Source organism: Haliotis rufescens, unplaced genomic scaffold, assembly GCF_023055435.1.
Source record: "Haliotis rufescens isolate VD_foot unplaced genomic scaffold, xgHalRufe1.0.p SCAF_15, whole genome shotgun sequence".
NCBI lineage: Eukaryota > Metazoa > Mollusca > Gastropoda > Lepetellida > Haliotidae > Haliotis > Haliotis rufescens.
The window spans coordinates 2,573,966-2,628,803 of record NW_025963835.1 but is presented as its reverse complement, the minus strand read 5'-3'; the positions used below and the strand labels follow the sequence as shown (position 1 = coordinate 2,628,803).

Here is a 54,838-nt window from a genome sequence, read left to right as displayed (position 1 = left end):
TTACACTAAAATATTGGTGTCACAGGAACTTTTGTTGTTGAGTATATATATTCACAGCATGTATTAACTCCATGTTTGTGTATCTGGTGATCACATAATAAAAAGTATATATTGTATATATCTTTTGGAAATGATTGTATTAATAATTACGCGTATGCATAAATATGTGACATACCTTTGCATGGTCTACATGTTAAATGTGATATTATATTTCATCACTGACATCGGTGAAAACACAATTTCAACCTGCTGTAAATACGTATACAATTTACAGCCTATATAAACGTTCACTGTATATTGCTGACAAGATGATTACCAAGATATAACTCATGTTATCATGGTAATATCATATCCAGGATAGAGCTGATCGTCAGCAACTCATGTTATCATGGTAATATCATATCCAGGTTAGAGCTGATCTTCAGCAACTCATGTTATCATGGTAATATCATATCCAGGATAGAGCTGATCGTCAGCAACTCATGTTATCATGGTAATATCATATCCAGGATAGAGCTGATCTTCAGCAACTCATGTTATCATGGTAATATCATATCCAGGATAGAGCTGATCTTCAACAACTCATGTTATCATGGTAATATCATATCCAGGTTAGAGCTGATCTTCAGCAACTCATCTTATCATGGTAATATCATATCCAGGTTAGAGCTGATCGTCAGCAACTCATGCTTGTAAGAGGTCACCAATGGGTTCGGGTGGTCAGACTCGCTGACATGGTTGGTGCATGTCATCTATCCTAATTGCGTGGAACGATGCTGATGATGTCAATCACTGGATTGTCTTGTCCAGTCTCGATTATTTACAGACAGGCGTCATATAGCTGGAGTATTGCCCCAAATAGCACAATGCACCACTTCAGGATCTGTTTGATGTACCCGCCACGTCTTGTTGAAAGATACTGAACGGTTTTCAGTTGTGCCCCGGAAATGAAATGATTTGGACGGACAGACCATATCTCCCGCATTATATGCCGGTGTGTGTATGTTGACACTTTCTCATTTTACCCCTATCGTTCTTCAAGATTGCTGGCGGTCATAGCATTTTCTGTCATACTTCACTACAGGCGGTAACGTGTTTCCAATTCGTTCATTAATATCATACAACAGTTACAAAAAATCTAATATCTCGTACTATTTTGGAATTTTTAAGTTATTTCCTATTATCCCCCTTTTTGTACTTGTTTTGAAGAGTATTTTATCATTTGTGCTTACACATAAGTGATTAAAAAAACCACGACAGTAATTTTATAGCAAAGTTATTTTTATATCAATATATGTGCTGCATTAAGTAAACATCCTTCTACCACAACCGAAAACCTTCAGCGAATATAAATACTTTATTTCTGGTGATTATATGCTGTAAACGTAGCTGTGATTGACTGTCAGCGCTGAGTACACGCTACAGTTTACAAGGACAGAAATACATATTTTAACCACAGAGCTTTAGGACTGGTTGATAATTTGAAGATATATATTTAATGATAACGTTTGACAGAATACTATAGACATTGTTAGGCAAATTTTTCACGTTGAGTAATTGTCTAAAAAACATAGATTCCAATAATTATTTTCGTGTCGCCCTTCTCAATCGTCACTTTTTTACGACCCGTGAAGATCCGGGTTAGAATAGGTCTTCAGCGAACCAATGTCATTCTTGCCGTAAAAGGCGACGTCGCCTGACGTAAGAGGCGACTACCGGGATCGGGTGGTCAGGTACGCTGACTTGGTTGATGCATGTCATCGTATCCCACTTGCGTGGATCGATTCTCGTGATAATCATTGCATTGCTTGTGTGTATGTTCCTCCAAAAGTGTCATGTACTAATTCATGCAGAAACTTCAGGATCTCTCCAAGCAGCATGAATGTGAACATGTCCTAGTTACTGGGGATTTCAACTGTTATCCGAGTGAAAAACTGAAACTTGAAGATTTCTTTAATGTGCGGAAAATGACTCCACTCATTCACTCTTCAACTCACTGTCTCGGAGCTACTCTGGACTTGTTGTTTACTGATCATGCCAGTGCTGTAGCATTCCATACTCCAGTCTACTGCTCAGATCTTTAGATGATTGGTGCTATACCTCTCAGTACAGTCGTGAAGATTTCGGGGTAGAATAGGTCTTCAGCAACCCATACTTGCCGTAAAAGGTGTCTATGCTTGTCGTAAAAGGCGACTAACGGGATCGGGTGGTCAGGCTCGCTGACTTGTTTGATGCATGTCATCGATCCCAATTGCGTGGATCGATGCACATGATATTAATCACTGCATTGTCTGGTCCAGACTCGATTATTTACAGACCGCCGTCATATAGCCGGAATATTGCTGAGTGCGGCGTTAAACAACAAACCAAACTAAAAACAAATACTTCTCTGGATATTGTTTATGTAATAACACAACTCATTACAAGTACAGTTTTCTAACATAATTGTAGATGGCAAAACAACACCTGTAATAACTTTTTAGTGCTGCAATCAGGCCATTTACAAAAAGGCCAAGTGAACATAGTTCACAGGAGCTAATGCATTGCACACAAAGGGACATGAATAAGTATTTTAGGCTTGTTTAAAATGTTACACAACCTCGCCCAAGTCAACAATCAATGTCACTGTTGTGACAGGGCAACTCCCCGCAAAGGTGTAATCAAATGGCTATCTCATTTGCATGCCAATCTTGCAGCAAGTGAACAGCTAAAACGTGCCACGACTGACGGAAGCCCAACGCAACAACACCATCGGCCGAGTGCAAATAGGAGAATCATCTTTAGCTGTAGTCAGGTTTCTTCATGTAGCACCAAGCGCCATTACAAGACTGTGGAACCGTTATCAGACACACGGGCCAACACGTGACCTCCCAGATCTGGTCGGCCAGTATATCACAGGACAGATTCACAGCTACGTCATGTACGTGAAAGAACCACCACGTTGATGCGCTAAGGGTATTCGCGCGAGACGACCAGTTCGAGGTGACATTTTGATGGACCTGCATCGTCGGCTTCAACGTCAATGGTGTCAAGGTCACAGAGTATGGCCACAACTGTGATGGAGACAAGTTGGTTGTGTGACGAGTCATTCGCCGTGTGGATGGTAGACGTCATGTTTACAGGCGTCGCAGGCATACAGGAAGTGTACATATTTGGTGATAGAAGCCATTGTATGACCTGCACGGTATTCAGTTTACTGAATACTGTAGCCATCCTCAAATAAGGTCAAATTTACATACATTCAACTTATGTTGGCAGTACTTAATAATATGTAATCTATGTAGCCATGTTCCAGTTACTTAAACTGATGTATGTATTTAAAACAATTAATATCTGTAGTAATGTGTGTATTCCATTTGTTTAAAACTGATCTATTTTATGTGTTACTTAAATATTGCTATCACTGTAAACTTATCATTCTGAACTAATTATGGATATAAATGACTCTGCTCTAGCAGTAAACTTTGGAACGCACAAACTCCTCAAGGCATCAGTATCTACATTATTCTTATTTCTACTTTGAAGACAAGTTAGCTTGAGATGAGTGTGATCTGAATTGGTGGAAAAAGAACGAGCCCCGAACCTCTCGATGCAAAGCAAAGGAGCTAACCTAACCCAACTTGTCACCGGACACAGAACTACAAGGTCTACAGCAACGAACCTTACTTCTGTCATCCTCCCCACAGAGGACCCCCTTTATCCCAGACTGTAGGCGGGTCAAGTGCCACCAACTTCCCCAAACCACCCCCCAGTGACACAGACCAACATCAGGATGCACAAGATCTGGCACATCTCTGTCACCTTCACCTATGTACAGTGAGTGAGTGAGTGAGTTGGGTTTAACGCCGCTTTTAACATTATTCCAGTTATATCGCGGCGTGTCAGCTTAATGTGGGAGGAAAGCCCGAAGTGATGCAGGTCTCAGACGTTTACCACTTCGGTGAACCCATGAGCACTGACAAACCTAGAAACATAAACCTATGTACAGAAAGAGTCAGTTGTTGCAGAGGCAGAGACATACAAGTGGTCCGATGGAGTATGAAATTCACCAAAGCATTCTTTGTTACTTCTTCCAAATGAGGGCGCACGGGCGGCCCAGTCGTCTGAGGCACCGCGATTCGCTGTGCAGAGTTGCGTCTCTTGCATGGGCGCGCCAGTAACCTATGATTGTGGGTTCGAATCCCGGTTCGCCCCGATTATGTTTCTAGGTTTGTCAGCACCATACCCGTGCTCGTGGGTTTCACCAAAGCGGTAAACGCCTGGGACCTGCATCACTTCGGGCTTTCCTCCCACATTAAGCTGCCACGCCGTGATGTAACTGGAATACTGTTAAAAGCGGCGTTAAATCCAACTCACTCACTCACATAGAAACAACCTGCCATCTGGTTATGGAATATACACAGTTAGGTTTTATGGTAATAACCAGCAAATGGGTGTTCATTGGAGGACGAGGTGGTGCCGGATATCGTAGTCGTCAAAAGTGGGAGTTGGAGTCCTTAAAGCTTGCCAGAAGCCTATGATTGCGTGTACAAATCTCGGTTCGTGCTGATAATGTTCCCCCAAAATGGTTTACTTCTAAAACTTTCCTACCACATAAATGCAGTATGCTAGTGCTTTTTAGTACTGAGACCTGGCTTACGTCATTGTATCCTTCTTCGTGTGCCATCCTCCTTACCAAAACGTGCTACATTGGACGTGCGCTGGGCCATATGTGAAATATTGATTTGACTATATTCAAGTCACGTTGAATGTCAGTTTGACAAACAAAGCCCTTTTGTATGCTGCTCCATAGATAAACAGAACACACTCCAGTTTGCTCGACCACATTAGTTTCTATATTTTGACTTTTCGCAAGGGGTATGAATGAGATTAGTACCTACAATTTTGGACATTATTGTAATAATAGGGTAAAGAAATAGAACATCTTACATTACATATCCTATCACTGAAACGAGGGAACACGTGAGTGGGGTTTACACTTCTGAACATCATCTCAATGCATATCTGCCCGATGTTGGAAGCAAAATCCACAGTGACGTCGTTTATAGACGTTTGTCACTTAGTGAAAGTAATGATCACGGGTATAATACGAGTACTGGGAAAACAAGCCAGATGATATACTACTCAAGGTTTGCTAAGGATCACATCCATAATGGAACCCCTCTGGAGCCACATACCACACTAAGAAGGTAATGGCATGCTGTGATGGACACCATTTTCACATGTTGCACGTGATGCATGATAACCACAGTTGCAACCGTTGTGACTGTTTTTCATTGGAACCTTGCTCTCCTTTGTTTGAAAGCCTGACAAGCGTTGATTGCAGTCACTGAAAACAGAAATACCCCCTCAACATCAACGACGTCGTTTGGCAGTCAAGGAATGAGCCAGATGCGGAAGTGTGCTTGAAACTGGGAAAACACAACGCCACATTGCCAACGTCCTAGGTGTGAGTCAAAGCGTGGTCTGCAGGGCATGGAATCGGTATCAGACTCATGGCTCAGCTACCCAGCGACATGGAGGTGTTCGTGAACGCTCCACCACTCAGCGAGAGGACCGGTTTCTCTTGCTCTCCGCAAGATGTCATTACTTTGTGACGGCAGCCATGCCCCGAAATGAACTGCGGAACGCCACTGGAGTAAACATTTCAACTCAGACAGTCCGTAATCGCCTGCGGTAAATTTATTGTTCATATTCGGAAAATGTGATTCACGGCAAACTTTGAGTCGTGTACTTGGGGGCACAACTGTGAGATAGCCGAAGTTGATGACAAATCACTGCAAATATAGAGAAAGCAATTTCATGACAGCTACTCAGTTAAACTCCTTTGGTCTCCAAAATATAATATTGATGCCTTAAATATGAGTAACATCCTCAGACAAAAATCTAAACAACCTTTTTTTAGCAGCTACCTGTTTTGGCCCAAACCTATTGCCTATCCTGTTCTAAAATACGGTGTATATTACAACAAACCATAAGCTCCCAGTAGAAATAGGTCTCTGGACTGGCATTGCCAGAGAAATCAGACAATGCTTGGAATACTAGAAGGGACATTATCGCATTGTCGGATTTTGACACTTTTTGCTTGTTTTTGGAAGGGCGACAATGCGACAACGCGACAACGTCCCTTCTAACCACGCAATGGCGGGGTGGGTGTGGGGGTGGCGGTGTTTGGGTTGGGTGTGTGTGTGTGGGTGGGGTGGGGCGGCGGCGGAGAGACGGGGAGGGGGGGTATTTTTGTTAACTGAATTGGGACTATACGTCCCGATACCGAAGTTTTATTTTCTATGAAATTATCCTGTGTGACTATATACAGAATTTCACATACACATTCATTCCGTCTGAAATTGTAACGCTGTTCTGGTAATATATTAAATTTGATGGGAATACTACCTGTTATTAATATTGAGTTGCAATAATTAGTATTCATCACCGTGTCCGTGACGCCTATGTTCATTTGTATTTAGGTTGCATACACCACGTGGGCAAAACATACATTGTGCACACACAAATTCGATATTATATATAGTTCACACATGTTATACAGAACGCTTTATTCAGGACACCTCACTGCTGAGATACACCGAATAAAGACTGGCCAATAATACATGCTTCTCCAAGTTATTTCAGGGTAAGATATGTTCACTTCTTATTTTGTATGATCCTCAATTATAATTCTATGTCCTATTGCATTCTATGTTGTTAGTTGCTTGGAATATAATTCACATTTTAAATTAGGCATTATTGATTAAATACGTCGGTTAAATTATTATTAGAGTCAAGTTAGACCTTGTATCGCTTGGAATAATCTAACAATATGGTGTATGTTAAAATAGTATTAAATACCATATAATAACGTTAGACATTTCTAAATTCAGCAAATGAAAGTCTTTTTGCCAAGATTTCAAAGAGCGTCTTACGCCTCTTGATTCATAAACACATGCTCATAATATAGTCGTAATTGTACGATCGACACTGCTTTATGAAGAGGTTTCTATTGGATATGAAAGGCTTTTGTCGCTTTATTTACTGTAGACGCAAAACCTGTGAGCGCACATCCCACTTGTTGTTTTATTCAGTTGCTCATTTACAGCCTAGTTCCCTGGTTATGCAGCACTGGCGCTACACTGACCCAGGCAATGACTGCACATGGATGTGTATACCACTGTACCAAATTAATTAAAAATTATCATCAAATTTGCTTAAATATAGCTGCTCATGGCATTTTATTGACGTGGTCGTTTAATTCCATGTATTATGTATACGATTTCGTGACAAGAGTAAGCTGACACGAAATATTAACGCATATATCACTGTTGAAAATGGAGTGTGAGTCATTGTTTACATTTCACCGATGTGACGACCACTTTCGAGTCTCGAAACAGCTTAAATAATGTTTTCCTTCACTAAAAGTAACAACGGACGTTATTGTCGTGACATATAGACTGCAAGAGCGTTCATCAAAATACCAAGACAAAAATTAACCACCCGTTCTACCGTTTTTCTATAGTAAATACATGTCGTGTCCGCCATGTTTGTTCGCCTAGTGCAGACGGCCGTTGTGCAGTCATTGCCTGGGCCAGTGTAGCGCCAGCGCAGCATACCCAGGGAACCAGGCTTGCTCATTTATTGCTTTATTCTAAGTATTGTAAAGCTCTATTTATGTATACACTGCACGGAGTAAATAACATGCCATTCAGCATGTGATCACAGGTATGTGTGTGTGTGTGTGAGTGCGTAGGTGCGTGGGTGTGTGGATGCGTGCGGGCGTGCGCGTGTGTGTGCCTGTGTGTGCCTGTGTGTGCGTGGTTTTGTATTTTGTGACACTGTGAGGCCAATTTATGCTCCGTCTGAAAGTCCATAACTGAACTTGTTGTGCGACTATATTTAAAGGGGCACTGATCTAAAGAAATTCCCCCGGACTGGTTGTTGCTTGTAATAATTGTTTTTCCCCGTGAGTACCCGGATGATACAGCAGAAACTTAGACTAGTTCGCGACCTGTGCTGCGCCATTCGTAAGCGCGTTTGTCACTTTTATTGATAGTATAAGGGCGTATGGACACATTGATCAACGAAATGAAAAACAGTTTTGGAAATAATAAGGAAATGTAGGTATTTTTGTGGGTAGCATCGGTAATGGTGTCGAAGTTTTGATAAGTCACTTGCTTGGTCATTGTGCGATTTTCTCTTTACACTATTTTGACTTGCAACACAAAGTAAATATTTCACCTGATCATTGCTTATTTTATCGTGTTTATATTTTTACAGTTAAATTTTGCAAAATGTTCATTATGACAACTATATTGGAGTGTTATGAAATAATTGGCATTTATTCATGTTGACAGCATTTTACATAATAAAGAAATAGTTTACAAATAAGATGATCTATACATACAAGTAGTTCAGAGTAGTTTTAAACAGTGACGGTAAAATAAATTTATCGTGAATAGCGGCAAATATGAATATATACAATTTAATATTAAGTTTCTGTTATGTCATGGTATGGTGTTTCTGAATCTAAAATATTGCTTGATATTGTTTGAAAAACAGTTGTATGCACTGTCCATCGTGATACTTCTACTTAAGTATATAAAAAAAGGATGTTTGTTAAGTCAATTGACATGCGTTCATTGTAAACAAGGATTAGTGTGATAGGACAACTTAGTTTGTCATCTGGTATAATGCACTTCCTCGATTAGCATAATTAGAACAGAGTTTGTAATTAGTTATATGCGGACTCCAGTTAACCAAGACAGTTAGCATCAGTGGAGAGTGTGAGCAACTGGAGAAGCGGCGAGCAACTCAATGTGATTTATGAATTAGTGGAATTTTAATAAATAAACGAACACCTGTCACAAATATGCAGTCGAACATTGAGTCACACAGAATCGCAGATTTTTCTATCGTACATTTGAGGGTAAACGTGAACGAAGCCGTGCAGGATGACTTACAGAGATTTGACTTCAGAACACACAGTGAGCTCAGGTAAGTTTATTAATTATGATGTGTTCATTCATTCGTGCAATAGATATGGCAATCATGAGCGCTGACTCTTTGTGTTCGCAATAGAACATTTGGAAGAAATAAAATTTGCTTACAAGACTAGTACACAACAAAGTCATTAAGTGAATATTAAATAAATTGATTCACGATATGACAACATCAAATCCTATATTTGTTTGATGAAACAGGTTTAAAGCAATCCAAATTGTACAATCATTATTATAAAATACAGCATGTTTATATATGTGTGTCGCTACCCCTCTCACGTCAAATACATAAATGTATAAAAATGTTTTATTATAATTGAAAATCACACATACTGTCAGAATACTGTTGTCTTTGAAGAAGTTAAACACATGTTTATGAATACATTTTTCAAATACTTTTGCCAAACAACTTGTCAGTGCGATTGGTCTATAATTACTGCATACATTTACATTTACTTTTTGTGAATTGGCAATACAGATGCCCATTTCCATTTTGATGGAAAAACAGAATATTTAAGTGACATGTTAAAGATTAACGATAATGAGAAGGACATACTTTTAGCAGTTTGTTATTTATACCGTCAGGGGTGGATGCCTTGGTGGTATCAACAGAAAGTAAAACATCTTGAATTTCCCCTGGGGTGGGGACAATATGGTCCAATGTGTTAGAACACTCACTACTTACAGCTGGCAATGTTTTTGACGGGAATTCGAGTGTCGATTGTTCAGAGAAGAATTCGTTTAAAATATTAGCTTTACATACATCATCATCATAAACCTTATCTTTATATATAACAGCTGGAAAGAGAGTATTTGGATTTTTGTATTTAGAAAGCGCTTCACCAAACTCCACCAAGTTTTAGTACCTGGGGAATTATTAATTTTTTCATCTAATGTTTTGAAGTAATTTTGTTTTTCAAATCTAACTAGATTTCGTAATTGTCTAAAGGTTTTCCAATCTGAGGGATAGTTTCCCCTTTTTGCAGTTTTAGGTTTACGGTTGCGTTTACGCATTAAACGACGGATCTCATTGTTCATCCACAGAATGTCCTTACTTCTTACCGTAATAATTGTGTTGGGGACGTAAACGTCGTAGCTTTTACAAAGTATTGAAGTGAATTCTGTAACTGCATCATCTACGCAATTGCTATTTACTAACTCGTTCCAGTCATTACATTGAGATCTACTAATAACCCATCGACATCGATAAGATTATAATTAAATATTTTTCTGGTATATACAAAACATTTTGGTTCAGGTATATTAATTCCTACGTGATCACTACAAACAGGGTCAAGCACACCGAAGGTCGTTACAGTACTATAACGTGATACAAAGATCAAATCAAGTAGCGTACTAGAATGGTAGGTTATTCTATTTGTCTAAGAGTCAGAGATTATCTGTTTTAGACCATATGCCGATTAAAGATATTCAAATTTTTGTTTATTTACTCCAAGAAAATCAATGTTAAAATATCCTGTTATAATTGTATCAATATTAAGGTCTATGGCATTTCCTATAGATTTGTAAATGAGATCCCAGTATGAGTTGCTTTTGTCTATAAACATTTCCAATTATTACAACCACGTAACCACGTTTCTGCAATACAGATCATATCATAGTATTGAAACTCAATAGCTATGAGGTCTATCTTATCATTAAGACTGCGTACAGTTAGTTGAACTATGTTCTGGGCCCACTTGCACAAAGCGATCTTAGCGCTAAGATGATCGTAACTCCCATACTTAAGCACAGGCTTACAATAGTCTTAGCTCTAAGATCGCTTTGTGCAAGTGGGCCCAGATCTGATAGTCAATGAAGGCCTGGACTTGGGTGGATATCTCCACAGCAGAGTAACATAATCATTTGTAGGATAGCATGGTAAACAATTATGGAATGTGTGCGTGTTCTTTGAGTACATCGCTGTTGCAAATATGCCCACCGACTGCCTGTAATGTACAATATCAACCCCCATCGTCGAAGTTCATTTCAAGCCAAGTATGATATACTGACAGACAATCGGTGGTTGGAAGTGAAAGTGTGAAGACTTCAAAAATACATTTAGAAATAACAGTGATGATATACAAGGTTATATTTGCACAATAGGGACATTAAAACACAAGGATTTGCTGGGGAAAATGTAAGTGATAAATATTGGTAAATTGAACAGTAAGAAGAAGGGATAAAATCAAAGTCACCATAGTTTGGTGTAGAGTAATGAGAAACTAACTGAGAGGGGAAAAATATAAGATGTAGTTTCATAACAGATTGTGTGAACAGAAGTACTAGATGAATTTAATATAAAACAAAAAAAAGATAGATAAATAAAATAATAATATGAAGACTATGTCCATAGTCATCAATAAACTAAGCTCACGCCCGGGGCAAGTCTAGGTTCTGGCACGCGTGGATTAATTGCACGGACCCGGCACGTGCACATGGACTGACTACTGTGTGTCGCACACCTGGCTAATTTGCACGGACTCGGCACGTGCACATGAAATGAACAAGCCACAACGGCGTAATCAAAATTAGCCTTCTAACAGGTTGTGATATCCTTCGAATATCAAGGAATATGCACCAAATTAAAGATTAAGAACATGATGGGGCAAATGTTCATGCGGACCATATCCAGGTAAGTTAGGAGTTAATCTGCTAATTAGACCAGAATGCTATGAGCTGCGTTTGAAGATACACTTGGCCCTTGTGGTATAATATGGGTTGATGACGCACATTATATACATAGTTAATCATGCATAGGTACACCTTGTAAGAAATGCTAGTGAAGGACAATAACGTCACATACCGAAAAGTAGCCTACTTGTACCAACTGTCATAACACACAAGCCACGGAGTGTCATGGGTGAGTCCCCACCGCGCACAATGTTGACCTATACATTCGAGTACAATTGTAAACACACAAAATACATTGTTAAATATCAACGTTGATTTTGAGGTCACCATATCACACGTTCGAGTATAATGGTAAACTTACAATATACTTTGTAAGATATAAACGTTGATTTTATGGGTCACCATGTCGCCATATCATACGTTCGAGTATAATGGTAAACTCACAATATACTTTGTAATATATAAACGTTGATTTTATGGGTCACCATGTCGCCATATCACACGTTCGAGTATAATGGCGTACTCACAATATACTTTGTAATACATAAACGTTGATTTTATAAGTCACCATGTCACCACGTTGTAATATATAACCATCGGTTTTATAGGTCACCATGTCACTATATCACAGGTTCGAGTATAATGGTAAACTCACAATATACGTTGTAATACATAAACGTTGATTTTATAGGTCACCATATCGCACGTTCGAGTATAATAGCAAAATCACAATATATTTCGTAATACATAAACGTTGATTTTATAAGTCACCATGTCACAACTTCACTGGTTCGAGTATCACTGTAAACTAACAACATACGTTGTAATATATAACCATTGGTTTTATAGGTCACCATGTCACTATATCAAACGTTCGAGTATAATGGTAAACCCCCAAAATAAATTGTAATTATAAACGTTGATTGTTATAGGTCGAAATGTCACCAAATCACACGTTCGAGTACAATGGTAAACTGGTAAACTCACAATATACATTCTAATATTTGAACGTTGATTCTATGGGTCACAATGTCGCCATATCACACGTTCGAGTACAATGGTAAACTCACAATATACATTGTAACATATAAATGTTGATTTATAAGTTACCGTGTCACCATATCACACATTCGAGTATAATGGTAAACTCACAATATACATTGTGATATATTAACGTTGATTTTATAGGTCACCGTGTCACTATATCACATGTTTGATTATAATGGTAAACTCACAATATACTTTGTAATGTATAAATGTTGACTTTATGGGTCACCATATCACAGGCTCGAGTTTAATGGTAAACTCACAATAAACATTGTAATATACAAACGTTGGTTCTATAGGTCACCATGTCACTCGTTCGCGTATAATAGTAAACTCACAATATACATTGTAATATACAAATGTTGATTTTATAGGTCGCCATATCCCACGTTCGAGTATAATAATAAACTCACATACATTGTAATATACAAACGTTGGTTCTATAGGTCACAATGTCACTCGTTCGAGTATAATAGTAAACTCACAATATACATTGTAATATACAAATGTTGGTTTTATAGGTCACCATATCCCACGTTCGAGTATAATAATAAACTCACATACATTGTAATATACAAACGTTGGTTCTATAGGTCACCATGTCACACGTTCGAGTATAATAGTAAACTCACAATATACATTGTAATATACAAATGTTGATTTTATAGGTCACCATATCCCACGTTCGAGTATAATAATAAACTCACATACATTGTAATATACAAACGTTGGTTCTATAGGTCACCATGTCACTCGTTCGAGTATAATAGTAAACTCACAATATACATTGTAATATACAAATGTTGATTTTATAGGTCGCCATATCCCACGTTCGAATATAATAATAAACTCACATACATTGTAATATACAAACGTTGATTTTATAGGTCACCATGTCGCCATATCACAGGTTCGAGTATAATGGTAAACTCACAATATACATTGTAATACATAAACGTTTGATTGTATAAGTCACCATATCAGACGTTCGAGTAAAATGGTAATATACACAATAGTCATTGTAGTGCATAAACATTGATTTTATAAGTCACCATATCACCCGTTCGATTTCGTTCGGTTTCTGATTTTGACAATTACTCCATGAGCATACTGAGTATTGGTGCTTGGGGATATAGAATGCAACAGTTTGTTATCAGAGGATATTGATAGTGAACTTTTAGTACTAGGTAGATATGATATCTGTAGGATTTATGATCCTTTCTAACTCTTTGTCAAAGGATTGTGGGTTTATGTGTGGGTAATCCTTTCACGTTGATGGCAGAAAGTCACGCAACCAGTTCATGTATTCTACGTCAAAGAAGACCAGAACCCGTGTATAATTACAACATCCTCAGAATACCAATAACAATGAAATGTAGAAATTAACAAACATGACCAACATTATTATTTCATGTTAATCTTTGTGCCATGAGTGTAAGTATAACTCTATAAACATATGTATACTTTTTTTATACTATTCTGTATTGTATGACATTAGATATATGCTCCAGTACCGCCGCTGGTGGTTTTATTTATGAGAAATAAACAGAAAGTAGAAATTAAGCAAACCGAATATTTATGAAATTGATTATTGCTAGAACATATGCATGAACAACAAGTACTATAATCGGAAATATACTGAGTCAAATTAAAAACTTCACATTTTTTAAAAGTAATCCAATATATTATATACAACGGACAAATGTATCAGAGAAGGTAATTTTTAATCATTAATGTCCAAAGAAGGATTTTAATTAACGGTGGTAACCATAATTTGTTCCAAGCATCTACGGTATTCGGTAATAACATTACAGTTTAAATCATAAGTCCCAAGCACGAGAATCTGATGGCACACAAGTTCAGTAACGTGTTTGGCCACCATGTGCGTTGACAACTGCCACACACCGCCTCCGCATGGACCTTGTGATGCTTGTGAACACATGATTGGGAAGACGACGCCATTGTTGCTGAAAAATGGTGCCAAGATCTTGAAAATTCTGTGGTTGGTTCTGGAGAGTGCGCAGACTTCTGTCAAGAGCATCCCAGACGTGTTCGATGGGATTGAGGTCGGGAGACCTTGACGGCCAGTCCATGACGTTGACTCCCGCATTCTGAAGGAAATTCCTTGTCAAAATTGCTGTGTGAGGTCTGGCATTGTCGTGTTGGAAGATCAAACCGGGTCCATAGTGCTGCCATAAAAGGCAGAAGTTCTGGTGCCAGTACCTGGTCGCGGTAAGCAGCAGCGTTGAGGTTGCCACGGATGACAAGAAGCCTTGAACGTGCATTGCCACAGAAAGCACCTCACACCATGACACTTCCGCCTCGAAATCTGTCAACTTCCTGTACACAACACTTGGCGTAACGTTCATGACGGCGCCTCCACACCCTCGCCCTACCATCAGCAAATCGAAGATTAAATCGGGATTCATCACTGAAGACGACTTGATTCCAATTCCTCTGAGTCCATCGTAAGTGTCGCTGTGCCCACAATTGACGTTGACGTCTGTGTAATTGAGTCAGAATCGGCCCGCAGTATGGCCGTCGTGCTTGGAGGTGAGCAGTTCTAAGACGGTTTCGAACAGTTTGCGCACTCAGTCTACCCCTAAACAGTTCATTTCTGGTTGATGTAGCCGTCAAAAATCGGTTACGGAGGTGACGTAAGACAATCTGACGATCCTCTGCATGTGACATCACACGTGGTCGACCTGGCCGAGGGCGATCAGCGGTGGTACCCGTTTGCTGTAGACGCGTCTGTAATTCATAAACAGTCCGTCGACTACAACCCATCGTCCTTGCAACTTCAGCTACGGACGTTCCCGTCTGCAACATGCCGATGGCACATTCACGTTGCACATTTGAAAGGCGTGGCATGACAAATGGCCGTAAAGACTTTTGTTTTCTTGTGTTTTTCTTTTTTTGTTAATGACTGCTAACAAGTATGGCTGAAAACACGTGCGGTATTATGGCCACGTGACCAGTTGCACGTGAAAAAACACTTTTGCCACTATTGTGCTGTGCACATGATTTTGGTCGATTCACCTGCACAAAAAACGGGTGTTATCTGAAGAAAATACGTGGCCATTACTGTTTAAATACACAATAAGGGCCCACAATGATAACTGGTCAAAATGTTAAAATTTTAGGATTGTGAAGTTTTTAATTTGGTCCAGTATATATTTACATGTCATATATGCGCCCGGATGCTCAAAATCACAATACAATGCTAATATCCAATATTTATGTTCCAGCGAGTGAATATCAAATAGACAAGGACCAAACCAGCTCTACAGACACAGACTCTCTCAAAGGCAACAAGATGCAGGCTATATAATTTGGATATTACTTATTCTGTTAAGGAATTGGTAAAATCAGCAAATAGAGCTCTTGGTGTTCTTATCTGTAAATTTAAATTAGTGGGTGGTATGTCATTTTCAGTTTTTAACAAACTGTATGACTATTTTGTTCAGCCTATGCTTTCGTACGGTTCGGCTATCTGGGGCCTCAAGCAATTCAGCTGTTACAGTATTAATTCTGTTCAAAACAGAGCTGCTCGTTTCTTCATTGCGGTAAATAACAAAACTCCAAATCTATCAGTCCGTGGCGAATTAGGATGGGCAAGCCCACTCAAGCATATTGAAATATTTCATTTTTAGCGGCGAATTCAAGCGGTCGATCCCAATAGACTTCTTTGTTGGAATAGTAAATGGTCTCCAAAACTCCGTAAATCCTTGTAAACAATGTTTTGGATTTGCTTAATCTAACTGTCTCTGACGGTCTGTATTTAACCCAATTCGATTTTACCCGTCTCAAATATACGATTTTAGCGTTAGATGAGCGTATTCAGAATTGTTGAATGATAGAAGTTTACAAAATGGAAATAAGCTTCGTACTTATCGATTGTTCAAACACTCGCTGTCTGCTGAACCCTATGTTACATGTATTATGGACAGGTCTCATCGTAGTATCCTAAACAAGTTACGCTGCGGCACATTACCCTTACAAGTTGAAATCGATAGATTTGCTAAACCTATCAAGCCTTTGCGGGATAGAATTTGTAAATTATGTAATAATAAAGCTGTAGAAGATACATTTTTTCATTAACTGTCCATTTTATTCTGACTTAAGATATGATTTATGGTCGAGAATTATAAAGTCTGATCCTATATTTATTTCATTTTCCCCTGTGGACCAGACAGTATTCTTAATGAACTGTAACACGTATATAAAACCTCTTGCCGCACTTATTTCAAAAATGTTTGCACGTAGGCAACATTTCCTTACTTAAAACTGTAACTCATTTTTATCGGGTTTTGCAAACCTATAACTTATAATTCTTTTATATGAATAATGTTTTTCATTGTCCATTGTGTCTCATTGGCCTTTTATGGCCTCATGTTGTATGTATTTTTTCGTTCTAATGTGTACACATACAACATGTGACACATAAATAAAATATATATGTATGTACAATGCAGGCACGGCCCGATATGTATCATTCAATGTTTAGTAATTTTTCTCACTTTCTTATTAAAAGCATAATGATGGATAATCTATTGTGTTGCAGTGTGGAATGTTAATTTATTGTGACTAAGGCTAATCCCTTACTTCTAGATATTATTGACATGTCTCACCAACAACTCACAGGGGATCAATCCTTGTTTAAACGCGAAGAGATACAGTATACTGCAGGTTAACCAGACTAATTATCTAACTGGGGGTTAAATGACATTGTTTACTTAGTGCTTAAATGGTTGGGTGCTTAAATAGTGACACATAAATAAACTATTCTTCTTCTTTTTGTTCATTTTCAAGATGATGTGTATAACTTCCTTAACTGCTAACATATGTAATTTCTGAATTCTGTTGGAACGATAATTTAATATCTAATTTAGAAAACATTATATAAATTACCGTCCCTCACGCAGAAAAAAAACCATGGAATTCTCCGTTCGTTTTCGATAATTGGGTTTGCATAAAAGAGGCGATTAATAAAATACGAAACGAGCCTATGTGTAATACCGTTTATTAACCTTGCGAAACCAAACAGTTGATACCAAACTGTTCACTCGTTTCCTAGAAATGGTACGGCACGGGAGATCATTTAGCGATACTGTTGTTCTCTCATCTATTTTAATCATGCACAATATATATCTTGAAGCTGCCAATGAAAGCATGAACTCAATTACTGTACAAATATAAGAGTTCATTTTGTATGAGTATAAATATGAAGTTATCTTTTTGTAACTTCAAATACTACGATGTGCCCACTAATGCCGTCATTATGTTGACGGCCTGATTGTTAACAACCATGAGTTGCGATATTTTATATGATTGCTTTGGTACTTTCATTGGTACTGGATTCTCCTTTGCGCAATAACCAGAGTATTATTTGTTTTAATTTTAAGCAAGTATTGTGCCTTGTGGAATTGTAGATGAAGAAACACAATAAATACAATTCGCATTTATATAAGTAAAGCAAAATATCAATTAAATCTGAATACGTCAATGTGTAAATTTCTTGTTCTAAAAAGTACAGGTATTAGTATTCATATTCCACTTGTTGCAAAATACATTTACGGTCGTAGTTTGTTGACAGAGCCCCCAGACATATTTTAAACATTGTAAAATTGAGCAATTTCGTGCCGTTTGGACAATATTCATACCAACAAATGTAATAAGTCAGTGGCAAAAGTAAAGTCAAATAAACAAAGATGGCGGATGCAGTAAAATTTCGAAGTTAAATCAGTTCTTTAAAAAAATTGGGAATAGCTTCAGCGCACCCGGCTACCCGCAAGGTCTGCGAGCAATATTTAATACTGCTACAAACGTGCAATGTCTGACCCTTTCCCATGTTAAAGCATATTGAGAAAAGCTTACCTTGTACTTACTTACCTTTTGTAAAACATAAGACATTACTAATTAATACAACATATACTAGCCACATAAAGAAACTGTGCACGGAGAAAATATAGATATAAGGGCACACCGTCCATATATGAAAGATAGGTTTGAACACAGCAATTATTGGAGAGATTCAAACGCTCATGCACGTGTCATGCGATATGACGTCATTGATGGGGGCCTATGGACGTGCAATGTGTTACTGCACGTGCATCCTGTGCAACTCAAAATTCGCTGTCACTTTGGAAAGCATGATCTGTGGTCATTCAAAAATTCAAAACTTCTCAGGCGCAGACACAAGCATATCACAAGCAAATCATGCCAAGATTGACAGCTGCACAGCGTCATGAAGCCATTGGAATGATCCGAGCGGGAATGCGGCAACAACAGTTGGCAACACATTTCCAATGCCATCGTAACACGATATCGGCATTGGTGAGGCGTTATCAGAACACAAATGACGTTGCCGACCACCCACGTTCAGGATGTCCCCGAGTAACGACGCCAAGACAGGACAGATGGATTCGAGTTACACATCTCCGACACAGGTTCCAAACGGCAGTAACGACGTCCCAGACAATTCCTGGACTGCGCCGTATCCATCCCAACACTGTCAGGAATCGTTTACGTCAGTACGGGATTCGACCACGACGTCCCATCCTGACACACCGTCATCGAGTCAACCGTTTAAGATGGTGTCGAAATCATGTTCGCCAACCTCGAATATGGTGGAGAAATGTTGTCTTTACAGATGAATCGAGGTTCAACATTTCCCACAGTGACGGGCGCCAACGTGTCTACCGGCGTTTGGGAAATGTTATGCACGCAACTGTATTGTGGAGAGGAATCGTTTTGGAGGTGGCTCTGTGATGATTTGGGGTGGGATAACAGCACGACACCGAACCCCTTTGGTGGTTGTTCAGGGCAATCTCACCGGTGTTGGCTACAGAGATCAGATTCTGAGGCCTGTGGTCATTCCTTTCCTGCAACGTCATGGCCCGGGATTGACATTTCAACAGGACAACGCTTGTCCTCACACGGCTAGGGTCGCAATGATCGGAGTATTTACAATTTCTGTGTGATGCCACACCCCTCGTTATAGTGCAAGTATTCGTGATAGAAAACGTATGATGTCCGGAAACTTAAGATCAGACAATAATAGTATTGTGTTATGAATAATAATAAAGGCATGTTTGGTGCTGAAAGCTCTGATAAAAAACAGGACGATCCGTGATGGTTTTTCGGAGTATTTTCTTTTAAATCTTTGTTTATATTTTTACGCGGAAGATTATTTTTCCGAGGACTACTGTTTTAAAAAACGCGATTTTCCGCGGACATTTCACATTATAACAATGTATACCGTACAATTAAACCGTCAAACCAAATTCAACACTTTTAAGTAATAATGACATACATGTAGCTTTCATCCTCTGCGCAATCCACTCAGTTGGCTAATCTGCTATGCGCACGAGAGCATGTTAAGAAGCCAACATGTGCAGCCTTCATAGACTTCCGAAAGATCAACACCGTGGTTTGATGTAAAATGTGGACTAAAGCAGGAATGCATGTTATCACCGCTACTTTTCAACCTTTTCATAAATGACCTTATCGCTACCGTAAACCAAACGTCCATAGGAGTTGTTATCGATCAGATGACTGTTGGTATACTTTCATACGCCGATGACATTGTGCTACTTGCGGAGTCGGAATCCGAGTTAAATCTACTATTGGAATGCTTGAGTATATGGTGTCAGACCAACTCGATGGCTGTGAATACTGACAAAGTCCAAAGTCGTACACTTCAGGAGCTCCTGAACTAAGAAGACTAATTGTATTTTCAAGTGCGGGGGTCAGATCTAGGAGATCGTCGATTGCTATAACTAGCTGGGCATTCTCTTGACAGAACATCTCGACTATAATCGTATGGCCAGAGCAGCAAGTAGATCCCTGGGTCTCCACATATCTAAATATAAAGCTCTTGGAGGTATGCAGTACAATACTTTTACTAAGTTATTTGACTCCATGGTATGGTCAGTAATAGAGTACGGTGCAGGAATATGGAGGACGTACAACATGGCATGCATTGAAGCCGTTCAGAACTGGGCCATGCGGTTTTTCCTCGGTGTAAGGAAACACACGCACAACGCCGCTGTCGGTGGAGACATGGGGTGGACTCCCCCCGTCGTGCGGCAGTGGGGATCTGTATCACGCCTTTACATGAGAATGTCGGAATGTTCAGGCTTGTATGCGGATAAACGGGTCGTTTACGTCTTGGTTTAATGTCAAGAGTGGTCTACGCCAGGGATGCCTACTTTCTCCACTGTTATTCAACCTGTACATCAATGACCTCATAACTATGCTGAATGCCTTAGAAGTTGGTGTAACTGTTGACGATGAATGCATTTCTGTTCTGGCTTACGCTGACGACATCGATCTTCTCGCTGAGAGTGAACAGGACTTAAATATACTCCTTAACGGGCTTGGGCAGTGGTGTACGACAAACAAGATCGAAGATTGTGCATTTCCGGAGCCAGGCAGTGACAAGAACGGATAGTTTATTCCAGTGTAGTGGCATTAGTTTGGAAATAGTTGAGAGTTACTAAACAATTGTCTGTCTGTCTGTCTGAGATTACGCACCATGGATCCTGGACGTCTAGCACATCAAGTTCTCAATTGGACCTATCGGTGGGCGGCGCGACGTAAACGGAATCAAGTTTTTTTAATACACCTGAAGTTTGATGCACTTGGACTATCTCATTTTAACAACATTAATTACACGTATGACAAATGTTACGACACAAGGACGGTTCAGGAAAAGATATTTGAACAGTTCGCAGAAAATTGGATGAAGCTGATCAATCAAAAGAATAGCGTTCATGGAACAGGTGGAAATAAGCTGAGAACCTACGTCACTTTTAAAGTCGAATATAGAGTCGAATCCTATGTGTTGGGTGAGATTCAGCGGTCACACAGAAGCGCCCTTTCAAGATTCCGGTGCGGAGTAGCGCCGCTTCACATAGAAACTGGACGTTACAACAGTAACTTTGACTTGCATCGGCTGTATTGGATATATTTGTTTCAGGAACTGTATGACAGGCCTAAAATGCGTGACGAAAGTAATGCGATTAACTTTGCTTTTGACCTGTAAAAGCTAACCAGCAAACGAAAACACCAAGACTGTCGACTTAGAATTCTATGATGTAGTTTTGGTGGCAGTTCGACCGAAAACTACCATTTGCTATCTTCAAAAACTTGACTTCAACTGTTGATCTAACTTCTATTAAATCAAAAGCAGGAAAATTTATCCTCATAAATAAAACCTGAAAGACTTTGACATCTTGAGTTTATAGCCGATTTCATATTGAATTCACTACAAAGGACAACTTTATGACCGGGGGTGAGGTCATATGAGCCTTGATGGCAAAGGTATCAACATATGTGAGAACAAAGAAACGTGAACCCAATATTTCAAATGTTGGAAAAAAGGAGAAAAACAGTACAGTCACAGTCTAGTGACCGTACCGTTTCCCTCTCGCTTAATTGTCTGGCTTCCGTCACCATCCGGCAAAGTCCGGTGGTCGTCGTTGTCCAGTGTCTTTACATTCATTGTTAGAGAATTGGTGACCCGTAAATTTGGTGTCCTCCCATCTGTCAGACATCCCACTTGTTAGACACTTTTAGTAATGGTTGATTCATTACTAATCCCATACCTGTTACCTACGGTTTAAGTGGACTCGGCCCTTTCTTCACCAATCTGTCAGCCAGTAAGGAGTAAGGAAAGAACACCACAAACTGTTACTCATGTGTTTATTTACAACACTAACATTTTAAATGACATGAGTCATATCAACAAAATTAAATCAGTGTCAGCACTAAAACACGCCATATCAAGTATGTAATGTATTGATTTGATTTATTTATCTCATACATGTTTGCTACCTTGAGGAAGCGTATTAGGGCCACGGTCTAAGAAAATGTATCATCTACGTATAATAATGATAATAATAATAATAATAATCTCATGTCATGAGAAAATATATTTCTATATTTCTCGATTTTACTCTTTTCCCTTTCCTCTGGACATATTATTATTATTATTATTATTATTATTATTATTATTATTATTATTATGTCCAGAGGAAAGGGAAAAGTGTAAAATCGAGAAATATAGAAAAATATATTTTCTCATGACATGACAGAATAGTGTAAATATATGGTCATGCTGCGTTCAAGACACAATTCTTCTATAAATAATAAACGAATAGTGAACGGTTTAGTAGAACTGTTTGTACTCGTCATAACTAATGTCGGTTTGATAATGCTAGCCCACTGAAGTACCATGCCGACAGCAAGTACCATCTTTCAATTTCTTTTAGTAAGAAGTGTTCCCGTTCTGCTCTCCAGACTGACGCTCTTTCCACGAGACCACGGTCCGATCCGGCCCTGTATTATACGAAATTTCAAGGGCAGATTTAGCATTGCTAAAAGTGTTTTACACCATTATAAGATTTGATGTTATCGCATATTATTATGACAATAGTGATAATTTTTGTCTTTGTCTTCCTCCTCGTAAATGAAAATTATTTTATTACATATATTACCCTTCCAAGTGTGTGTCTATGGTAAGTTAATAATAGCAGTGAAAGGTACATGCTCCTTGAATCAATACTCTCAGTTATTGGTGAGGTGAGGTGAAATGGGGTTTAACGTCGCGTCCAAGATTGCACTAATATAGCGACGTGCATGCACGTGTATGTGTGTGTGTGGCTGCTTGTACTAGTCCGGACTGATGCCGATTTATAGTGCTAGCACACTGAGATATCATGCCGCAGTATAACTTGGATACCCCACTCAGACACAGTAAACTGACTCCGAGCCGACCAGTCCTTGTTTTAGCCATTTTATGCCGAGCGCCAGACAGGGTGACAACAAGTACCACCGTTTAACGTCTTTTGGTATGACGCGGCCGGGGATCGAACCCCGGACCTTCCGCTCTCCGGGCGGACGCCCTACCACTAGACCACGGAGGCGGTCTCTCAGTTATTGCGTTCCACATGTACATGTACACGCATGAACATAATCACAGAAACCACTTGAACATAATACCTTTCAGATTCAAATTAACTGTTTAAGTATCACTTTCAAATATATTATATTATATTATATTATATTATATATCAACTGCATCGTATTTTGCTCTGCTATCTGCTGCAATAATGAAATGTTAAGGGTCGTGTCCAAACGATATTACCACATTAATACACTGTAAAAATATGTTGAGGTATAAAACTGGTGCTTAAGCTTTAAGGAACAGAGAATTTGATTATTTTAACAAAACACTTTATGTCATGTATGACTTATGCCGCGATCTCAACATCCTAAAGTCTCCACATGTTTTGAACATAAACATGTTTATGAAAACTGTGTAATATAGTTAATGGTGTCATTCCTTAGTTAAACGGTCTCTTTCGAGCGTCAATCTTCTGCTGTTACAATCGTTATATCAAACTTATGTCTGGGGTCTTGGTGAAATTTAATCACAATGCAATTAAATCAAGCGTATCAGAAGAGAAATGTCGATCGTTTAGTGACACCATTAACGACTGTAAGTGATCAATCACATATACTTACTAGATAATATCGTCCGACACAAACACATTTCGATATTAAATGTACTTGATTAACTGATTCTTGTATCATTTTGCTTTGCTAATTAAATCTTAAACGTTTTCGCTCTAAACAATTCCGAAACAAGCTTAAGATACAAACATATTTAGGCATTAAAACCCGTTTAACTTATCGGGCAAGGATTAAACACTATTTACAACGTTGTTACCAATTAGACGTCTTCTAGGGAAAGGAAGTGCCCACTACTAATATAAAGACAGAGATCATTAGATTACTTTATGCTATTTGAGTATCCCAATATCTTCAAAAGTCATTTCACAGACATTGAAAAATAATCATCGTTATTCCAATACAAAATATACATGCAATGAAGATTACGAGAAAAACGTTTTCTGTTGTGAGCGAAGACTCAACAAGAATGCCAAATTATATGGAACTTTAACTTGAATGATAAAGGAAAACATTTCGCATAAAACACTTCCATGTATAATAAATTATTATAAATACATTCGCCTACATCTGTGAAAGAGTATTCTTAGTTGTACAAATCTGAGTTTAAAGGTGAATAAGGTAAGACTGTTGCATGCCAGTAAGTGTGACCTAGAGGATTAAATTGAAACAACACTTGTGATATTGTGATTGGTGAGCTAAAATCAGAAAATGTTCACCTTAAAGAATCACTCATTGACCAGAGATGTCGTTCTATGCGGGACAACCTCATTTTTACTAATATTCATGAGGCTCGACAGGGGGAGAGGAAAACCGCCAAATCGGATCTCTACTCAGGAAACAAACTGTCCCAGAAGACTGCGAACGGGTTATCAGAGACTTTATCAGAGCATGAAATGGACAGCAATGATATATCCTTTAAGAGAGTCCACAGAATCGGCCCCACCCACAGAAACCCCGGTCCCCCGGCGAGCAAGTTAAACCCCGGCCTATCATAGCCGCATTCGTACATACTAAAGAACGGGATGCTGTCAAACGATGCGGGAAAGAACTCAAGAACAAACCATATGGAGTAGTCCAGCAGGTCCCACTAGAAATTAGCGATTATCGGCGCGATGTGCTAATGCCTTTATTTCAATCAGCAAGGAAAGAAGGCAAGCGTGCCTCAATCGTTGTCGACAAACTTTATATTGACAATAAGCTCGAGAAAGTTACACCGCCATCCCCGTATAGAGCCTCACTAACAACGTCAGAAGCGACATCGAGACAGGCTGTCATCTCGAGACGAAATGGTGGTTAGGAGCATGGTCACGCTGTCAACTACAACAAACAACCAAACTTTACTCAAGACACGAGCATTTCTAACGAGGTACGTCATACTAGTACTGTGTCTAATCTCCATCTCCTTGGAATAAAACATTCAGTGTCGTCACAACTAGAAACTGCCAGTGTCTCTTTAATGAAGATCTCTGCTCGTGTGACGCGGAATGTCGGTGAAATGCATACGTCTTCTCAAATAGAAAACAGTACAGTTTTCACTACTAGCATTGACGACAACAACGACATACAACAATATCAACAACATTTCTCTCATGAAAATCTTTTTATGAACAGTACTAACAATAAGTGTTTAAAACAATACACTAGTAAGGATACCAACCATCCAAACGACGATGTTATTAATAACACTAATATTGATGTTAACGATGGTGTTTGTGATGCTATTAACAATGACCACAAAAAAGATGCTGTTAATGATATTGTTACTGTTGTTAATGATAATAATGATATCGATGACAATGATGATGATAGCGATGATGAAGATGACGGTGAAAATGACGTTGATAACGATGCTGATGACAATGATGATGATAGCGATGATGATGATAGCGATGTTGAAGACGATGTAGATGATAATGATGATGACAGCGACGATGATGATGACGATACTGATGACAATGAAGATCGCAATGATGATGATGATGATGATAATGCTGTTGATGATATGGTAAATCCTTTTGACAATTATTCAGTGCCACAAGGTTTAAATACATTTAATCTCTTAAGTTTAAATGTTTGCGGGTTGCGAAAGCGACTATTCTACCCAGAATGTGTTGAACTGCTCCAGGGACAAGATATTTTTTGGTTTACATGAAACTAAAACAGGGTTTTTAGACGATTTAGAGATTCAAGGTTACTCTTTATTTACTCAACATAGAGAAAATACTAGGAGAAGATCAGGCGGAATCGCCATTGCTGTCAAAAATAGCTATTCTGAGTACGTATCCGTACTTGACAAAAGAAATGAGTATATCCTGCGGGTTAAAATATCAAAAATATTGTTTAGTACAGACAAGGATATCTTTCTTGGGGTTGTATATATTCCCCCGGAAGGTTCAAAGAACTATAGTTCCGACGCTTTTCTGAATGTGAAAAGGATATTCTGGAACTGCTTAGTGAAAGCAAAAATATTATTTTATTTGGAGACTTTAACGCAAAAACAGGTTCTTTAAATGATTTTATTAGTTTCGATGAAAATCTTCTCAAAGAGCTTGATATGGATCTGGTTGAATTGTCTTGTGAATTTACACCGGACAATGTTTTTGATGGGAATTTTCCTAAATTAAAAAAATGTCAGGATTTAGGTAAAATTAATAATCATGGATACAAGTTTCTTGATATGTGTAAAAACCTGAATTTGTTTATTTGCAATGGAAGAATAGGTGAAGACGGTTCGGAAGGCAGGGTAACATGTTGGGACAAAAGTACAGTTGATTATGTTTTGTTTTATGTCCGTGGTCTAGTGGTAGAGCGTCCGCCCGGAGAGCGGAAGGACCGGGGTTCGATCCCCGGCCGCGTCATACCAAAAGACATTAAAATATGGTACTTGTTGTTACCCTGTCTGGCGCTCGGCATTAAGGGGCTAAAACAAGGACTGGTCGGCTCGGAGTCAGTATACTGTGTCTGAGTGGGGTATTCATGTTAAACTGCGGCATGGTATCTCAGTGTGCTAGCACTATAAATCGGCATCAGTCCGGACTAGTACAAGCAGCCACACACACACACACGTGCATGCACGTCGCTATATAAGTGCAATAATCTTGGACGCGACGTTAAACCCCATTTCACCTCACCTTATCTTTACTTACAAACTTGAAAGTTTTAGACTTTAACCCTTTGTACTCAGATGTTCATTGTCCCATACAATGTAACCTTAAATCTTCCACAATGAATCACGAAACCCCAGCTGACGATAATCAACATTCGGATCAACTTACAAATGCCCCAAAACGTTATAATACTGACAAAAAAGACGATTTCATCCATAATATTCGCTTGACGGTAATTGATAAAATAACAAAAAGGGCTGAGTCAGCGCTAAAAGGTCACGGTGACCCGGATACGTGGATTTCAGGTTTGTGCATGTTGTCAGATGGTTTAAAAAGCTGTAATTCTGTACAAACTCCAGAAAAGTCATAGATTGAAACTTTAGGTTTGGTTTAGTATTCAACTGAATTTATTCTGAATATCTACAATCCCTTAAAAAGCTTGCATATCATTGTATCGTTCACGGCGGCAATTCCAGCAGATGGTGAAAGACTATGAATTTCCTTTGTGAAAACAGACCAGATCTAAAACAAACTATTTGTCCTCCGAAAATGAAAATTCATAACCTCGAATTTACTCAGGAATTGACTTTTTAATATTCTTAGGGTAGCGTATGTCGGGGCGAGGATTATTTATATGTTTATGGAAACGTAGTTATGTGAATCATTTCCTTAAAACAAACCTATCTGTTCATAATATAACAGTATAGTCACATAACCAGCATGCATATAAACGTATGAGGGAGTTAACCCACATGTTTAAGCATGTTTCTAGTTTCAGTTAATCCTTACTTACTTACTTACTTTGGAGATTTAACGTGCGCTTTCAGACTGATGCGTATTTCGCACACGGTTCAGTTAATCGTTAACAGTATCAGTTATAAAATAAAGAATCTCATTCCGCTTGGATGGCCAGTCCCTGGTGTATTGTTTGTTTGACATGCCCTTTGTGCTTGAGAAATCAGGACTACCCTTAATCTTCTTCAAGGTGTACATCTACATGTAAGAATCTACGTTTTGACATATTAACATTCACACATTGAGCATGGGAGTTCATACAAGTGCTTCAGATAAAAGAACGTTTATGATATATAATTATACAATTATATGTACTTAACATCTGTTGATGTGTACTCATGTCCTCCATTACTTAGTATCATGAGCAGCATGTAGTTATCATATTATAATTATCCTGACATACAATATGCACTTATGGTAAGGTGATATGAAGTCAAACCAATGGGGCGACTACAACAGACGTCATGTTTGGCTTATTCATATATTTTTTTAAACAAATGATATTTCATCTTTCCCTGGTCATAAAATTACATAAACTCTGTATTTTTTACCGATAAAAATCCTCAAAAAATATTCGAATAATTAAAACGGTGGCATAGATCCACATCTGACACCAAAACAAGTATTGTTGATAAATAGTGTTCTTTCATAACATACATGTAAGAACAAAGAACTAAAGTTTTAAAAACACTGGTCATGGTTCGTTGCGCCAGAGACTGTAACTTATCCCAGTGAGCGGATGGGTCTTGTCATATCACGGTCTCTTTCTAAGGAATGGTAAATAAGGCAATGTTATTAGAGACAACACAACCATTTTAGTGGGCACTAAATGGATAAAAGAAGTAAAACATTTCCTTTGTTCTTAGATAGTTTATTAATTAGTCGTAAGTGTGAATTGTACTGTGGGCATTATGACCTTTCTACGAATATAGTGCCTGTCTGTTTGCTATGAATACACATTAATATAAAAGGAATGAAATGAAACTTTAGCTCACTAACTACTACTACTCTACAATGTAATTGTAGTCGTGTATGTGAATTTTTGCCACCAATATGTGCTCACTAACTTGATAGGGCTGTAGTTAAAATAACATGTTATATAAGGTATCAGTCTCACTTATAATCACCAAATCATATGCAGCAAGTGCACATGTATATTAGATATCAACCAAATAGCATTAGATGCTACGGTTAATTGATATTAACTAGTTAGTAGGGCAACAATGATGCTATGCCTAAATCTGGTACCTATTCTGCCCCCAGGCCCTATGGAAATAATCATTGCTTGGTTATAATTAATTGTTAATAATAAATGATCAATCCACGTTTTGTGTCTTATGTAAGATATATGTATGAAATCTTTTTTGATAAGAGGGAATAGAAGTTGATCGAGGTTGTAAATATAATGATTTTCACGCCTTCTTTTGTATTCATGTGGGGCGGTCTAGTAGCCTAGTGGTTAATGTGTACCCATTTCTGGTGTCCCTCGCCGTGATATTGCTGGAATATTGCTAAAAGCGGCGTAAAACCATACTCACTCACTCGCTATTCATGTACAACGCGTCTGTAAAAATAACATGTATGTCCGTTTATATACAGGATTTCTCTTTTACGATTCGTTGTCAGAAGTGACAAGATCAAAGTGGGAGTTTGCGGTAAGTACATTTTTTTGGTTCCCTAAAGTACAAATAGATATCTTCAAAAAGCACTAATGTACTATGGGGAACAGCGTAAAATAAATTCTCAAAAGTGAGCGGGCTGTTTTTCTTTCAAACTCACTCTCTTTCATGTTTTATTTCCTGAATGATGAGAATACTTCTCCTGCCTTTTAATTTCATAGAAGTCAGATCAACAGTTACACATGTTGTATGCAGTCTAGCATTGTCGTGTTGATGGATACCTTGATGGAAACAACATGCGGCTGAAGAGTTTCATCACAATAGCGTTGGTTCGTTCAGTTGCCTGGCCCTAGGTATATTCTACCAGTGTGAGAGAAATTTACCTACATTATTTTGCCGATGTCGGTGCACCCTAGCTTACCCATATTCTCAGTGCGGCATAAATCGCTCACCCAAATGTCGCTGAACAATGTTCCATCGCTGTTTTGGGCATATACTGCTTGCGGCTCAGTTGACGTCAAAATAACACTTTTGTCTGACAGGACGTCGAGCTCTAAGACCTGCGCTACGAAGGCGTTTAGACGCAGTCTGGTCAGATGTCTTTCGCAATTTTGAGAATTGCAAATAACGTAGCCGTATGAAGCGGACCTTGGAAGCCATTGTAATCCGCTAAACGGATTCATACAGTTTGCACATCGGTTTTTCGATTCATACCTCAATGAACCGAAAAAAAATACACAGTCAATCCTTAATTGCAAACCTATGAGTGAACCTTGTTCAAAATAATTGTACTTGTATACTGTTTTAGTTTTTAACTTCTACAACAACATGTGTTGATGTGTTACATAACTTCGTTACAGTGATACAAGTTACAATAAGCAAGATGTTGCACGACCCGTGAAGATTTCGGGGTAGAATAGGTCTTCAGCAACCCATGCTTGCCGTAAAAGGCGACTATGCTTGTCGTAAAAGGCGACTTACGGGATCGGGTGGTCAGGCTCGCTGACTTGGTTGATCCATGTCATCGATACCAATTGCGTGGATCGATGCTCATGATATTAATCACGGGACTGTCTGGTCCGGACTCGATTATTTTAGACCGCCGTCATATAGCAGGAATATTGCTGAGTGCGGCGTTAAACAACAAACCAACCAACCAACCAAGATGTTGCACAGTTGTGCATTATGCACTACAGTGGAATTCTTGTGTACCCGATGCCTGCATTCAGTCAGTAAGAAAAGATACGTAAAAACATCGGTGTGCGCGAGCTGAAAAGCTACATTAGGTTATTACGCATATTGGATTATATAATTTGTGTACGCAAGCAACTCAAAAGGTTTATGGTGATTTACAAATGCAGTTTGCGTATTTTACGCAAATACGCAGCTTATCTGGAAATCGTGAGAAGTATGAATACATTAACATCTTGTACAGATACCCCATTTCCCCATCCCCTCCCATACCCAATGGATTATAGTAGAATATATCACACGAGCACCTCGCATATACAAATATACATGAGCACCTCGCGAAAACAAATATACATGCACGTGCACATGCTCGCACACGCGTTTTAGTAAAGCACTATGATAGCTTTGACACATCCCATAAAATCACGTTCTTATCAAATATCATTAAGACAGATTGATCAGTTTGCATACATATCTAACAATGTTTGGGGAAGTGAATAGGATTAGGTGTGTGCCATTTCACCAATGAAGAGAAAAATCTGCAAAATAACGGGACGGTTAAATGTGAGCCATAATTCTTCGGAACAATCGACGCGAATAGCTAGACGATTGTTGATGCGGCGTTAAACAACAATCACTCAATCACTCAACAGAAATAGATATGTTTAATTTCGTAACATCCTAAACAAATATAAACCATGTCATAATTACTTATAAGCACCGCGCAAGGAAAAGTACCAGACGCCTCAATCGCTTGCCCGCCAATATCATTGCAAGGAGAGAAAGGACTCCCGCTAACAGTGAGGAGTACTAATTAAACATTCCAATAATTTTACACGCCACTATATCAGTTTTATTTGTAACTAGCCAATAATTTTGATCGGCTTTTTGCACATACAAAACAATTATAGAACAATACATGGCAATATCCCCCTTTACCATTTACATTTACAAAGCAACACAGTGCTCAACTTAAAACTCTTCATTTTGCACATATACAATAAGTATACACGAATGCATAACAATTATCTCCCTTTACTGATATATACAAAGAAAAACAATTTTGGATACATCATTTATACAAAATTGTAAATTTTTGTATATGTCATATATACAAACTTGTATATTTTAGTATATTTCATCATTCAAAACTTGTATATGCTTTGGATATATCATCTTTCCAAAGCATATACAAGCTTGTATATATGGATTTTGTGATATCTGCTGAAGCATGTTCCTGCCGTGTCTGTGGAACACCTGGTTGACGTCGAAGGCGCCAATCCATCTCATCCCACATGTGATCGATTGGTGAGAGATCAGGGGAGCGAGCCGGCCAGGGGATGACATTTACGTTGTTTTGTTGAAGAGAATCCTGAACAAGTCGAGCGTTGTCATGTTGAAAGGTAATGCCTGGGCCATGACGACGCAAAAACGGGCCGATGATCTCGTCGCGGTAGCGCTGTCCATTGATATTTCCCTCTACCACTATCAAACGGGTCCTCTGTTTCGCCGTAATCCCACCCCATACCATAACGCTGCCGCCCCCAAACCGATCTTCTTCCATGACAGAATGATTGACGTGACGTTCACTCCGACGTCGGTACACTCGAAACCGTCCATCGCTGTGGCTGAGGTGAAAACGAGACTCGTCAGTCAATAGAACTTGTCCCCACTTGTCTCTGACTGCATTCGTCTGTTGCCAACGTTGCCGTGAACACCAAATGGTGTCCCTGTGGACGTCCCTGTGTCTTGCAACATCACGTTGACTCGATCCTACTTGAAGCTTTCCAATGGCTCGCAGATGCTCATTTTCGGACAGGCGTGGCATTTCGTAATGTTGAATAATTGCGTAATTTTGTTGTTTTTCTGAGAGGTTGTTGTCAGCACGTTGCTAAACAATGCATATGGAATCCCGTTAACGCACATGTTTTTATACCCATTCTTGGGTAGGAAAATGCATGGGGCTTGCATAAAAGTCAACATTTGCATGCAATGCATGTTTTTCTGTAGCATTTGCGTTTTTGTGACTTGATTCCATACATGTACTACAATATTGGAAACCAAACTTTACACTAAAATATTGGTGTCACAGGAACTTTTGTTGTTGAGTATATTTAGACATTTTATAAATTGCCAGAGTGAATCACATTTTACACAATGACTGTAACGTATACACGCTTACAAAGGAAAATACTTGTGAAAACAACGTCTATCGCGCATCGAAGAAATTCCCATCCAAGACGTAGACGAACAAGAATGATTCTGTTCAATGCTACAGCAAATGAATGAAAACAAAATGCAAATATCATAATTACAACCCACCAAAGTTATATGCATAATTTTAGGCAGCTACCTTGTTCGAGGAATGAATCCGTGAATATCCACATAAAGGAACAATATCCCACACGTCTGCAGGTGTACAAAGAAACTTATTCAATGTCACGTGTCTCTGTAACAATCAAATATTTAAAAATATGTATATAGTTTCGGGATATTATAACCCGTGTTTGTTTTAGTTGTTTCACATAGGTGTCAAGTCTCACAGATCAGCTGAGAAAGCCCACGTGACAACTACTTTCATAATGTCCACGGTTCTTTAAAAACATCATTGAATTAGAGGGGCGGTCGGGTAGCTGCGTGGTTAAAGCGTTCGCTCGTCACGCCGAAGACCCGGGTTCGGTTCCCGACATGGGTACAATGTCTGAAGCCCCTTTCTGGTGTCCCCCGCCATTATATTGCTGGAATATTGCTAAAAGCCGCGTAAAACCATACTCACTCACTCACTCACTCACTCACTCACTCATTGAGTTAGATAACAAGGAGTAATCAATTGACGTATTATCGGTTAACCCTTTGAACAAAGTAAGTTGTTTTTGCATCGGCACCTCACGCCACGATGAGTGTATTACCTTAGCTTTAGTAAACCTACACATGTAAACACTTACTTTTGACATATCCACTTTGCACGATAACAGTGATTAATCAATCAACGTATTTTCTGTTGATCCTTTGATGGCTAGGAAAGATCCGTTGATTTACAAAAAAGTAAATCAACTGATCATTCATCTCTTGCTGGGCTGCCACGTGCATATTACATAACACACATTTCACCTCACTTTAAACCTGGATTTAGATAGAATAATTGCCCCAGACACAATAAATGCCAAATGGGAACCTTTATCAAGTAATCAGAGTGGTGCTACCACTAATGATACCTGTAAGAAATTTATTAACTGAGCATCAAGTGAATGATGACAAATACACAAGTGTAGGGTTATACCAGAAAACATGGATGACAAAAAGGGAGTAGTAATAGTATTATCCACGTAATCCGAAATCCGAAAATGCTTTCACTGCAGGGAAATTTTTTTTAATTATTGAACTATAACCATCAGTGGTATTTCCAAATGACGACATCCGATGAGCTTCCGCCGTTCTTTTTGTTTGTGTAGGCTGAAGAAATTAATTAACAGGCGCCCTTTGTCGAAATCTTCAGAGATAACGGGTAACCAATCAGTGTTCAAAATGGCGTAAAACAAATATTGCCTCCAAGTTTATTTAGCTGTCCTTGCAGACGGTAGCCCAGTCTCTTGTCACGCTCAGTTGAGTTAGCGGCCAGTGTCAGACAGCCGAGTAGAAGCCAGAGATCAGTGCTCCTTTAAAATTCACCTGATGACCTAAATGTTAATGTTGTGAGTCTGCTTCACCTTTCAGATTTGTTGCGTTGAAGTGCTGATAGGATATGCTATCTAAAAACAATCTCAGGCCTCTAAGAATATTAATTGAACAGCCCCTCATTATATAGGACAATTTCTTTTCATTTGATATACGATTTCGTTCAAAATACCGAAAGAGCATACTTATCAGTTAAGTTTTGTGATGCGTTCCAGCAGAGAATAAATAATAAAATGCTCATTTTTCTCTCTTAAACAGCTGAAAGCTATTTCATGAATTACATTTCTCGGAGTAATATATCATATTCAGACAATTGTTGGTTTTAAATCGTTATAACCTCAAATGACGTCGGAGAATATCAACCCGTAATCATCTCTGGATTTATATGAAACTACATGAAACTAATTGTACACTTCAGGTAAAAGAAAATGAGGATTTCGTCTCTGCACATATCGGTGTTCTTGGCAGTGGGCGTGGTGATCAACCTGAGCCAGGCGGGACGTGTTCTGTTTCTCCCCTTTCCCCAATACAGTCACATCCAGTCTCTCTGCTGGGTCACAGAAGAACTACGCAAGTATGGCCACGAGTTATGGGTTGCCTATCCGGGTGTCCTTGAGTCGCAGGGGATCCTTGGAAACAACAGTCTGAACCTAATTAAAATGGAAGCACTGGGAGATTATGATGCCGACAAGAAGATTAATAGATATCTTATGGATGCATATCTTTACCCAGACAAACCTGCAATACCAAACCCTAATTCGCCAACAGATTACATTCATCTGCTTATAGACAAGCTCACAAAATACATGGACAGAAGAGCACCTCCTATGTCATTTTTCACAGCCCTGGGAGAACTCAATCAGATGGTTTTGACCGACGTTACCTTTTTTGAGAATGTAAAAGCCAAAAATTTCGATCTGGCAATCGTGGATGGGGTTGTTGGTTTGGCCTATACAATCATCCCCTATAGACTCAATATTCCTTTCTGTTACATCAGCATCATTCAGGATTCATGGCGGTCAGGGTCCCCCTTCTTTCCATCCTTTATCCCCTTCACTGGCTTGGGGGAAACGGCAGAGATGACCTTTATGCAAAGACTCGCCAACACTCTGATTCACTTCATTGCTTCTAACTTTAGGCCACATGTATCTGAAACTGATGTGGCAAGATACGCTCCCGAGAAACCTTACGTCCCTTTCAGCCGTCTTATGGAACAAGCTCAACTGTGGTTCATCGAGCAGGATGTCGTGGCCGATTACCCTAGACCCCTTATGCCTAACTCGAAACTGGTGGGTGGACTGTCAACACGGGATTCACAACCTTTACAAGGAAAGTTCCACGAATTCTATAAAAAGTCTCAACACGGAGTGGTTGTCGTGTCCTTTGGGGGAAGCTTGAGGCAGCTCCCATCACACCTCTCTGATAAACTTTTGAAAGCATTTTCCATGACAAAGTATGACTTTGTATGGAGATCTGATGTCAAAACCAATTCTTCAAAGTTTTTGATTTCTAAATGGTTTCCTCAGAACGATCTACTTGGTCATTCCAAAACCAAACTGTTTATTTCTCATTGTGGATCTAACGGACAGTATGAGTCTATATACCACGGGGTGCCCTTGATCGGAGTTCCAATTTTTTCGGATCAACCATACAACGTTAAGCGATTAGTGAGCAAGGGGTGGGGCCTGGCACTAGATTTACAGGATGATACAGCAAGCAAGTTTGCATCGTCTATAAACTTAGTGATAGAAAACAAGTCTTACAAAGAAAACATAAAAAAATCGTCAAGGATATTCCGCGACCGACCATTAAATCCTCGACAGGAAGTAGCCTACTGGATCGATCATGTGATCAAATATGGCGACTCTCACATTCGTTCTCCAGGACTTGATCTTCCCTGGTATAAATATTTATGCGTGGATGTTTTTCTCTTTCTGCTAATAATGACTGTCATAGTCATTTGGCTATTTGTTTTGATTGCACATTTTTTCTTCAAGTGGGTACAGTATCATATTCTCTCTTCAGGAAAACCGAAACTGGACTAAAACTGTCTTACATGCAGTGTTAAATAAAACTGAACCATTTTGCTTAACGATCTACCTAAATGAACAAGATGGTCATGGTTTGAACCCAGTGTTGGCATCGGGACTGGGTACTCGAAGGCGGTCGGTGGGTAACGGGTGCTGGAGGTGGGTGCGGGATAGCGATTCTGGTTTGCGAATGAAGGATGGTGGTTGGTGGTTGGTGGTTGGTGGTTGTAGGTCATGTGCTCTGGTAGATCTTGTGCATTTCCATGTATACCCCCATGTTTGGAATAAGTGTGGAATTGCTGTATTATACGCCCACAGGCGACATCACCTATGGAAAATTATATTTGCATGTGCAATTATACTGAACCGCAAAATAAACGTCACCATGGATAGATATGTGTGAAACCTTATTTGTCCAAACACTGTAAACATACTTTGAGACATATTAAAAGGATGAAACTTGGCAAAACTGATCATCAAGGTTGAAATTAAAGTGTCAAATGTTCTTAAAGTGAAACACACCACTAGTCTTTGAGAAAATGCCATCACAAGTAAGTATCTCGTGTTTCCGCCATGTGCATTGATGGCTGCCGTGCAACGTCGATACATGGAATGGATGAGGCGGTTGATGAAGGCCATAGGCACTTGGGCCCACTCTCAGCTGCAGTAGTCGGCCTTGGTCGGACGTCATTCAGCCGTCTTTGAATCTCGCCCCACAGGTGCTCAATGGCATTTAAATCGGGACTGAGGGCAGGCCACTGCATAGTTCTGATGCCATTCTGCTGGAGCTCTTGTTGCTCCCGCAGCGTGGGCACGGGCGTTATCATGCTGAATCTCGTGGTTGCGGCGACGTGCCAAATGAGGTATGGCGTGTGTCCTCAAGACTTGATCAATGTACGGAGCTGCTGTGACACCATTGCCTCTCCCTGGACTGATGTTCTGATCAAGATCACAGGGCCGACCCTCTGTGCAAAACCAATTTCACCCCACACCATGATGCTTGGACCACCCCACGAGTCTCTTTCAAGAACACAAGCATCAGAATAACGTTCCCCACGGCGTGTGTTGCCCACTGAAGACGGTCCTGGCGATGACCTGGTGTCAGAATGGTTCCTCGGTGTGGCCTGTGACAGTGGAAGTGTCTGCTCGTCAATCGTCGACGCACGGTGTCCGCACTAATGTGTCGCTGGTGTGTCCCCATGGTCTGTCGAGCAGTTTCCGCAGCAGTAACAAAGAGATCTTGAAGATGCTGTCGCACAATCTGACGATCGTGACGTCGGTAGGTGACCTTTGGTCTTCCACTACGTGGTCGGTCATCTGTAGTGTTGGTTGTCTGGTACCGTTTCTGGAGCCTGTATATGGTCCTTACGTGGACTTGAAACGCATTGGCTACGTGCCGGGCGGTTTGTCCAGCTTGCAATCGTCCAAGGGCTTGGTGTCGCTGATTTCTTGTCAATCTTGGCATGGGGTAGCAATTCAATAACGAATGGATGTTATCCGTTCTGGGTGGATTTTTATAGGGCAGGAAATGGGGGAACGCATGTGCATTTAAATTTGCACGGAACTCACGTGCATCGGGCTACCATGGCCGTTGCCATGAGGCGTTTGGGCGATCGGTTTTATTGTCATCTGCTTTGTTTTTTATCATCAAATTTCATTTGTCCGGACAAGGTAATGTTAAATTTCAGAAACTTTGACAAAAATTACCCAGATATTTAAATGACAACTTTTCATGCAATGTTACTTAGGATGACGTTTCTTTTGCGGTTCAGTATATGTCTATAATAAAATTAATCATTTCCATGTATACTTTCAATGAGCAGCTATCTGGATTTCTTCGTTCTCAATCAGATGCATGTCTAGACGCAGAAAGACAGTGTCTGAACCAAGCTACATGGGTACTACGTGTTTTCAAAATAATGTACTCCTAAATGTTTATGAGTCTGTACTTCATTTATTATTGTATCCTTTATTTTCAGAGAAATATCAATAATTTTATAATATATCACATGTTTCACCAATTATTGTATAACATAAATATTTCTCTAAAGATGTCACCTACAGCTGTATACTGGCATAACATAACATCTATTTGATATGGAAAGGGTTTGTTGCTTTATTTATAACTTATTAAAGATATAAATTCAGACACACCTAATGACGACATTCTAACATATTCAATTGAAACGGCCACTTAAGATACTACTGTTTTGAATAGAGAGTTTTGTTGGATGAAATCCGAGAGGGGATTAAACTCATGAAACAAAACACGTGGCCTAGATCTAATTGACAATATTTACCTTATTGATGCTTTTGACATATTGGGGCCACCCCTCACACAACTTTTCTCCACATGTATTATCCCTAGGCTCACTGGCATAATTGAGCCAAATATATAAGCAAAAAGGTAACCCATCTGGTCCAAACAATTACCGTCCTATCACAATACCGAGTTTGCATTGGTGAGCTCTTTACTGGTATTCCAAACTTAGGATTAACCAGCTACTTTTATTTTAATCACATACTATCCCCTACAGTACTAGTGTTGGGGTGGGTGGGCTTTGGTCAAAATTACTAAAATATGACGTATGTAATAGTAAGCTGGAAATTGTTGATTTCTATAATAACTTAGGCATAAAATTCCATAAAAGTAGAACATTTGTGTTTGCTGTAAAGTCCCTCTCAGAGAATGCCGCTAATGCATGTATTATGCTCTGAAAAAAGCACGCAATATTCTTCTTCCACTTGACTGTACTTTTTTGATGTTATCATTTTAACTACCTTGTTGTATGCCTCTGAAGTATGGGGAACCGAAAACAAATCTGTTCGAAAAGGTCCAACAAAAAATGTTTAAGATTAGCTACCGGATTAAAAATACCTGCACCCACTTAGATAGTATACGGCGATCTAGGCAGATCACCCTTAAGTATAGAAGTAGTCAAGTTATAGGTTTCTGGCATAACACTGTAACGCATACTGAAGAAGTTACATTAACAAAACTAGTTAGTGATTTTATCAAAATGGATGCCAATATTAGCACTTATCAGTGAAACTGGTTTAACTCTGTAGAAGGTTTACTTAAATCATGTGGACTCAGCGAAGTTTTATCATACCTGGGGACTTAAATACAAAGTTGCTAGGCTCAATTGTAGATAGAGTACTGATAGATCAATTCTTCCAGACATGGAGAAGCCCAATAAATATAGGCTAGAAAGGATTTTACTGTAAATATCTCAAATAAATACCATCTTCTATTACCCAAATCTATAGCATATCCTCCTTTAACATTTATACATGCATGCACGCACGCACGCACGCACGCACGCACGCACGCACGCACGCACGCACGCACGCACGCACGCACACACAAAGCTAAATGAGATCAAATAGCGGTCCTATTTATTTCTGGTCAGACTGAGGTCAGTAAGTCCACAGCAAGGACATTCCTTCCGACTCATGTCTCCCATTGCCTTGAAGGTGACATACTTTCCTGACCTCCATGTTTTGATGTTAGTCTCTGTGTGGGACTGATACTATTGTTACCATTTGAACACAGTCAGTGAAACCTGGTTATTAGTACAAAGAAAAGACCAAGGCTCAGGAAGCTTTAATTACACTTATCATATGTTTCAGCAGTTATTCCCATAACCTCGAGTACATGAAACAACCCCGATAAGCCATGTTATTTTACAGTAACCATCTAGTAGAACCAGAATGTTTTTACAGACTTAGGGAACAGAAGTGAACGATCGCGATTGTGGCAGTGATAATGTTCCTTTATTGACAATGTACAAGATAAGAACTAATTGAGCATGTACACGATTATTGATACCAAGAATGTGCCTGCTTGTATGACATGTAATGACTACATGAACATGAAACGCAACTAGTATACCAGTCATTCAGACATTTGAACTCCTATCTGTAATAACCTATTCAGTAAATCTTAAATCATTGATAATTCGAATTTCACATCAACAATATGTTAAATAAGTTTGTGTATTATATTAAAAATGACGGCCAAAAGATACTTTACTATTTCAAACATGAAACTGCAAACATTTTAAAACCAAAGTTCAAACTAAATAAATGCAAAACACATCGTCCAAAACCATAATGCTCTACGCGAACAAGATAGAAAAAACCCTTGGGCAGCCAAAACTGTAAGTGCAAAAAGGGTATATAAATGACAAGGACGGCATGTCAGACACTTAAACTGATAAAGCCACGACTGACACCCGAACAACGAGAGCAGGACCTTGGTATGATGCAGATGGGAGCCACCCATGCCCACATTGATAGAACTTTTGGTTGCTCTCGTGTTGCTGTAACTAACCTGATGCAACGTTACAGACAGACTGGGTAGACATCAAACATGCCAAGAACAGGCAGACCTAGGGTAACAACGCCCAATGAAGACCGGTACTTGCGTACTTTGCATATCAGAAATCGATTCCTGACATTGATGACATCAGCGACGAATGCCTTAAGGCATATGGTAAGTCGACAGGCGACTCAGACCTCAAGGAATTAGGGCTTACATACCTTAAAGAGGCTGTTATTGACAGACTAACATCGTCGCCATAGATTACATGGGCTAGGAATGTTCGTCGTTGGCAGCGACGTGGCTGGCAGCAGAGGGTCGTCTTCATTGATGAAAGCCGGTTATATCTGTTCAGAGCTGATTGAAGACAATGTACTTCCGAAGGCGAGAACGAACGGTGGCATGTTGCGTCCCGGAGAGGTCCTGCCGTGTGGCCGATGGGGAGTTATGGTACTGGGAGGAAGTTGTGGGGAGGAGAGAACACCACAGTCATCTTTAAAGGACACTTGACAGCTCAGCGTCACATGGTGACATTCTTCGCCCGATTGTCCTGCCAACAGCTGCCACGTGGTTGTCCTTTATCAGCATGACAACGCCAGACCCCATACAGCCCGAATCGTACAGAACTTCCTTGCAGCCAAAAACGTCAACGTGTTGCCGTGGCCTGCACACTCCCCTTATATGTCCTTCATAGAACACCTCTGGGATGTCATGGATCGTCGTGTTGGACAGCGACCGCATCCTTCATGCAACCTACGCGAACTGATCCAGGCCCTCCAAGGAGACGTTCGAGGTATCCAACGTGACGTCTGTGCCTTTTGTCCATTACGATGAAAACCTTTTTTCTCCCCCCACCCCCTCCCCCCACCCCCTCCCCAACTTCCGGGCAACTGTCATGACAATATCGGATTCTGTATGACTGTCATTTTAAATGTTGATTTTGTTGAGATTTTGATCTTTTTAATGCACCCTTTCAATCATCATCCATCTATTGTGTTTGTAAAACTAAAGTGATTTCAAAATATGGTAATGATTCTTTTGGCCGTCTGTTTATATATTAAACTAATACTGTCAGACCCAATAGCTCCCAAACTGAGATTGTGTATTCAACACTATATACTTGAACAGTCAATATGATAGAAATATCTTCAGCGTAAATGCGCGAATGCATCCTGTTTTTTAATACCTCAATAGACTACAGAGGTGATCGGACCGCACATTTACAATATCGGTGATGTCCACAGCCAATTTTTGATATCGTAAGTTATCACAGTTGTGCTGAACGCACCTGTTGACTACATAACTGGACACTTCAACAGACTTGAGGTTGTTGAAATTACAGGAGAGGCATTTGGTTCCGAGACATCCAAAATGGTTCGTTCAAGTATAATCATTACCAACTAGTGTGGTACTACCACTTCTATTGATTTGACGGACGATGGGCTTTGAAGGACACTATTTTTCATGACGTGTTTCTTTGATGTACAGGGTGTAAATATATCATTACAGTGCTGTACGTAGCATCAACGACTTATAACACCAGAATTTTTTGGAACTAATTTTGTGAAAGTGTTTGCAAAGACTGTCTTTGAAAAGGATTGTCTTGCTATATTCATGCCTGTTCAGAGGATCACTTGTTTTGTTCATAAAAGTAAGCACTTAATTGTTCATGTTTATTTACATATAACGCACTGATGTAAATGAATGCATTTTTACAACATGTCCAAACATTCGCAAACTAAGCCTTTATGCAAATATAACCAAATGATTTGGAATATTGGTAATTGGTGTATTTACATGCATACCAACACAATTCTAAATTTCAGAAAATGGGTTTTATTCTTGTGTTAGTGAGTGGTTTAGGGTTAACGGTTTGGGCAATATTGTATGTATGCCTTGTGGTTAATGCGTTCGCTCGTCACGCCGAAGACCCGGGTTCGATTCCCGACATGGGTACAATGTGTGAAGCCCATTTCTAGTGTCCCCGGCCGTTATATTGCTGGAATATTGCTAATAGCGGCGTAAAACCGTTTTCGTTAGATGTTTCAGCTTTTGGGAATCGTTCGATTGGTCATATACAGATAAGAATCTTGCGCAGATTCGTGATAAGCGCCATTGTGAGATCTGGATCAAGGAATAATCTATATTTGCTTGAAAATCAGTTGAGATATAATGTGATCACGTGATGTTTGTATTTCTGTTTTAAATGCTCAATTTTAGGTCACACTACCCGCAGAGCACTTGGTATCGTCACAGGCATGCTTATGATATAGCCGGAATTCTGCAAAGGCCTTCTTATGATTATGAAAAGGGTTTTGCCGCTTATATTTTCATTTAGAGGAATTTATTGTTTTGTGTTCATGGCTGTCATAATGATAGACCGATTGTAGAAGACTTTCTTCGTCATAAAGTTATCATACTCCACTGTGTGTCTGTTCTTTTTACTCGAACATTTAAAGTGGAAGGTAAAAGTAAATAAATACACGAACAAACGACCGAAAGACTATTTGTTTTGTCTTGTCCAGACTCCGTAATTTACAAGCCGCCTTAAAATAGCAAGAATATTGTTGATTGCGGCGTAAAACAACAAATAACCAGACAATCGCCATTATCATAACAGCACGTGCTCACTTTACTACTACTACTACTACTATTGCTGACCCTAGAATAGGTCAGCAACACACGTTATAGTATCCCATATGCGTGGATCGATGCTCATGATGTCAATCACTGGATTGTCGTGTCCAGACTCGATTATAGCTGGTATATTGCTGAGTGTGGCGTTAAAAACAGACAAAGAAACAAACAAACAAACAAACTACAGCTACTACTACAACTTCTACTACTACCATCTCTTAAATCTCTTAAGTTGTACAAATGTAACATATATTTATATATTTCAATTTATTTAACGGCATATATATTCTATACATTTGTCTCGATGATTGCCAGTTCCTACATAAATACATCGTTCAGTTATCTCCGGTTCTAACCCAATTGGTATGTCGGTTATAGAAGACTCAATTGTAACACCGCAGTGGAAGCAAATACCGTTATTACATGTATCATCGAAATTCGGATAATGCGAACTCGGTAGTGTCGAAGCCAATTGTAAACTCGAAGTATGACAATTAACGTTATTGTTCATTCGGATAAAGCGGATTTCGGTCAATTAAAAATTCAAGTTTTAACTCAAGAAGCAGTTCACGTTATCATTCTTGCGAAACATGAAATTCGGATATAGCAAATCTTGGGTGTAGCGAAGCCTCTTCTAATTTCGACATTCCAATACAACAAATCTCGGTTATATCAACCCAATTCTATCCTCGAAGGATGACGAAGTTCTTCATGCAAAACATGAAATTCAGCGAATCTCTGTTATTTCGCCCTTATACTGTATTAACCACAAAATATTGCAAATAATATTTTGGTGCAAAATACTAAATTAGGATCCATAAAATCTAGGTTTTATCGATACGAATTTTAGCCTGGAAGAAGCAATCATAACGTATGTGTTTACGCAAAACACGAAATACAGACACACCATTTTGGTTATTTCAAACCCAATGATCACCATAACCTTGGAACAATTATTGTAATTGTCCTCGAAATTCGGATATAACGAGACACTGTACATCGAGCTCAATTTCTAACCCCGGAAAAGCAATTAACGTAATAATCCTAGAAAGTCTGTTACATCGAACCCCGGTTGTATCGAACCCATTTCTTTCCCCAAAGGAGAAGGAAATAACGTTAATGCTCATGCCAAGTAAAAAATTCGGATGAAACGGGTTAAATTTGGGGTTAGTTATATTCGGATTTAATTGCATATAAGTAATATTAAATGTTCATTTCCCTATTTTTCCCTGCGTTGTGGTACTACTCAATGTAGGGTCTATTAGAAAATACTTATCTGCACATGATTTGCATGCTCGAAGCGGTTCATTTTTAGACGAATATACCTAACGGCCAACACGCCCCAGCTGCTTATAAAAAGGCATATTGCCACTATTTGAATAGTTCAGATAAGGGTGTTCACTCAAGCATTGTTATCGTTCACCAAGCGTGCTGCATACCATCTCATAATCTAGAATATTTAGCTTGTTTTAGAAATATCATCTTTCATCTTATTACAGAAGTGCGACTTTCTAATGCAAAATGAAACATCTATCATATTGTATCTCTCCGTCTTACATTAAAGTATTATTGATGGAAATGTATATCTAGATTGGGTGATTGTATACGTGCTCGTTTTAAACATATTTCTTATTTCCGTGTGAAGTTTTGTATACAGTATGTATCAACAGTGAATCAGAGCAGTGACGCAAGCGTACTGTTTCAATATTGGGTTTCACCTCATGACCACGGCGTGTTAGCAGAACGTAAACACGAGGACGATGAGTATGCGCACGCATAACCAATGAGAACGTTGGTTGAAAAGTTAAACCACAGAAGTAATCTTGCGGCGTGTATAACAGCGCCAACACCCCTGTACCAACAAGGGGATATGTACTCAACGCAGGGGATTGCAAACACAGACCTCTCACTATAATTACTATGACAAATTGTACCTGACCAGACAATTTGAGAAAAAAACCGTCACGAGAAACATAATTTATATATTGCTGACGTGTAACATTTTAAATTAGTATCTAATTACAGAATTCGTCAAATATAGCAAAACTTCTTCAACTCGAAGTTCTGGAAACCATTTAAATGTTCCCGAATTCGAAACAAGCGTAGTCAAATGAAACACTATAATCAATAAAAAATCTTCTCGGACCATGACGTCGTCTTATACGACGAGTTGATGATGTTCGAGATAACTATGTTTTTTTTAAATTTTAAAATAAACTTACAAAAAGAAATTCAGTTTTATATATATCTATGTAGCAGCTATTGAACTATTGAAGAACAGTTTTTAAAATGTTTATTTCTTATTTAGGTCTTTGGTTATGTATTATAAGATCCTTAGGGGGCACGGGTGATCAGTCGCGGTGTTTAGCGATGCGTTCATTTGGCGTCCCAGATACCCATCCTAGGTTCGAATCCTAGATTGGCTGCTATGTGGTAAACTTCTACGCTACGGGTTTTCTTTACACTGCAAACTGACACGCCGTTATAGAACTGAAATACTGTTAGAAACTGCGTAAAATCAAACTCACCCTATTGTTATAGTTTAAAAAGTATACAATATTGTCACGTAATAGCAAACTAAATCATCCGTTATATAACAACGGGCATGGAAAGTAAAAGTACATTGAATCAACGCATTGTTTGCACGTGTCAGAACGACAGCACATATGATTACACAATTTAGTCTGATTAATCTTATTACCCGTATGAATGATGCAGTCACTGATCATCACCATCATCAATCGTTTAGTGTTAGTCCAGCTAAATCACAACCGGAGACACCACGAATGGTTTCACACATTGTTGGGCCTGGTGAAGTGAGGTTTAACGTCGCGTTCAAGATTATGGCACTTACATGTATATAGCGACGGGCATGTGTGTGTGTTTGTGTGTGTGTGTGTGTGTGTGTGTGTGTGTGTGTGTGTGTGTGTGTGTGTGTGTGTGTGTGTGTGTGTGTGTGTGTGTGTGTGTGAGAGAGAGAGAGAGAGAGAGAGAGAGAGAGTATGTGTGTGTGTGTGTGTGTGTGTGTGAGAGAGAGAGAGAGAGAGAGAGAGAGAGAGAGTATGTGTGTGTGTGTGTGGGGGGGGGGGGGGGGGGGGGGTTGGAGGGAGAGACAGGCAGGGCAAGAAGAAAGTCGCAGACGCTCTACCACTCGATGTTGGGAATCGAACCTGCAGTTTCAGTCTTCAAAAGCCTACGTTTTAAACACCACCTAGCTGCTCCACTGCCCCTTAACACAAACATATACGATTGGGGCAATTCTTTGACTCTGCTTGTCGTAAGAGACGACTAACGGAATCGGGTGGTCAGGCTCGCTGACTTGGTTGATGCATGTCATCGGTCTCAATTGCGTTGATCGATGCTTATGATGTCAATGACTGGATTGTCTGGTCCAGACTCTTTTATTTTACAGACCGCCGTCATATATGCTGAGTTCGGCGTTAAACCACAAACAAACAAAACTTTGATGTGTATATATTCACGTTATTTTAGCGGTCTCTGTAGTATGTAAATGTTCGATAGAAGATAAACTTTGCCGGGAGCAGGGTCCCTATGCTTTTAACTTGTTCCTAATCCCAGTCATATCCGTGCATAAAATATCCTGAAATAAAATCTACATTCATTTTCTCTCCCGCCAACGTCAATTTTAATGTAAGGGAAACGCACAGTTCAAATGCCTTATACGACCATGGAATGTTACAAATATAAAGAAAGAATATAAATTATTATATTATCATATTTAACTGATATATGACATCTAAAACAGAATCTCAATTGTTGGGTTAAAACTTCCGTAATATCAAACAAATGAAGTTGGTACATGCAAGTATCGTCCATCACAGTTAGTTAAAAAAATGTTGCATGAGCGTGCTCTTAGCTAAGCGTATTTGCTCACACGGTTTAACATAATCGCGCCGTTTAACTAGTCTGATTTGTTTAACTTCCTCCTCTACCAATCCCACACAAATTCAACAAACCACGGTCCACAGATGCATTGGAGGGATCCAATCAGAACACGAATGAGTTGCGTTCAACCAATTATACTTTATTCCAAATGCACCTTTAAGTTCTTCCTCTTACACGAGGGTATAAATGAGATACATACGTGAAACTCAGCCTCTTCAAACGAGAACTCTCTGTAGAAGCGCTATGAAAGTCCAGGTCTGTCTCCTCGTCCTTGTAGCCTGCGTGGCTCATTCTTCTGCCTTCTATGGTCGGCGACCAGCGAGGACAACGAGGGACCCATGGCCTGCAGGTGGGTTATACTGGACGAAACGTGGTGATTTTGTTTGTTTGTTAATTGTTACACGCCGCACGCAGTATTCCAGCTACACGAGTGAGTAAGTGAGTGAGTATAGTTTTACGCCGCTTTTAGCAATATTCCAGCAATATCACGGCGGGGGACACCAGAAATGGGCTTCACACATTGTACCCATGTCGGGAATCAAACCCGGGTCTTCGGCGTGTCGAGCGAACGCTTTAACCACTAGGCTAGGCTACCTCCAGCTATACGACGGCGGTCTGTAAATAATCGGGCCTGGACCAGACAATCGAGTGATTCACATCATGAGCATCGATCTATGCATTTGAGATGCGATGACATGCACCAACCAAGTCAGCGACTCCATCCCGTTAGTGACCTCTTACGATAAGCATAGTTGCATGGGTTGCTAAGGGACTTATTCTAACCCGGATCTTCACGGGATGTGTCATCTTTGACTTTATGAGAGGATGATGTAATCGTTTGTTGTATTTTAAAAATCATTTCTATTCTTCCGTCCCCCCTGTGTAAGCAATGATGTTCTGTGCTGCTGTCAGCAATATTACAGCTAGGAAAAATCTGCTAATAATCAAATCTGGACAAGGCAAACCAGAGACTGAAAGCAAGGGCAACAACCCACGCCATCAAGATATGATGACTCAACATCAGCTAAGTCACAGAGCCTGACTACCCGGTCCCCATAATGTGGGCAGTTACGACAGCCATAGGGTACTCATCTCACCTGGTTTACCCCAACAGGACGTAACCAGGAATCTCATGCTTAAAAATAAACGCCATTTAAAGACAATATATCTCCCTCCAACATGCACATGTGAAATTGTTTGTTTATGCTTGTCATCATTTCTTTGTGCAGAGACGCCTACAACGCGTCGCTCCACCACCACGACCCCCCCGACAACCACCACCCCGGAAACGCCCCGTGGCCGCGAGCTCTGTCGCGATCTCAGTGCCAACGGTGACTGCACGTTCTATGTGTGCTTCTTTAACACCCAGCAGGTGTGCAGATTGGGCGACTCTCCAGCATTCGAGGCCCTCGCCTCTGTGTGTATCCAATCCGAGGAAGTCCAGGATCAGAACCAGTTTGATTTCAGGGTTGGTACTTTTTGTTTATCGTGTTTATTTGTTTATTGTATAATGAAGTATAATGGAGAAACTATCAAGGTTGACATAGAGACAACAACGTTTCATGGTTTCTGGACAATGCATGTGAGGTTTGTGTGGACATCAGATGATGTTGATGATAACGATGATAAACAGGCAACCACCATCACAACCAAAATATTAATAAAAGATATCACCTCATGTCCAACACAAATAAACTCTGCCTTGTTTAAATGAATCGTCAACTAAGACTATGTCGGTTAGTTCCCAAATAAAACGGTATAGACGTCCCATTTTCGCATTATTAGAGACTGACCATTTGATACTAATATAAATATTTGAGAATAACTGTATATATTTAAAAGCCCCATGCAAAATGTTTCTAATCCGTCAACTTGCAGCAGATTGTTGAAATGAGACTGACTTTATTGCCAACAAAAAATGTATCTGTGAATTTCTTAATCCGAAAATGAGTGGCGGATTGACAACCTTCCTGGCTAACATACCCTTTCTTGCGTCCATTGTAATTGAGTTCGAGATTAAAGGAGAATTGTCAACACTATCTTTGTAATGGGGGAGTCAAGAAAGTTATTGAATACTTACACTCGGTTCGTTTTGAAAGTATTGGCAATTTAAAAAAAAATATTCACTTACTAAAGGTAAACTGCCGGGCAAAAGAAAGTACACACTTGTAAATCTATTTTAACCAAACAATTACAAACGTTATCAAAACGTTACTAGACTGAAAATAGTCACCAAAGCTCTGCAAACGTAAGGTTCAAAACACAAGAGTGATACCCGTATCGAATACATTACCATCGTATAACCATATCTTGTTTGTTTCATTTTTAGCCACCATCAAACATGGGATTATACTTTGTTTATCCATCCAGTTTCGTAATCCCTGGTTTCAGAGCATGTGTGGCATAGATATAAATTGAGTATGCATTCTTTAAAAGACATTATTACGGATGACATGTTAATCATTACCGTCTTAATTCTAATAATTTCAGGGCAACAGGTACATCTTAAACTACCGGAAGTGCACCCAGAAGCGCCTCCTACAGGTGGTTGACAGCCGCAGGTGCTCTCAGATTGACGCTAAGGCTGAAGAGATCCTTCTCACTGAGGACATCATCTGGGATTGTTTGTACCAGAACCACACCCTTTGTGACGTCATCGAGAACAGCGACAACTCTGTTGGCCTCGCCTCCATCTTCCAGAATATTATGTCCTACGAGGAATACAACATGAAGTACGTAGATTTCATCAAACGTGAATTTTTAAATGTCCAAAATGGAAATTTCGGAGAGCTGTTTTTTCTGCAGTGTAGTTACCCATGCGTTTTGTGTGGTGTGATGCATACATCGTGTTGTTTAAAATATTCTGAACAAACGTAGTAACATACTTACTCGGAAAATCTGGAAATATGTCTTCCATACCATATTTAGTGAAACTGTAATATTCCAGGAAATTCTCTTTCCGAGCGATTCCTATTATGAACATCTAGATGATCATAATGCAATAAATGTACATACTTTGAAACAAACATTACTACACGGCTTTTATCTAAAACTGACCACATAAAATGTTCGTCCGTAAACCCTTCTTTTCCTTTACTACGTGTATTTGAAGCATCCACACACATTTAATATAGGTAACATAATTTGTAAGAATCATTCATCGATGGAGATTTAAATCTCATTAAAATCAGATCTTAGCTCTCGCAACCGCTACACAAGATATGAGGGCATTCCATTATGGATCAGTCTGAACGACCTTTCATCCGACCAATCACAAGTTTGATACTAATTCCATACGGCTTAGAGTATGCCGACTTCTCGTTAGTCATTTCATTGGTCAATAACAATTCACGAAAGGTCTTTCTGACGTGGCCTGTAATGGAAAGCCCTCATATCTGTGTTTAGCAGTTAACTCTTTATTTGGCTCTGAAGTTAATAAGTGATTTAAAAAGAAAACATATCTATGAAAGAGTAAAATGCTCGGAAAACAGATCCGCAGACATTATAATGTATTTACATATTCAGGCTTAAGAAGTCTATAGAGGGCACGGGTGGCCCAGTCGTCTAAGGCGCCACGATTCGCTGTCCATTGGGCACGCCAGAAACCTATGATTGTGTTTCAAGATTTGTCAGCACCATACCCGTGTCGTGGGTTTCACCGAAGTGGTAAACGTCTGAGACCTCCATCACTTCGGGCTTTCCTCCCACATTAAGCTGACACGCCGTGATATAACTGGAATAATGTTAAAAGCGGCGTTAAACTCAACTCACTCACTCACTCACTCACTCACTCACTAAGAAGTCTATACATTTTAACCGATCTGTAATTTCAGGATCTTCCAACACCTGCTTCGTCGCGTCAACAGCCAATGTGGAGCAACTGCCGGTCGACTCTTCTCCAACGACTTCGGCCAGACATACCTCAGTAACATGCAGAGCATGATGCCCGGCATGATGATGAGTGGTAATGGCGGCGACAGGAAGTAGAGTTGACACTTCCGGTACCAGAGGAGAACGCTTTTTCAGATAAATAAAGGGTGTTTAAGGTACATATTTTGCTCGTTTTTTATGTACAATGTTGTTTGTTTGTTGTTTAACGCCGCACTCATCAATATTCCAGCTATTTGACGGCGGTTTGTAAATAATTGAGTCTGGCACGGACAGTCCAGTGATTTGCATCATGAGCAACAATCTACGTAACTGGGATACGATGATATGCATCAACCAAGCCTGACCACAAGATCCCGTTTGTCGCGTCTTGGGTTGCTCAAGACAAATTCTGACCCGGATCTTCACGGGTCCTATGTACAATGTACACATAAAAACGCGTATATTCGTATGTTTCATTTGTGTTGGTTTGAGGCACTGGATCTTGTGAGATTATCAATACAAATTAAATATATGATAGACAAACAAAATGTTTTCCCCAACACTTCAAATGATACAACATATTTTTGTATGTGGTTTTGTATTTTGATTGGACATGAAACTTTCTTCTTTGTTCTTTCTTCCATCAACATCGATCTTTTTGAATGAAAGTCATCGAGCGTTCATTCCAAACGCTGCTAAAATCCTCCAAACAAGACTAACATTACTTGTTTGCGAGCTACGTTCAATCGAGATTCTGTTGTTTTGATAACACTGGTGTCGTGTGCGAAATTAAATTACGTATTGAGGTCACGTGTTACTTTAGGTCTTCGAGCCTTTGGGTACCGCTCGATATCTTCCTCGATAGTTATAATTTTGTCTTGTTTGGTGGCGAAAGCGAACATTACTTAGGAAGATGAATTATTCAACCAACGATCACCTTAATTACTAATATATGCTGTATGATATATATTTATGTTCCTCTGTCGACACTAATGCAAGCCTAGTGGCGTTTCCTCCTTACGCTGAAGGCCTGGGATCGATTCCTCACATAGATAATGTGTGAAGCTAAGTCTGGTATCACCTGCGTACATCTGGCTGGAATATTGCTAAAAGTGATATAAAGCGCAACCTACTCACTCCTGCATTCCATCAGCGGGTCAGGGGTGCCCTAGTTGTCTGTGGCTCCGCGGTTCGCTGTGGCTTATACCGTAACATCCTTTGGTGTTATAGCAATATATGTTCCGTGATCTACCTGAGAACAAGGTTCATTGTGATAAAATAGCACCATTGGGTCATTTAGCAAGACTGACATTATCAGTGAAATTCAAGGCCAACAACAAGGCTCAATGTAGCATCAACGACACATCTGTTATTTTAATAACAGTTGTAACAGTGGGAACAGTGCTACCTTTTAATCAGTGATATAATGATACAAACATATAACCATAATTGTTTTTTGCAGCGCCTAATATCCCACCAGTGCTACTAAGAGGCGCTGTTACATGTTATTTTAGCGAACACCTGGTGTCATCACTGATTATCAGTGGTCCATTCATGTAATTTTCATAGATATTTTGTCCTTTACCCAGAATGAAATCTGTTTCAGCGGGTAACCTTAACAGGTTATTCTCTTGGATTGACAATATATATTACCCCGAACAATGGATCTGTGTCCACTCATATATTCATTCCAAGCTCCCTGGGGATTGTACAGCCTAAGCTGTTTGTGAGGCGCTAAAAGGTTAAAAGTCATATTACCATCTCATCCTACGGGGTACCCATTAACAGCTTGGTGAACAGAGGCGTATTACGAACACAGACAGACCGCAAAGCTTACAGTGGTATACAGTCAATAACATCTGGAGAAATAGCAATACCATTGTCAGTGATTTACTTGGCATTTACGATGTATGTGGAATTATACTGGGTGGTGTAACTATACCGGGATCGACATGACAACAGCGGTGTACATGTATGTGGTATTATACTGGGTGGTGTAACTATACCGGGATCGACATGACAATAGCGGTGTACATGTATGTGGTTTTATACTGGGTGGTGTAACTATACCGGGATCGACATAACAACAGCGGTGTACATGTATGTGGTATTATACCGGGTGGTGTAACTATACCGGGATCAACATGACAACAGCGATGTACATGTATGTGGTATTATACTGGGTAGTGTAACTATACCGGGATCGACATGACAATAGCGGTGTACATGTATGTGGTATTATACGGGGTGGTGTAACTATACCGGGATCGACATGACAATAGCGGTGTACATGTATGTGGTTTTATACTGGGTGGTGTAACTATACCGGGATCGACATTACAATAGCGGTGTACATGTATGTGGTTTTATACTGGGTAGTGTAACTTTACCGGGATCGACATGACAACAGCGGTGTACATGTATGTGGTATTATACGGGGTGGTGTAACTATACCGGGATCGACATGACAACAGCGGTGTACATGTGTGTTGTATTATACTTGGTGGTGTAACTATACCGGGATCGACATGACAACAGCGGTGTACATGTATGTGGTATCATATTGCTGTTGTAGGGTAGTCGTTGGTAATGTTTAATTGCACTGACTTTCTAAACACTAATGAGACCTACATGACATCACTCTGGAATGCCACGGCGTCCTGAAATACTTTGTGACTTCACTGGCTTCAATGACAACTGAACCCACCGCGGGAATTTTTTGATAAATGTTAAATTAAACCCAATATATAAAGAATGCTTTGATATATATCAATACAACGCAGTATTTGAAGGATGCAATTTGCGTTTCTTGAAAGCCATGTTTCAGGACATGATATTTATCAAGAAATAAATTCATACTCATTGAACACCGCGAATATTTGTTTTGCAGTGCATATGGATGTTATGTTTGGGTTATTTTCACAGTCACTTGACCTTGGCTGGCACAGTGATCTGAGGTGCAAGGATTCGGTGGTTGGGTGTCGAATCCTAGATTCACAGCAATGAGGATCCCAGGTCTGTCAGCGTGGTACACGTGCTCGTGGGCTTCAAAGCAGTAAACGTTTACGACTTGCTTCCAAGCTGACACGCATATAATGTAACAGAATAACCGTTTATACCAGTCACTGTGTTAACGCAACTCAGTTACTCGCAGCCTGACTACTTGCGAATGAAACTAGTGTTTAGATATATGCACAGTGTAATTTTGTTTCAACTTGATAATCAAGGTGTTCGATCCCTCAATGCTTATTTCGAAGATCTTGAGAAGGATAAGTTTGTTGGTGTGGTTATGTTTTGTGTTTCACAGAAACTCACATCAATGATTACAGTGAAAGAGACCTCCAGGATATCAAGCCTATCCAGGAGACACATAGTATTGCTGTGTATGTTTCAAAAAGTTTTAAGAACAGTGTCCAGCTATGTGATGTATTGTCATCTCGCAGTATTGAAGTCATTTCCTGTGTTGTTGGCAAGATCTGCATTGGTTGTGTTATGTGCCCCCACAAGTGTCATGGACACAATTGTCGCATTC

At 39.5% G+C, this 54,838-nt stretch overlaps 1 protein-coding gene and 1 long non-coding RNA gene across 2 annotated transcripts; both read left to right on the top strand.

The window, feature by feature from the left end:
* The first annotated feature begins 6,565 nt into the window (after nt 1-6,565).
* Nucleotides 6,566-43,310, top strand: LOC124135029. Its single transcript, XR_006861191.2, has 3 exons — nt 6,566-6,631; nt 29,654-29,709; nt 43,114-43,310. It is a non-coding gene; the product is annotated as an uncharacterized LOC124135029 (long non-coding RNA).
* Nucleotides 43,311-47,628: 4,318 nt separating this feature from the next.
* LOC124135028 lies at nt 47,629-51,485 on the top strand. Its single transcript, XM_046500183.2, has 4 exons — nt 47,629-47,785; nt 48,666-48,904; nt 49,927-50,168; nt 51,270-51,485. Exons 1-4 carry the CDS (start codon nt 47,680-47,682, stop codon nt 51,421-51,423), a joined length of 741 nt encoding a protein of 246 aa, XP_046356139.2. The 5' UTR covers nt 47,629-47,679; the 3' UTR covers nt 51,424-51,485.
* Nucleotides 51,486-54,838: the final 3,353 nt, after the last annotated feature.

Bases quoted from the DNA above. Each gene is read 5' to 3' on its own strand.
- LOC124135028 (XM_046500183.2), top strand. From the start codon at position 47,680: ATGAAAGTCCAGGTCTGTCTCCTCGTCCTTGTAGCCTGCGTGGCTCAT. The intron at 47,786-48,665 runs GTGGGTTATACT...TTCTTTGTGCAG, and splicing joins GAGGGACCCATGGCCTGCAG to AGACGCCTACAACGCGTCGC. The intron at 50,169-51,269 runs GTACGTAGATTT...CTGTAATTTCAG, and splicing joins TACGAGGAATACAACATGAA to GATCTTCCAACACCTGCTTC.